Genomic DNA, 72089 nt, shown 5'->3' with positions numbered 1-72089 from the left:
TAGTTGCGTGTGGATTTGCTGAAATCCCAGCCCCGGATCCTGTGTTGGTGTCTCATGCAACCTCATCACCATTTCCAACGCTTTGGCCTGGGTTGCAAGCTTCTGTTTTGACAGCACCATCCTCAGGTGTGGTGTCAGAGATGCCACAAACCATGTGTGGTGTTGCACATCCGTTAGTGTCATATTAGCCTCGCAGATCGTACTCTTCAGCTGCTAATCCAGATCCCAGGGGGTCTTTCCTGGAAGCATCACGATCTCTTTAAATCCGATGATTGACTGGGTCTCTAATTTCGGCCGGCTAAATTCTTTGTTCAACGCATTCTGGATCTCTGCTATTCCTACATTTGGGTGATCATTAGAATGTTTGATATACCATGTCAACACGCAATCCTATAGCATGCTCACCAATGTAGCCTTCTTAATGTTGTCGTCCATAACCCCTTGTGCTTCCCACACTACTCTTATCACGAACTAGAACTGATACAGATTCTCATTCCCTACTCCTCTGAATACGGGTAGCTTGATCACGCTCACCATGCGGAACTGCGGGTTTGGTGGAGGTGAGGTGGGTGAAGATGGAGGTGAAGCAGGTGAAGCAGGTGGTGGTGTAAGTGGAGGTGGTAAATATGGAATGGGAGACCTTATCAAACTGACCGCACTTCTCGGAGAGACCCGAGCGAGCTCTTCCTCGCTCTCTCGCGAAGGTGTAATCAAGCGACTGTTTCCTAATTCCCCGCTAACTCTGTAGATATTTTTGCTCCATGTCGTTCCAAACATTAATGTATTCACATCACCCATTTTTTACATAACAACATCTTAATCTAGGTATACGTACCTCGTGGTCCCTTGAGGAAATGTCTTTCTACTTCGCTGTAGCTCACGGTCATGTTTATCAAAAATTTAGTGATAAACCCCCCTATTATCCGGTTGAGCCAGTGGTTCACAGCTCACATGATCTTATATTCTGATGCCTCTAGTCTGCGCACTAATTCCAGAGTCCACACTATCGGTTGGTCGAACTTATACCTTCCCTGGCTGTCAGCTAACCTTGTGATCCGCTCATACAGTTCAGAAGGAAAGGACGAGAAGAAGATCTCATGGATTTTCGTATATACGTAGAGATCCAGCCACCTTTTCTCGGATATCTACGAAGTTCTGTTTTCCTGTGTCACGAACTCGTGAAGCTTCTTGTCCAACCACTTGTCAATTTCCTTCTTTGTTGGGTTCTAATGGCACGACATCAGACATCCCTTAGGCAGATCTTGGTCCCGGCAACGGAACCATTTGTTGGCTTGTTGGGGCCTAACCCAAGTTCAGAAGTGATTTAGCCAAACAAATCCCGAAACTACTGGCCCTTTTGACAATAGTTCGTAGTGCGTGGACTAAGGTCTCACCCGAGGTAGTATGGGAGGGTGCTGGAACCATGTTTCCGCACCCTAGGGATGTCTTGATGAAGTCGAGGAAGTTCGCGATCCGAACCGCGCACTTGTGTTGCTCCGCATAGCTGTCTGTCCTTCGCAACTTGTGCAATTGCTTCTGCACAGCTCTGTAAAGAGCACGAAGAGGTGTTATCTAGATCCTTTATCTTTACTGTGCTATTATTATAGATCTTGACTTAATTGTGTGTACCCAATATTCTCATTAACCATTCAACATTCATAACAAGTGCGCGCAATCATAAAACTATAAAGAAATTCATAAATATAACAGAAGCAACGACACAAGAAATTCCAAAATCAACTTATCTTTTATTAATTCTCTGTCTCAGTACAATCCCAACTCCGCCCTGCGCACTCAGCTGCACGGGTTCGTGCACACAGCTGCGGACTTTACCAGGCCTCTATGCACACAGCTGCAAAGCCTCTTCCTACTACTACAACCCAAGACTTGGACTTATAGACTAGGAGCTAATTCATCATCCAAAATAACATCATAAGACTTAAGACTTCTTTTACACTTAGAGCCTCACTCTATTTATACAATCCCATGGTCCGCGAACCATGGATAGGCCGACACACTTTACATTAAATTATATTATTTTAGGGTGGACAGCCCTAAACTCTCACGCTCCACGCCCGCATTTCGCGGGGTCTTTACATTGCAGTTGACCAAAATTTGGGCTTCCAGCCCCAAAAACCCGCTATGGGGGGATCCGCTGCCCAACAGCTACCAGCTTTACTTATCAACCTGGGATTCGTACAAACCTAGAGGTGACAGTGTTGTATGCACAAGTAAAAGTGATGGTTCTGCTTGTTGTCACTGTTTAGCTCGCGAGAGACCACTGGGGTTCCAAGCTAGACTTCTATAGAGTTATAAGAAGCTTAATTCTTTGATGGAAGAAGGTAAAATCTACTCCAAGAGAGTTACTCTACTGCAATAATGGAATATGCCAACATGTAATGCTAAACCACACCATACCCTAATTAACCATTTAAGAAGCTATGCTAAGTAGAATTGCTAAATCAACCATAAACAAATGCTATTATCTAAGTTGCAGAAGTAAAAAGCATCAAACCATACTAATGTGCAAGCAAAGAAACTAATCTAAATCTGTTTTCACTTTTTTTTGGTTTTTTAGGAAAAATAAAGTATGCAAACTAATTATACTGTGGATGTGACAGATAGATGGGAGGTGTTTGAGGATGGCTAGAAGGTTTATGGAGTGGTTGGATGGTGCGTAGGGGTCCTAGGAGGATTTTTGTGACTTCCTAGAGGTTTCCCATCAATTCGGCCTCAAAATATGTCGTTTCAGGAAAACCTACAGGATGAATTAGAAACCTACAGGATGATCCTGTAGGAATTATAGGAAACCTACAAGATACAACCGAGAGCTAATTGTGAGGTGTTGGAGGTGTTGGAGGTGTTGGGAAGCTTAGGAAAGGTGTGTGATGGGTGGAATGGAGTGTTAGAAGGTCTAGGAGCACTCAAGAGTCAATATCCAAGATAAGAGATGGCTAGATTCGCTCAATGTGTTTAGGGAAATTTGAATGAAAAATGATGAAAATCTACTGAGGGTTATGGTGAAACAAGGGATGGCTAAGGTGGATGAAGTGGAAGGTGGTTGTTGGTTATGAAGTCTTGGTCTCCTCCTAAAGTACCTTCTCTGCATAAAACATGTGTGTCTTCCAAAAATAACTATGCAACAAGATACATTTTTCATAAACTAGAAAAGCATGAATCAACTGCCTATATTATGCATGAAGAAAATTGTTGAAGGGAATGAAAGCATGAGTGAGATATTATTGTAGAAATGGAGATGGAAAAAGATGAAAATGAAGTCTGCCTTACAACATTAACCAACTACTAAATTAAAGACAACAAACTCCAAAGCTCATAAAAGAACTAGAAATCTGTGTTTTTGGGGCTGCTGAAGGGTCCCTTCCTAAAGTCACGGTCCTAGAGGGAGGAAGTGAGGCCGAGACACCTGCTGAAAACCTTGTGGTGATCCTTTTTCTCCTTGCTAACCTACTACTTGAAAGAAGGCACAAATGGAATCAAACTATCACACAACCAATCTAATCTACATTACTTTCAATGGAAATGAATCTACTAAGAAAACTAACAACTAAGCTATGAATCTACACTAAGCATACATGTACAATAAAGAGGAGCCTTGGCTGCTAGGGTTGGGCCCTAACCCAAGAGCTTCAGCCCTCTGAGTTAACTCAATGTTGGCTCAAAACAAAACTCATTCTTATTACCAAAACAACAGATTACATCAAAAGAACTGTCACAAGTCTTGCAGCTCGAAAAATAGAGTAGAGTTTTACAATAAAAAATCTGAATCCTACTGAGGTCCTAGGCCTCTCTACTTATACATCTAAAGTCTCCAATTACTTTCTTAAAATTAGGGAGGCTCGGCTCCCAAACTCGAGATAAACTGGTGCTTTGTCTTTCACTTGCTCGGTTGCCTTCTAGTCCTCATGATTTGGTTGTTTGCACTTCGAACTGATGGAGGAATATTCGAATGGAGGGGTAGTAAATTAGGAGGATTTACCTCCTATAATCCCTCTCCCTTTTCCCATTTGAGTTTTGACCTTGGTCTTTGCCAAAATTCCTTGCTGTTCTCCTTTAATCCTGCATTAAATGCATATTAGACCACAAAGCAAAATATCCAACTCTAACTCATCTCATAAACAAAATATAATCAAAAGTATGCAACAAGCTATGAGAATAGTTGGTTTGACTAAGTTAGGAGGTGAATTAAGGTCCATATAATTACCCAATGATGAGGCTCAACAGTACCTAATTATAAACAAATGCTACCCACAACTTACGTATGGTGAGCCATGTTCTACCCCACCATGGGCTTAACTACACTGTAATATTTCTTGTAACTAGCCACCCCTCGAGCCAATCTAGGAAAGCATGAGGGAAATTTCCTTAGAAATACAAGATGGAGTTCTGTAGTCACTCTCTGTCTTTTTTTCATCTCATTAATCTTTTACCTATCTATTATTATTTTTTTATCTATTCTTACACTCCCATAAGTGTTGATCTCTTCTTTCCTCTATTCATCCCTTCATTCTTCTTTGCTCTCAAAGAATGATTCCCTCATCTAAGAGAATTTTTCCCTCTTTTCTCATATTTATCGCTTTGATGGGATTGCATGGACAATCAGAAGTCTCCATAATATAGGTTATGTAGCCCATAACTCTAGGTATTTTGGTACCACTATCCTACACCTTTCATAACTATTGGCAGTTATTACAACAAATTATCCTTACATATTTTTAGGGAAACGTTAACAATCTTAGAATATTGGCTCAACCAAATAATTAATTGGAAAACATTCTAACTCCAAATTTCTGCTTTTTTTGGCTCCCATCCTCTCATGGCTTCACATGGTTCGTATCAAGGCTTCACCTCATCATAATCTGGTATTGCATTATAATTACAATTATTCCAGGTCTTTTCCCATTTACATTTGCATGCCCATACAAGGATCAATAACATAATTAATTACAATACAATATCAATAGTGTTAAGTGTTAGGGATGTTACATGAGCATTGTTGAAGATGAGCCTGTTTGTAGCTTTGTATGCTAAAGTGAGTTGGGGAAATCCAACAAACAAAGTAGTATTTGGGGTAGAGTTGCTTAAGGAGATGGAAGAGAAGATGGTTAGATTAAGCATACTTTAAAGGATGCACAAGACAAATATAAACTTTATGTTGATAAGGGCAGGATATACATGGAATTCAAAAAGGAAATCATCTATTGTTTAAAATGAAACCTAAAATAAGTTCTTTGAACCTTTGGACTAGTAGTAAGCTAAAAACCATATTTTGTGGTCCATTGGGACTAGTTTCATACATGCTTACATTTCCTAATTACATGAATGTGCATAATGTGTTTCATGTATATTTGCTAACAAAAGTATGTGCACAATCCTAATCATGTAATAGACCGGACTTTTATTTAGGTGGAGGCAAAAGGAAAATTTCAGATATAGTCATTGGGTATGCTAGACAAGAAGGTCATGGTGCTCCAAAATAAATCGAACATGTGGGTAAATGTCTAGTGGACTAACTATGACCCTAAAGAAGCAACATGGGAGTTGAAAGATGCAATACATGAGGTATACCTACATTTGATTTTTTGATAAAAAAATTCATATGTACACTTGATGGTGATGTTGACGTAGGAAAATACCAAGATAAAGGGGAGGAGAATCTAACACCTTTGTTTTGATCATTAAACGAATGTTGTATGCTTGTATATGATGAAATCCAAGAGAGCCTAGCAATGTAATTATTTACAAATATTATTAATAAAATACATCATTAGTTGTAGAAAAACACGCACAAGAGTTATAGGGGGCTCTAATTCCATGAAAGAGGAGAATAGTTAGAGAGGCTAAACAAAAAAAATATATATTTTATTAAACACCATTTGAATTAGTTAAGAAAATGAGATACATGAGCTTCTTATTTGGGATTCCACATGACACATTAGTAGAATTAATATATTAACCCTCAGTTTTTGGATAGGTAGGGAAATTTCTTATTCATTATTGTTGATGCAGGAGCATATAACCTAGGGTATCATGTTTCCTAAAGGAGCTAGTTCCATAAGTTAGGATTTAATTATTTAATGTATTTTTCCTATAGTTTTAAGAGAAAATGAGAATTATTGTAATTAGGAGAAAGTTCGAGAGTATTTTGGAAGAGTTGAGAGATTTGAGGGTTAGTTAGATCTCATCTAGAGATAAGGGATTAGGTGAGAGTTTTTATGGATCATGAGAGATATTGTGGGAGTTTGTTTAGGATCTAGAACCTACTTTGGGTTCAGATCCACTTGTATAAATCTAGGTGAGCCCATGAGGCATGTAAGTGAAGGAGAGTGAGGAATGAGAGGCCAATGAATAGGCCAATAGTTCTCTTGTAAATATTTTATTTATTAATGAATTATTTCTGAGATTTTATATGCATACGTATTGTGTGAATATTTTAATTTTATGTTGTGTGTTAATTTTTAATTTCCAGGCCCCCTAGCCTCGACATCAATTTCTCTTGCTACTTGGAGAGAAGAGTTTTGTAGGAAAGAGTCATTGCTAGTTGGTTGTTTGTTAAAATTCATTATTTTCCAATATGTGGGGATGCTTGAGTGCATGAATGCATTGGCATTGTTGAACAAAGTTACCAATAAAATGAAAATTATTACCTCAAAAAGAGAAATCTAGCCCAAAAACCCCAGAAAACATGAAAAAACAACCCATAAACGAAAATTGTGTATGCAAAAACAATGTTTTTTTTTAGGGTAAATTTTCAACATTTTTTTTAAATGGAAGTAAAAACCATTTTTTTTTTGTACAAAATGGATGGAAAAAACACCCTCAAAACAATAAGTGTTGATGTTGGAACAAAAAAAAAAAAACAAAAATTGGGTTACAATTTTGACACTTTTTAGCAATGGAATTAAAGATAAAATATCAAGACTTTGAAAAATGATAAATTTCAACAATTCTCAGACATGATGTTAAAGATAAAATATCATGTCTCAAAGCCTTATAATTCCAACAATTTCCATCCATGTTGTTAAAGATAAAATATCTTGACTCTAAAAAACCCTAAAATTGTAATTGTTTTCAACAATAGCATTAAAGATAAAATATCATAACTCAGAAAAACCTTAAGGTTTTGACAATTTTTCAATGATGGAATTAAAAACCTTAAGTTTTTAACATATTTCAACCATGAAATTATGGATAAATTATATGACTAAAACAATTTTTTAAAATGAACAAGTAAATGAAAGATTCATTATTCCAAGAGTAATTTTTATTTTAAAGGCTAAAAGTATATCTCTTTTCAAATCTTAGCCTGAGACAACATATCCTATTGAAAAAAAAACCTAAAAATCAACCATCAAAACGAAGTGTCCCCTTTTAATGAGACATCCAAATTTCAACATTTTTAAAACTATACACCAAATGATAACAATAAATAATATCATAGCAATATCACTATATAATTTAAAAAATCAACATTAATTTCTAATATTTCTTTACTTTTAATGAAAATATTAACTTTGGTAGATTGAATATAACATAAATTATTTTTGTAATTCATTATTGCATTCACGAGGGATTCACTTAGTGAACCTCTGACATATCACATGAGATCATGGCATATTAAGAAATACCCTCGGATTTGACTACATATTGGAAAATCCCTCTAAAAATCACATTACTTAATCCCATACCAATATGAACCCAATACAACTTCCCATTAAAAAATCCCTACTTTCAATAGATATTGTAGATATTCATTTTTTCATTAACATTTTTTATACCCCTTTATATTTTTTCATTAAATTTAAGCTCCATTTTTTATATTTTCTAATATAAAAACCCTTTACCCCTATATATCCCCCAATATATTATGTCATTTTTTCCTCAATATATATCCCTTAATATGAACCCATGTGGTATGATATTTCTCCCCTAGTGAAGCCCCTGTGATTGCATTGTGGATATTCTAAAGAGATGAATTCTTAATAATTAAAAAATATAATCCAACAAACATAGAAATGACTCACAACTTCATGTAAGATCATATGTAAGTCAAAATATTAATTTCAAGTTATCATGCAAACATCATTTACATAAAATGTCTTAGACATTTATTCAAAATCACTCATAGGTTCTAGCACACCATAAGAATCTACATCTTTAGATGAATGACTGGATGCAGATGAAGATGACCCATATTCTTTTCTTTCATCAACTAGCGCCCCATCTGAGTCAACATGCATTCCCACCATTTTAGGTTTCAAAAGTATTCCAGATCTACTATTACACAGTGTTTTTTCATAACTCCTGCTCACTTCCTGTTCCATATCCAAAAGTGCCAAAACATTGACTGTTGTGCAACATATCCATCATGATATACAGACTAAAACCTCCCTGAAGAATCAAAGGAAAACTGCCCTAAATCCATTTTGAAGAAGGTTTCCTAGAAACCCAATTTTTAGCATCAGTTTGTTTTGCTCCACTGCTTGCCCATGTCGATGGCAGGTTGCCCAATTATACACTATGGTTGCCAGCACGGGTTTCGTAGGAAAACCTACACTAAACCTCTTCTGGCAGGTTTTCCCAGTCTGGAGGAGAAGCTTCGTACACTAGAACCTTCGGGAATAGTGAGCTGGATATTGGTTGTTGTTGATATGGTCGATCTCTCCCATTTGGACCTCTTGATCTTGTCATTATGGGCTTTCCCCTTGATATGTGGACCTCCCTCCCTCTTTTTTGGATCCCTAACTCCCTCTCCCTTCCTATAAATTCACTCCCTTCCATCCCCAAATGGTTGGTCATTGATTTCATACATTCCTATACTGGTATTATGCCCAAATGTTGCCCATTATAACTTGAAGAAGGAATGCTTGAAGAGTCTTACGTTGGACTTGGACATCCACCAAAAGGAGCTCTCCAACATCAAGGCATAAGTTGTATGCTTCCCTTTTTAGCTTTTAATATTTACATCTGATTTCACTTTCCATAATTGTGTAAATTTTTATGCTTTTAGCTTAATACTCTTTGATTTATTAAGTAGTTTTGTTTGATGTATGCCATATATGCTCTTGTATTTTGCATAGCTCTTTGATCTTCCTTGTAGGTACTCGGACATGAAGAACGAGTAAGGAGCGAGGCCTGGAGCGAAAGAATCAAAGCCATCTCCAAAGGATTGAGCATAAGAGTGAGGTAGGTTTCTCCTTCTCTTTGCATTTTTTAAACATAAACTAGAAAAGTGTATGTTAGTTTGTTCAGTTTGTTGCTAGACCCACTCATTGGTCTAGAGGGATCACCTCTGTCTGCAGAGGGGATTTGCCTTCACAACAAAATGGTGACTCCACTAGGGAAGCTATAGCCTTTTCATCCTCGTTTCTCAACTAATCTCTCGATCAGTTTGACCGACCATCATGTTCTCAGTTAGTTTGGTTTGTATAGGTCTAGACAATCATTGGTTTCTATCTTAGAGTGCTCAATCTAGACGTGTTTGTGAAATTCTTTTTATTTTTTACCTTATTCCATGCCCAATGCACTTTTTTCTCTAACATTCATGATGACAACACGCTTTTTATTAAAATAGTCGCACTGATCCCCTGTTTAGCGCCCGTTTGGCCATAACAACCGCAGTGATCCCTGAGTTTGGAAAAAAAACTAGGGTTTCTCTGTCAAACTCCACTGTGTCTGAGCCCCTGAGGTCTTGTTTCATCATGCATAACTAGATTTGTTGATGTTTTGATTGATTACCTCATTTTATTAGTCAATTCTTCCTTCTTTGAAATTTCAAGTGTTTGAGTGTAATTGGATTGATTTTAGGGTTTATAGGTTGTTTTGATTGTCACTTGCCACTTGTGAGTGTCATGGAGTCTGTGGTTTGTTCATTGTTTAGGTCTGCTCAACTGGAAAAATCATTTCAAACATTTATTGCATTGGTTTCAATTTGTTTTGTGAAAAGTTTCTTTTCATTTGTACTAGGTTATTTTGCATTTGAAATCCATCTTTGACATTCATCAAGCATAGATTAGATTGTTTGGTTTACAAACTGAAATGGGTGTATTTGTTTATCTATTCGAAAGAGAAAGTGAAAGACATTTTCATTGAGTTCTTTTGAATTTGGTGCTACTTTGATTGATGCATTGTTTGCATAGGAGCATTTTGAATCAAAATATTCATTTTTTGCTTTAGTTGAAGCTTAATTGCATATGGGCATCTGAAATCGAAGAGAAAATCATATAAATAAAGTGCATCTTAGTAAAGTAAAAGTCATTTTTGCTTTCAATAGATTTCATGTGCATTAGTGAAAGTGAGGTTGAGTTTTTTCTTGCATTTTGCATTTGGAAAACGTTAGTGGAGGCATATTGTTTGATGCACTAATTGATTGAACTTTCTTCCCTCACTAGTATAGAATTCATTGAAATGAAAGGTTTCCTTTTTCTCAAATAGTTTCATTCTAGGACTCAGGTGACATCGTTTGAGCCTAAAATTGAAACATAATTCAAGAAAAACATTAAAATTTATTGAATTAACCTAAGGATAAATTGGAACTTAACGAAAACATTTAGAGGTCTAGGCTAGAGACGTGTTTCAACATCTATAAACCTAGCAGTTGTCATTTTCTCCCAGCATTGTATCATGGGGGTGAAATATCGTTCCACATACGGAAGTATATAGGAGGTTCTTCAGCACTCTCAACTATATCGGAGCAACTCTAGTATGGCAAGTATATGGGAATGCTCTCACCGAACGGTTATGCATTAGACAACACTAACACATACTTGTGCTCCATGTACTGTTGTGTATATATTGGGAGACCCCACTAAGTTGCAATGCTTTAGCCACAGGTAATCGAGTCAACCGCTTTGTAGACATGATACACCAAACACAACATTCAGGGAGATCGAATGACATACGTTAAGTCCTTGGTTTCATCTAAGGTGTATATTGTGGTTCACAGATACTTGGTAAACCCTCTTGCCTAGCTTACCCCTTTTTTTAATTTTGTTTTGTTAATTTCTAAAATCAATTAATTGACCATGAAAAAACATCCTTCCTGTGGAAATTCTCCTTAGTATATATTAGGTTGATACCAATGGAAACATTTACTGATTCTACCAACCAAGGAAACCCCCCTGATAGGGATCCTAGTCATTTTCCTTCTTTTGGAAATGTTGATGCTCCCTATATGGAAAAGTTTTCCCTTCCTGGTTTTACCATTGGTTTTCCAGTTGTGTTATTTCGGTCTGGGTGATTCTGAGTGTCCAAACTAATTTTCAACTGAGTTTTCCTCCACTAGAACAACATCAACATCATGTTGATCCTAAAGTTAACCCCTCACCTTCTTCGCCTATTTCTTCACCCCTCTCTTCCTCTTCGCCTAGTGAAAGTCTAGATTCTAGTAACCAAGAAGCTAAGAAGAAGAAGCAAAATAAGAAAGGGGGCAACCAAAAAATTATTGTTACTGATGAAACTGATGTAGAAATATATTTCAATCAGCCTCGGGAAGTGAATTTCCCTTGCATGTTATGCAAGGGTGACCACCTTCTTAGGAATTGTCCTATTATTCCCAAGGTCTTAGAAGTGTGGTCCACAGATTCACATCGACCTTTATCATCGGCCTCTCGAGATTATGTTGGTGATAGACCTTTAACTAGTGATAGTAAAGCCCATGGGAAAAAGGGAAAAGTCAATTTTCCCTGTAAGTTGTGTGAAGGTAATCATCCCATTCACCTTTGTCCTCTTATGGATGAAGCTTCCAAAGAGTTGTCCCAACCTCGTCTTCTGGTTGGTTATCGAAATCTTTCCCCTGATCCTCCATTAGTTGATCCAGTGATTGATCAAAATCCATCTTTATTCAACCCCTCTCTCTGAAAGTGAGTCTCGTGAGTCCATTATCGGCCAACCATTGATTGAAAAAATGGTAAAATTGACTCCACTTTCAGTTAATCGTACCTTTTGGTAGAGAGTGAACCTCGTACTACTCAATTTATTTTGGTTTCTTCAGTTTCGAATGAATTAGAGGGAAATCCTCTCGTTCCCGAGGTGCATGAGTGAAATTCTCTTGTTCCCATAGAGCAATATTTTAGCTCTCACGTTCCTACGGCACCCCCTCTAAGTAGTTTAGTTACTTCTTTTGATTGGAGTCGACTAGAAGGATGTCGTCTTCCATATTATGTGCCTTTCCATATTACAGTATAGGCTTATAATATGGTCGTACCTAGAACAGTCATAGATGAGGGCACATCTATTAGTATTTTGTCCTCAAATTCTTGGCAAGCTTTAGGCTCTCCACAACTTGTCCCTTGTCACCCAGAATCTGTTATCTTTTAACAAAGGAAGCAATCAACTGTTAGGGATCCTTCCTGAGTTGGCTATTATTTTGGGAGGAAAGACTGTCTATATAGATGTGATGGTCTTCCAAGGGCCATTGGATTTTAATCTATTCCTTGGTCGTGACTATGTTTATGTCATGAGAGCTCTTGTCTCTTCCCTCTTTTGAGTGATGTATTTCCCACATGAAGGAGGCGTTGTGATCATTGATCAGCTTACATTCATTGGTACTTAATCAACTCCCAATCAACCATCATCCCTAAATGGTTCTTATGTGCAAGAGGTATTACCCCCGCCACAGGTTAATTACGTGGCCACATGTTCCATGCCCACATCTACTGATGATATAGTAGGTGATGTAGTACACCATGTACTGGGGGCATTGGAGCCCAATTTTTCCTTTGGATCCATGGACATGTATCCCTTCCAGAGTGTTGTTCTACCATCTGATGAGAACCTCTTGGAAGCCATGGCCTCTTTTGATCTTTGATCAAGGGCTTGGAGCAGAGTTCCTTGTCTTGTGTCAAGCTCGTTAAAAAATGAAACAAGGGCCATGAGGATAGTTCTTTTACTATGTCAACCTCATTAAAAAATGAAATAGGTCCCATGAGGATAGTTCTTTTACTATGTCAACCTCGTTAAAAAATGAAATAGGTCTCCATGAGCAGAGTTCTTTTACTTGTATCAAGCTCGTTAAAAAATGAAACAAGGTGTCATGAGCATGGTTCTTTTCCTATGTCAAGCTTGTTAAAAAATGAAACAAATCCCCTTCCAATTCGAGTCTTTGATTAGATCTCGTAAAATACCAGTCGAGTCTTTCACTTGATCTCATAAGTGAACCTTCATTCCATCCACCTGTTAGTAACTCATAGTCTTCTTAGGTGAATGAAATGAAGCTTGGGGGGCATGTACCTCGAATTGAGTCATTATGCTGAGGGAATCCAAACTTATCTCAAGTATAGTTTATCTTTGTTTCAATGTTGTGTAAAAATGAAACCAGATCCAAGCATAGTTTGTTTCCGTTTCAAGCTTGTGTAAAAATGAAACCAAATCCGAGCATAGTTTGTTTCCATTTCAAGCTTGTGTAAAAATGAAACCAAATTCAAGCATAGTTTTCCATGTTTCAAGCTTGTGTAAAAATGAAACCATTCCCACTTTGCCTCTTGCGATTGGCATCTTTATCAGCCTGTTTTGCTGGATGAGCCTTGGTTTTTTCATTCCATCCTTTGGTCGATCACACTTTCACTTGGTTTTTTAACCCTTTCCTAGGGAACCTCTACAATGAGTGGTCTTATTAGCCATCTTCTTTATCCTTACATGTTTTGAGCAGTTCCATCATCACTGGAATGAGTTGTTATCCTTTTATACCACTCATTCCTCCAAGAGGAGTCATCTTTCAACTCTTTTCTGTCTCTTGAAATATGAAAATATTTATGAGTGCTTGTCATTTCGAACTTGTTAAAGTAAATGAAATGACGTCTACTCAGTATAAATTTAACCCTTTTCTAGACTGAGATAGACTATTATATGAAAAAGGAATACCTTAGTCGAACATGGCTAAGAGGTTCTCTTGGATATTGTTTTCTACCTTTTTGGGTTCAAGAGACGATTTACGAAAAGGGACCTTTGGATTTTCCTTTTCTGCTTCTTTTTAAATCTCTCTAAACATGAAAAAGATGTCAAGTTTCACCTTCTTTGGACTCAAAAAACATAAATGACGCAGGACTTGTCACCATGACAAGATCGAGTTTCTCCTTCCTAGGGCTCATAAAACTTACTAGGATGGATTCATTCGAAGGATGAACTTATCTGGAAAGCATATACTATCCCCTTCAAGCTTGCGATAAAAAATATATGGGGTACTTGCCAGAAATGGTGGGGAAAAAGTGAAAGTGATCATCTCTTGTATTTTGTAAAGGCAGCATGTCGCTCTTGAACATGACACTCATATGTTTCTCGTGTTGGGTCTGGGACATCCTCACTTAGTCACTTGCCTTCCTGGTTTTGGGAAATCCATTTTGCCTCTCATCTGATTATATCATTTCTTCATCATGACCTTTGATCCTATGTTGAGTCAAATGCTGACTTTCATTGATATGTTCAAGAGAAGTCATATCTGCAGTTATTTACCGCTTATACATTGTCTGACTTTCTTCCATAATATTTGATGACACTTATCTACTTTACTACATCTTATTGTTTCGTGTCGATGATGTGGGATTCATTATCACCCTCCTTCAATGGATCACTTCCTGTTGGCTTCAACTCATTATTCGGGAATATGATCTAGAAACTCCCTTCCCATACCTTAGAGCTTACATGCCTCAATGGAAAGTTCTTCACATTCAATGACAGGTTTACATCATTGACCTTCGATAAGGTGATTCCACGGGTTTTTGACTTCATCTTCACTATTCACAATCGTGGATTGTGCCGATTGTGCCTTGAGAGCCATTGTCATTATTGGTAGTTTCTCCCATACCTTTTAATGGTTTACATCATTGACCTTTGATAAGGTGATTCCACAAGTTTTCGACTTCAACTTCACTATTCACAGTCGTGGATTGTGTTGATTGTACCTTGAGACCCATTGTCATTATTGGTGGTTTCTCTCGTACCTATTAACGTTTTACATCATTGACCAGTAATTGGGTGGTTTTATATCATGTTCGATTTTGACACATATATTCACATGTTAGAATTCATAGATTGATCGAGTCGAGACAGAGCGCAAGACTCTAGATTTTGTCTAATAAAGTCCAAGTTGCATGGAGTTATGAGTTATTTATGATTGTACACATGTTTCCTCTAGACATATGGTTACGACCATACTAAGGATCTTTGCACATGATCCCTTCTATTCAGATGGTTACGTCCACACCGTGGATTCATTTATTATTAGATGCCTATTCATGTATCATTAGGAATGATCATCAGAGATGTCAGATATGTATATTTATATGTATATGCTTGATTTGCAGGTCTCCTGATGGTGTTGTTCTCGTCCTTGCACTGAGTTGTAAAGCATCTCAACAATCACTCCGTCTTCTTCCTTCATGCTTTAGGGGTCATCTATTACACAGTATTTTACCATACCTCCTATTCACTTCCTATTCCATATCCCAAAGTTCCAAAACATTAACTACTATTTAGTATATCCATCATGATATACAGACCAAAACCTCCTTGAAGAATCAAAGGAAAAATACCCTGCATCCATTCTGAAGAAGGTTGCATAAAAACCCAATTTTTAGCATCATGGTGTTTTTCTCCACTGCATTCCTATGTTGGTGGCAGGTTGCACAGTTATACACAAGCATTGCCAACATGGGTTTTCATAGGAAAACCTACGTTGAACCTCTTCTGGCAGGTTTTACGAAACTGGAGGAGAAACTTTGTACATTAGAACCTTCAGGAACAATAAGCTGAATATTGATTATTTTTGATATGGTCGAGCTGTCCCATTTGGACCTCTTGACCTTATCAACATGGGATTTCCCCTTGAGATGTGGACCTTCCTCCCTCTTTTGTGGATCCCTAACTCTCTCTCCCTTCCTATAAATTCACTCCCTTCCATCCCCAAATGGTTGGTTTGATTTCCTGCATTCCTATACTGCAATTATTCCCAAATGTTTCCCATTCTAACTTGGAGAAGGAGTGCTTGAAGAGTCTTTTATTGGACTTGGGAATCCACCAAAAGGAATTCTCCAACATCAAGGCATAGGTTGTATGCTTCCCTTTTTAGCTTATTAATATATACGTTAGATGTTCACTTTCCATAATTATGTAAATGTTTATGCTTTCAACTTAATACTCCTTAATCTATTAAGTAGTTTATGTTTGATGTATGCCATATATGCTCTTGTGTTTTGGATAGCTCTTTGATCTTCCTTTCAGGTACTTGGACATGAAGAACGAGTAAGGAGGGAGGCTTGGAGCGAAAGAATCAAAACCATATTCAAAAGATTGAGTGAATAACATCAGAGTGAGGTAGGTTTCTCCTTCTCTCTACATTTGTTAAACATAAAATAGGAAAATGTATGTTATTGTGTTTAGTTTGTTGCTAGACCCACTCATTGGGCTAGAGGGATCCCCTTTGTCCGCAAAGGGGATTTTCCTTCACAACATCTACGACTAGGTTCAGCAAACTCCCATCTCAACATTGTTTCTTCTGGTAGAAACTTCTTCAAAATCTCTATGGTCCTGAAGCAAAGAGTTCCTCTCTTTGTTAAATTGAAGTCATAAACAAGTATGTCAACATCCTCCAATTTTAAGAGGTCTGTGCGATGATGATTTATATTTGTACCATTTCTTTTTCTCTTTCTGCCAATTTTTTAACAAATACAATCTCTCGCTTGTACACACCATTGAATGGGTGGGTATTTGTGGCATACTAATGTACTTCAACAACTGTAATATCTTCATTTTCTTTAATGACCTTTATAACCTTGGCAACCTAGAATGGATAGCCAAGTGGATCTCCATCTGCTAATATTGCTATCATGTAACCCTCCTTAACATCCTGCATAGAACCCCTATAAAGGTCTTCCATGGATTCATGTTGTGCACATGATCTTCTAGAACCAATATAGATTTCTCTTTCCTCTACCCGTGGAGAATTAATAATACCTTGAGATTGTTGTTGTTCAACAATCTTTCCTCCTGTTCATTTGGCATATTTTATGGCCAAATAAATGGAGTCTTCAAAAGTGTGTCTTCATTTCTTGATCTTGAAATGATATCACTTTGATTATTGAAAAAATACTCCCACCAAACTGAATTAGAAACATCAAAGTACTGATATGTATCTGTAATACATATTTTAATTTCTTCTAGGCATCCAGAATCATTTATATCTCTCTTATGCCTTCGTGCATTATGGAGTTCAACAACTAATTGTAATAATAATATATTTGATGCAAATATTGGATGATTTGGAATGAACTTCAAAAATGATAAACCTGATGACGACCCCCATTTTGCAACAGTTGAATACTTCTTGCCCCATATAATTGTTTTTCCATCAATTATTTTGATACGAAATTGATGCTGGAAGATAATGTCATTAAGTTGTTCAATGCATTTCCCCTCACTATGTGCCCCCGAATAAACCTTCGCATGTCAATAGTTTCTTCCAACACATGAAAAACAAGCTCTGGAATGTATGATTTCTTAATACATTCAATTAATGGTGACAGGCTCCCAACATCCTTCCTCCTCAATGTTACTGAAAAAATATTGAACATACATGATAAATATGGTCATGAGTATTCCCAACATTGAAGAAGGAAACCAACCTTCGCCTTGTTAAAAATTCCTAATTCAACAACCATGTTTAGATATCCAAAAACAACTTGATTTTTTTTCACAGCTTGTGTTGTCTAATTGCACATACAACACTTTAGGAAGAATACCAAACCAATGAGAAACCACATCATGGATTATATTTATGGTCAGATTTGCATCATTATGAATATTTATAGTTGTGAAGTAAACCCTTGTCAACATCTACCCATTAAATACCATACAACCAACCAAGTGAAACTGAATAAAATTCTCCTCCTGTAAATGTTTTGGTGTGCGGAAAAAATGTGGCAGAAGTGTTTTCTTTTGGTCCATGCCATCAATTATCAAACCCAACTATTTATTTGGATTATCATAGCACTTCTTTTGATGCTTATACAATTTTTTACCTTTCACTTGTTTGCTTATTTTGATGCTCTTGAAGTTCTTTGACAATGGGATCTGCACATAAAATAAAAGAAACCTATTAATAAATATATTTTCATACAGTGATAACTATCCAATTTTTAAAAATAATGTTATGAATGCGTACCTCTTTTTGCCCCTTGACATTTATCCTTTTTTTATTTAAGAAAAGCACATTTACTACAAACCCCCATCGTTGTCTTCTTAGGAATACGAACATTGTTGAATTCGTTCTTACATGTTTATGTAAAATATGAATATGTAAAATTACCATCTCCTTCAGCACCTTCTGCATATTCTCTGTATAAGTGGTAGATTTCTTATCTTGAGAAACTATCTAGAATATGTATTGCTTATTTATTTGGCATACACTCTCCATGCTTTGAAAATAAGTCTTTCATCCATGACATTGCAGTAATTGTTGATGGCCCAACCTCTCACCTATAACATACTTCTGAATAAAATGTAGGATCATTTTCTAGTCTTTCTTGGATTCTTGACAAACAAAAATTACTAATTGAATGCAACATTTTGAAAGACTTTCTACAAAGAAAAACATTCCCAATATGGTAATCATAACCTACTAGTGTAGATTGCATGCAACCCACTAAATATGAATTTTGCATGCTTTTATTCATTAACAAATATCTCTTCTTTTGCTCCAAAGAAAAATTGAAATCCATATGTTTCAAGCAATCCTTTCGGCAACATTCACTTGAAATCGGATTAACAATAGAACTTCTACTTGTGAGATATTCTATCCTAAGCCTTGTATAACTGTAATATTTTAGATTGATATGAAAAGGTCTACTCCTACTCCTAGATACAATACTTGCTTGCATTGTCTCCATCATTTAATTATCCTCTGTAGAAGCATTTTCATCATAATTAGGAGGAATATTATCCTCACTCTCTTCATTTGAACATAGTTAGGAAATTCATCACTATCATTGCTTGGAAAATATTTAATACCATCCTCACTTGAAGGAAATTCTTCACTACCAACATCTACGCTTTTGAAATCCCAACTCAAGCAAAATTCTTCACCATCTTCATTCTTGCTTTTGAAGTCCTATCTTGGATCATTAAATTTGTCATCACCATGAGTGCCTTTGAAACACTCACTTAGATAAAATACAGTATTCACATATGTGCCCCTAAAATTATCATTTACATGAAACTCTTCATCCTCCCCCTCATAACTGGTGCTCTCATAATCCTTAGGATTAGGACTAAGTGGAAAATATGACTCTCTATTAATAGTCAAATTATCATTTGTAGGAAATTCTTCATCCTCCCTTTCATGAGTGGTGGTCTCACAATCCTTAGGATTAGGACTAAGTGGAAACTTTGAATTTCTATTTAATGGAAATTCTTCATCCTCCCCTTTGTCAGTGGTGCTCTCATAATCCTTAGGATTAGGACTAAGTGGAAACTTTGAATCTCTATTTACTAGAAATTCTTCATCCTCCCCCTCCCCTTCATTAGTGATGTTCTCATAATCCTTAGGGTTAGGACCATGTGGAAATTTGACTCTGGAAATTCTTCATCCCCCACTTCATCAAATGTGCTTTCATAATCCTTAGGATTAGGACTAAGTGGAAAATTTGACTCTGGAAATTCTTCATCCCCCCCTTCATCAGTGGTGTTCTCATAATCCTTAGGATTAGGACTAAGTGGAAAATTTGACTCTCTATTTACTATAAATTCTTCATCCTGTCCTTCATCAGTGGTGCCCTCATAATCCTTAGGATTAGGACTAAGTGGAAAATTTGACTCTCTATTCACAGGAAATTATTTTTGCTGTCGTTCATCAATGTTGCTCTCATCATCCTTAGGATTAAGACCAAGTGGAAAATTTGATTCTCTATTCATAGTGAAAGAATTCATGTTATATTCATCAATATGAATAAAGTTGTTTCATGACGAAAATGTTGATGTTGCACAAAGAAAACCTTCACTATCAAAAGAATCCATGATTTTCAACCGGAAGATGTCGAATGATACAAATGCACTCTCTCCCAATGACAATTTATAGATTAGAGATTGAAAATTTCCCTCTAAAGTTTCCCGCCAGTTTTTTTTGCCGAAAATTTTCCCTCCAAAGTTTCTCCCCAAAAACTTTTGCCAAAAATTTTCCCTCCAAAAATTTCGTTTGAAATATTTCCCTCCAAAATTTTAGTCTAAAATTTACTTGAAAACATATTACTAAACTTTTGGTCTTGAAAAATTTCACCCTACTTTCTATTCAAAACATCCGCAAAAAATTTAGTTTAATGCAGTCATTCGAAATTAAAATAATTTTTTTATTAAAATTTTTTAACATTGACTACATAACTAAATTAATTTTTATAATTAATGTTTTCTTTTTTATCACACAATGAATACAAGTTAATCTAAACCTATAATATTAACTATATATTAACTTTTTTAATTTTAATTTTAATCCCACATTCGAAAAACGCTAAAGCAATCCCACAATCTTCACCATATAATAACATTCATTGTTTCTATTCGTCACATCACATTAACTCTTTTGGGTTTTGTTAAAATGTTTGGAGAAATTTTTTGGAGAAGTTGCATTGTCATCAATAACCCATTCAACGAGAGCTTTTCGCATTTGAAATGTTAGTTTTCCTTCTATTTTGACCATTTAAAGAGAGATTTTGGGAAAATCTCTTGTTTTATGGTCTTTATGCTCCAAAATTATTATTTTTTTTACTCTCTTTTTTTTCGAAGTTTTTTTTTGCACTAACATATTTTATGAGAAAAACCATGTAAAAAACTCTATTTTTAAATATTTTTTATAGCGAAGAAGACGAAAAAAAACTCAAATTTTTAGGATTTTTATGAGAAAAATTAAGAAAAAATTTGTGTTAATTTTTTTATTTTAATTTGGCTTGGGGAGCATTTCAATCTCTATACGAAACAAAAAAACACCTATTCGATTAAAATATATATATTATTTATTGTTTTTTTCCAAGAACGCAAAACAAAACAAAACAAAATTAATTAACTTTTTTTTAAACCATATATATTGGTTTTTAAAAAACAATTTTTATTTATTTATTTTTAATTAAATTTTTTTTAAACATAGTTGTTTTATTTTATTTTTTAAATGGGGGCCAAAGGCCAGCTCCAGGGCTTCCCCGTGGGCAAGCTAGCTAGACCTGTGCAGGCTCGCCCATGGGCCTTTGACCTCTTGGCCCGATGGGGAGTCGAAGGCCCGCGGGCGGGCCTGTTGGGCTCGGCAGAGCCACCCACAGGCCTTCCGTTCCCCGCTAGGTCGAGGGTTCGATTCCCAAAATCAACCCCTTAGCTCAGCGAGGGACCAAAGGCTTGTCTGCCAATCCCTCCCGCGGGCCTTCGACTAGCGTGGGGGCAAAGGCCCACCGGCAAGCCTATCAAATTCGCTCGGGGGCCTGCCAGGCCCGAGCAGGTTCACCCCCGAGCATTCAGCGCCCCCACATTTTAGAAAAAAAAAATGTTAAAAAAAAATTAAATAATTTTTTAATTTATATTATTTTCAAAAAAACAAAATATATATATATATATATATTATTGTTACATTTATATTGTTTTTAAATAATATATATATATATATATATATATATTATCAGGAAGATGGCATCAAAGAAGGTCTATGTGAATGTTTCTTGAAACAAGGACAACAATTCCATCATCTAAAGTTTCAGTTGGACACTCTATGAATATACTCGAACTGAAAAACATCATAAAAGTCAAGCAAATGGCTCGTCAAGTACATTCAAGATTATTCCTGAATGGAGGAATTCACGAGAAATAAATAAAATAAATTTTACATTGCATGTTAAAGATATTGAAAGAGATGATTGTACACATATCTATCTATATTGTGGTATGATTAACTTTGGTGGACCATATGAGGTGATGGGCAGAGTACGAGACATATGTTTGGTGCTGAATGTAGACATTGTTTATGTTCTTGCAAAATTTCCCAAGACACATGAAAATGTTATATATCGTCTTTCAAAGGTCAAGTATGACACATATGAAGAATATACATAGTTGTGTGAAGAAATCGCAGCCAATATTTCAAATAGCATTCTAAATATGCTTATTTATATTTATGTGTTATGTATTATTGTAAGGACCATCAATTTTTTATAAATTATTGATCATTGATATATTGTATTTTGTTTGATGGGATTTTGTTGAGAATCATTCAATCATGTTAGAGGGTATTTATTATCTAGAGCCAAATATTATGAATGTGATCAGTAGTTTCCATATAGAGACAGAAGAAGAAAGGAGAAGGAAGAAAAGAGTAATAACTCATGACACTACAATAGTACATACATGGGATCAACAAAGAATCCCTAAGGTGGGTCAATCTAGTAAAGCTAAACATGTTGCTTTTGAAGATGTGGAAACTGAAGCTGAAGCTAGAAATATGTTACCATTAGTAAGGAGCAGATTAGAACTATTGCTCAAAAGGAGAAAATAAATAAAACATCAAAAAGAAAAATGGCCACGAATGTCTCATTTCTAGTTGACGATGAAGAGATTGTTTATCTAGAAGAATATATGTTAATCGGTAAGAAGAAGAAATCGAAGTTTGGTAAATCTATAAAAATCACGAGCAACAGTGAAGATCAAAATGAAAGCTCTAAAGGCAGCAGAGAAATAATAGCATCATGTGTTGATTTAGAGGATGGAATTATTGAAATAAAGCAAAATGTCATTTGAGATCACTTGATAAAGAATAAATTAATTAGTGGCGACAAAACATTTCTGCTTAATGTCAGCTAATTCTATAAGTCAAATGAAGGCCAATCTCAATATCAAATTAGAAAGACACATCATCTACATGTCCATAATTTGAAAACATTGTTCAGGTACAATCCATATGCACATGTGGTGGATTATGTGGTTCTTCTTTATCCAAATCAAGTTTCCAACAAAGAGGCATTTGATAGGAAACAATGTTTTGAATACAAATATTATGTAATTGGAGGGAACCGTTCAACAAAGGCCAAAAGACCATTGATCGAGTACTATCCCAATAACTCTATTTTTTAAACAATGAAATGCATCATTTATGTTGGTTTAACATAAACAAAAGCAAAGTTATTGGCATGGGATCATAATGTAGATAATGAGTATAGAATTTCTGTGACTTTCATCCAAAGGGTCAGACTTATTAATAATAAATTTGTAGAAAAATGTGGTGGGGATAGGACAAAAGTTAATCTAAACTTTCGGAAGAAATGTTATATGGAAATAGGTTATAAAATTGAGAATAAAATCAATTCAAAAGGTGGCAAAGTAAATTCAAATTTATTCAGAGGCATGGATTTCCAATTGGCATTTAGAGCAGGGGGGATATGGGAATTGATTGATGATATTTTCGACATGTGGGAGAATATTGCCATAAAAAATCAGAAGGTTAAAAATTCTAAACCCATAATATGTACCAACAGTAAGATAGATCCCGAAATAAGGCAACTTCTAGATGATATGACTATCACACCATGGAGAACATTGCAAAGAGTGAAAGACGATAAACTAGTCAAATCAATACTATGTCGTGTGAAGTCAGGTGAATTGCCATTGGATGAAATGTGCTCAGAACTTCAAAAGTAATTTTGTTGAATTATTTTTACTTTTTCTTGGATTATAATTTTATTTTAAATATAACATATTTTTATTGGTAGTATTTCTTACACATATCACTATATTAATAATTTTTACTTTATTTATTCAGTCATAAGATTTATATGAAAATACAAGAACATATTGTTAAAATGTTAAATGAAAAGAGTTGGGATGATGTTGTACACAACTACCCAGTATCAAGTTCTACAACAACACTTAAAGATTTTTATCTTGCATTCAAAAAGTTATGTTGATTTTTACATTCATTTTATTTATATGTAAACCTTTTTTTTATTACTTATACATATATTTGTTTATTTCATTATAGATGTCGAAGAAGGATGCAGATGGAGTACCAAATACTTTCAAAATCTTTATTGAAAAAAACTAAGTTGGAAAGGCTAAGAAAACAGCATCTTAGGAATGTTGAACTTGATCCTACTCTTACTCATTTCATTTGGAATGGTCTTGACACATCCAATATCAAATAATATAAAGTGATTGTGAAGACATTGCAAAACTCATACCTAAAAGGGAATATGCCCTGATTATTGCAGACATTCCTCATGGTTTCAATTTCCCAAACATTGGATATGATAGTGAGCCGTATACTTATCAAGATTTTAATAAATTGGTTACGGGTTTTCAAGAAGTCACAACATCACCACTTTGGAGATTTGTGACATTTCATTCAAACACACAATTTGCAATGTTATTAACAAGCTTCGAGGGAAAAGCAAACTCAAGGATGCAGCGTACATGGTAAGACATTGAAATTGTATGTTTGATTAATGTTAAAAAGTTTTATTTATTTACAAGTTAATTGAACTTTTACTATGTCATATTACAAGCAAAAGTCAAATCTTATTTCTTCCATAGATCAACCAATTATAAGTGATTGTGAGTTCATCCATGTTGAATGTTGGACAAAAGATGATAACTATAAGCCTATTCTTCTAAATCGAGTAGATGGAAAAAGTCATAACCAAGTACTAGTTCATGATGCAGTCGTAAGAAATCTAGCATATGAGGATAAAGATGCAAAATGAGAGATAGTTAACATTTATCAAAAACCATAAGCATTGATTAACTATCTTATAAATTTATGTTCAAATAAAGGGGATTGAGTTTTGGATTTATTTTCAGGTTCAAGTAAGTTTTATTGTATAAAATTGAATGTTAATATTTCTTTTTTTAGTTTTTATGTGTTTATACTAATTTACTTACTTATTTCTTTTTTGCTTGATGATTAGTTAACACTAGAATATTGCCTACAAAAAGGAAGACATTGCATTGTTATTGAAAAAAACCCACTACAATGCAATTTTATTCAACAAAGAATTAATGCTCTTCAATTTCTTCTAGATGCAACGCAAGAAGTTGGTTTGAGGAAAGGAGATTTTAATGAATCACATGTGGCAAAAAAGGCAAAGGAACCTCAACCACCATTATATAGAATGATTGGAAAATGAGAAAACTAAACCATAAAATATTGTGGAAATAATGAAGCTCTAGAAGATGATGAACATAGATTATATGATATTGTTGATGAAATTTAATCCAGCTCAATTTTGAGAGATATTCATTAGTTTTAGTTGTAATGTTTTGACTATGAGTTTTATGAGAAAATTGAGTATTTGGTTATTGTTGTTATATGTTTAATATTTTTATTATCTAATTTTCACTTTAATTTTTATGTGAATCATTTTATTTTGTTAAAAAACTATGATTACTATTAATTTTTAACATAAAATTAATAAAAAATGCTATTTTTTAAAGTTTTTTTGTTAGGATTTTCCCATAAAAAATCATTTATTTGACATGTCATTTTTGACAAAAAGTCCCAAAATATATATTTTTTTCATTATATTTATATTGAAAATGTGTATATTTTGTCAAATGTTTAAAATTAATGTTTTTTTAGTGACAATTATTTGATGTGCATTGAAATATTAATTAATATTACATAAACATGTAGAAGATACTAAGTTTAAAATATTGACCCTTTTTTCATTTTTTAACTATGAGAAAAAAATAAGATTTCATTACAAAAAAACACAAATACATAAATACACTTAAAAATAAATATCTTATGGAAGAGGAAGACATTATAAAATTTAAAGTGTCAAAAATAAACCCTCTAAAAAAAGGGGTTGATGTTGCATCAACACTTTTTAAAATCATCATGAAAATCACTCACATTTTAAAAAAATGTTCATACTTGATACATAAGAAAATTTAAAGTGCCAAAAATATGCTCAAAAAAAAGGTGTATTCTGAATCACCACTTTTCAAAATTGGGTGATTTTTTTGCTACCTCAAAAAAATGGATAATCGATAATTTTCTCGTTTGATCAGTAACTATGTTGTTGATGAAATTGTCCATGGCTAAGAATATTTGGAACTTCGATCATTGAGATTTCTTGACTACTAGCACTAGAGCCTTGCAGGAAAATGGAAAAGGTTTAGGGACAATTTTGTAGAGACATGAACTCCTTTCCTTGGATTGTGTAGGTTGATTAGGAAAGAGAGCTAGAAGTTGAGATGATTGTGTGAGTGGTTGAGTAAAATATGACAACATGGGATTTTTATGTCATTGTGTAAACTATAACGTCATGAGATTGATGACTACCTGGGGGAGAGTAGATTCAACCTAGGGGCTTGTCCTCTTCGATTAATAACATTAACTCATATTTGGAATAACAAAGTTTTTGAACGACTGGAATATATGTTGTCTTCAATTAGTTGGTGACTTTTTTCTTAGAAAGATAAGTGTTCTCTGTTAATTATAATCATGCTTTATTTATTCCATCTTTATATATTATTTAATTTGATGTATATTTGGCATTGTTATGTGTTATGTGATGAATGCATTTTGTATTAATGCATATATATTTTTTTATGGTTTGCATGACTTTCTTTTCCACTGAATGCTTCTTGAATCATGTAAATTGTATTAGAATTCCAAGACTTGTTCAAGAACACAAGTTAGTAATGTACCTTGCAATTTGGCATGTATGTTTAATTGGTATCTTATCGAATGTGGCTTGGATTGGAGTTGGGTATGTGACACCTTTCCTCTAGATCTACTACACTGAAAAGTTGATCTTTCATAACTGAGGACAATATTTATTGTGCTTTCTCCCCCTCACGCATAGTTTTTCTGAATCAATATTACATTTGACTAATAAATGAAGAAGAAACATCTTGAGGGATAGGTTCTTATGGGCACCCCTACCCATCTCATATCTAAGGAAAAGATTATCATTGGTTCACCCTCTCAGGGGCTCTCTTTTCTCTAAGGGCCCTGTGGTGCAGGTAAATTCTCAGTGCAGACACAAACAATTCCTCTAGCCTGAGAGAGCGGGTCTAGCCACAAACAAACAATCTATGGAAAACTTCCTTAAGCTATAATCAAATAAGAGGGCCTACCTCTTAGAACTCTATTCCACTTGATGATGATCCTACTTCCTTACTCCAACTACTTTTTGTTTCCTTCCTTCGAATACCTGAAACAAGCAAACAAACAACAACAACAAGCGTGATAACATACAAAATGCATTCAACCTACTTAACAGGTCAAGGAACATTAAGCCATCAAAGGTAAGATAACACTTCAATGTAGTAAATCAATCAATAGTTGTATTCATATAAGTTCAGAAAGAGATTACAACCAATGCCTTGACGTTGCTGGTCTCCTCCAATGTATCTGGGTTCCCACACTTCTGCTAGCATCTCATGGATAGCCCCAACAATAGAAGTTTTAAGGCCTCTTCCTTTTAGTCTCAAACCAAACCAAAACACACTATTCTCCCTCAAACATACACTAAAAAGCTACAAGCTATAGATTTCTTGCTAATCATTTAGACTCGCTCCAAAACTCAAAAAACTAGTTTAGCTTGGGAAAAGAGAGGTTTATATAGCTTGGATGGATGGGAGATGGTTCCTCCCATCATGGGAGAAGGTCTTATCTCTTGAGATTGTTCCATCCTAATAGGGGAAAGGAGCCCAAACTAACTTCCTTAGCTTCATCTAGCCCAACCATCTACCAAACTTTTGTTACGAAGCTTCTAGAGCTGGAAGCTTCAACTCCATATTTTAAAAACTTGCTAAAAGAGTATTGACGTGACTAGAAAAGGGCTTAGTCACTCCATACAGTGCTAGGTATAGCTTTAATCTCTTCAAATCGGCACGAGGAGGAAACTGGTCAGTAGCGTCAGTCTTGTAAACTGGGATAAAGGGAAGATTCTTGGGAAATGATGCAAAGGGGAATTATTATGCTCATGAAGAGGGACATACTGGGAGTTTCTTCATGATGGGAAATCATGTAGCTTTCACTGTACAGTTCCTCCAGGATCATGGATGGGGAGTATAGGGACAGTGACAAAATTTTGTGTAATAAATTCCCCCTAAAGCGTGAATGTCGAACTAGAGTGAGGGGTGAAATGCTTTACAGGTGGATGTGGAGAACCAGAGTCCATCGTCGGAAAACCTGCAAGCAAGAATAGATACATATAAATCACTGAAAACTTTGACAAATGATACATGAATCATGGTATGGACACAGACATCTAGAGAATGATCATGTAAATGGATCCAAGATATGGGCGCAACCATCCAATAGAAAGGATCACAATGAAGCCAAGGTATGGTCGCAACCATCCAATAATGAGAAGGATAACATATAACAACTCATGGTATGGTCGCAGCCATCCATCTGAAAGAGACATGTATATCAATACAATCATGTCACATCACCTCGCAACCAGGACTGGTGTAATCTGAGCCCAGGGTCTTATGCTCCAAACGACCTGATCAAAGTACAAATCCTAACATGTGAATGAATGCGTTGAAGTCGAACATGCTATAAAGTCGCTTCATTACCAGCCAATGATGTGAACTGTTAACAAGCACGAGAGAAACCACCAATAATGACAATGGCTCTCAAGGTACCAGCAACATAGTTCACAGAATGTGAATAAAGGAACTGAAGTCAAACACCCGTGAAATCACCCGATCAAAATCCAATGATGTGAACTTGTCGTCGAGTGCGAAGAACTTGTCGTTAGGGCATGCAAGCTCTAAGGTAATGGAAGGGAGTCTCTCAGTTAACTTCCTGGATAATGAGTTGAAGTCGATAGGAAGTGACCGTGTCGAAGGAGGACCATGATGTATCCCACATCATCAACACGAGACAAATGGATGCAATGATTTCAGGTGATATAGAGAATGAGGAGTAAGTGTAACTACAGAAGGACTAACTCTTGAACATATCGGCGACACAGCTCCGGAGTTTGGTAGCTTTTGGATCCATAGGATCGGTGATCATGATGACGTGGCAGAGATCAAATGGAAGGAAAAAATTAACGGCCCAACCCAAGAAGGTCACGAAAAGGAGGACATCCCATCCTGACACGAATCAGAAAGTGTCATGTTCAAGAATGAGCGGTTGACACGACTGATAGAATTTCCCATTCCCCCCCCCCCCAATTATTTTTTATCACAATCTTGAAGGGGATAGCATGTGCTTGCACTATAATTTCATCCATCGTATGAATCCGACCTAGTAAGTTTAATGAGCCCTAGGAAGGAGAAGCTCATGTCCGTAATGGTGACGAATCTAATGTCGTTGAATGTTTTAACGAGTTTTACAAAGGTGTAACTCAATATCCTTTTCATGTTTAGAGAGTTTGAAAAAGACACGGAAAAGAAAAATCCACATGGTCCATTTTCGTACATTTTTGTCTCTCGAGCCCGAAAAGGTAGAAAACGATACTTGAGAGAACCGCTTAACCATTTCAGTCAAGGAGTACCTTTTTTGTATATATTTTATCCCAGCCTGAAAAAGGGGTAAACGTATACTGGGTAAACGACGTTTCACAGCTTTTAACGAGTTCAAAACGACAAGAACTCCGCAATTTTTTCATTTTTAAAGAGTCGGAAAAGAGTTGAAAGCAGACCCCCCGTTTTTATTCTCTTTAATGAGTCAAAAAGGAAAAAAATACTCAGTAATCTTTTCATCTTTTATGAGTCATAAAAGAGCTTAAAGTGACTCATCCTGGAGGAACGAGTGGTATAAAGGGTAGCAACTGGTTCTAGCAATGGAGGAACTACTCAAAACATGTAATGGTCAAGAGGCTGGCTAATAAAACCACTCTTTGTTACGGTTCCACAGGAAAGGAAAAACAACCAAGTGAAAGCATATGATCAGTCCAAGAGATGGTGGCGATTGAAATCAGCTGATTAAAATGAAAATCACGAGATGTAAATCAGGCATGGGTCCATTTTTACAGAAGCTTGAACCATGGAGAAATCTGCTTGGATTTAGTTTCATGTTTACACAAGCTTGAAACGAAAAACTATGCTTGAGATAAGTTTGCATGCCCTCGGCATAATGACTCAATTCGAGGTACATGCCCCCCAAGCTTCATTTCATTCAGCTAGGTGGATGGAATGAAGGTTCACTTTCGAGATCTAGGAAAGACTCGACTGGGATCTTACGAGATCTTAATCAAAGAGTTGTGTCATTTTTTAATGACGTTGACACAGGAAGAAACTATCCTCGGACATTTGTTTTATTTTTAAGTGAGGTTGATATAGGAATAAATTTTCATCAGACTCCTTGATTCATTTTTTAACGAGTCTGACACAAGACAAGGAACTATGCTCACATCCCTTATTTCATTTTTTAAGGAGCTTGACATAAGACAAGGAACTTTGCTCCATAGCCCTTGTTTAATTTTTTAACGAGCTTAACACAATACAAGGAACTATGCTCTGTCATGTGATCATGGACCATATGAGAACATGGCTTCCAAGAGGTCCTCACTAGACGGGAGAACCACGCTCTGGGAGGAATACATGTCAACCGGTACCAATGACAGATTGGGTTCCAATTCCCCCAGTACATAATGTACTATACCATCTATGTGATCATTAGCAGACGTGGAGACGGAACAGGTCGCGACATAATTGACCTATGGCAAGGAAGGTACTACTTTCAGACAAGAACCAATAGGGGATGGTGGTTGCATAAGAGGCACCTGGTGCCCAATGAATGACAATTGATCAATGGTCACTATTATCCCTTCATGTGGAAAACAAACCACACGAAAAAGCGAAGAAATAAGAGTTCCCATGACATAAACATAGTCGCGTAGAAGGAGAAGATTGAAATCTAAGGGACCTTGGACTACCATCACGTCTATATAGATGGTCTTTCCTCCCAAAGTGATAAGGAACTTCGAAAGGATCCCTAAGGGCTTACTGGTTCCTCTGTTGAAAGCCAACAGATTCTAGGTGATAGACACAAGCTATGGGGAACCCAAAGCTTTCCAAGTAGTAAAAGACATAATGCTAACAGACCCACCTTCATCCAATATAGCGCCATGTACTACCATATTATAGGCTTGTACTATGATCTGGAAAGGCACATAAGATGGAAGGCGGAAAGCAATCAATTGACTCCAATCAAAAGAAACGACATAACTACTTGGTGGGGGTATCCTATGATTGTGCCCATGCCCTGTAGGAGAAGGAGAAGGACTCTCCTGAAAAACTAGGATGGGAGGGTCACTCTTTGATTCATGAGAATCTGAGGAGACAAGAAGAACATAAGCAGTATGATCATCACTATTCTCTTCAGGAATAGAGTGAACAACTGAAGGCGGAGCCAAGTCGACACTCTTTTCGACCAATGGTTGGTCAGGAACAGACACAAGAGAGTCATGCTTAGGATGTTAGAAAATTATATATTACAGAGCAATGGAACACATAAAAAATACTATAAAAATATAAACACATAAAACAAGAGAGACACAAATACACGTGGTTCACCCAATTTGGGCTATGTCCACAGGAAATATCCAGTCCTTCCTTTTATATTATCCAACGAACTGAAGAGATACAACCTACAGCAGATCCGTTGTAATTCCCTCTTCACTCTCACACAATCTCTTCTCTCTTTCTCACTCAGAATACAGATCTACATAGATGCAATACAATTCCCTCATATATAGCAAGGGGTTTCCTTATAGGGAAAAAAACCCTAAATTAAACATAACTTCTACCATCAGATCTTCGCCTAATGAATGGCCCAGATTGACTATGAAATTACAACATTTTACAAGGCAATTTTACATCTATTTTTAGCTTCAGGGGCACTACTCTTGATCCCCTGCCAAGGGGGGGCTCCCAAAGATCGCAGCTGCCCCCCTAGACCCCCCTTGTAGCACAAATATTACGGGCGGCGTTTCCGCCACATTATGAACTGGGTCCAATGCGGTGATACCTCTGAATAAAGAAGATAATCAAGCTCCACACCCAACATAGGAAGAGCAGGATGGGCAAGATATGAATCCAAGTCAATCTCTTTACCAACTAGGAGAGGGTTAGAAGAAAGTCTCTGATAACCAATAGGAAGTTGGGGTTCAGGAGCTGTAAGGTTTTCCAAAACTTTGGAAGCTTTATCCATAAGAGGAAAAAGGCGAAGAAGATGCTCTCCTTCACATAATCCACAGGGGAATTTCATTTTTCCCTTCTTCTTACCATCACTAACTGAAGGTGTAGCATCAACATGATCTCCAGAGGTCAATGAGGATGGTCGATTTAGGTCTTGAGACCATACCTCTAAGACTCTGGGAATGCCAGGACAGTCTCGAAGGAGATGGTCACCCTTACACAGCTTGCAAGGGAATCTGACCTTCCGTGGAGGATCGGAAGGTTTGTCTACAGGAGGTGCATTTGGAGTAACAACCGCACGGTTGGCCTCTCGCTTATCTGATTTCTTCTTCTTCGTCTTCTTATTCTTCTTCTTCTTAGCCTCCTGGTTACTGGATTTCAAACTTTCACCAGGCGAAGTAGAAGGGGAAGATGAAGAAATAGGGGAAGAAGGTGAGAGGTCAACCTTAGAATCAACATGATCTGGTTCAGATGAAGGAGATGGCTGGACAGGAGTTGGGACACTCGGGACCACCGAGGTTGAAAATAACCAGATAGGTAAACCAATGGTTAACCCAAGGAGGGACAACGTTGCCATATAAGGAGCACCAACATTTCCAAAAGAAGGAAAAGGACTAGGATTCCCATCCGAGGGGAATCCTTGACTGGTAGACTTTGGAAATGTTGCCATTGGAAACGACCCTAAATAATCACTAAGGAAGATAACTTTAACCAGGAATATTTCGTGGGTAGTTAATTTTAACACACTGAAACAAAACTTTGCCTTTTCATGTTTTAAGAGTCAAGAAAAGGGAAAAAGGTGACTCTAGTCTCTTTCGGTTTGAACAAGCTCGAAAGGACAAGTGCTTGATGATCTTTTAAATTTAAAGAGTCAAAAAGACCAAAATGACTACTTTGGATGATCTAGGCAAAAGGATTACCAGGTAACTGTGAATTGCAGAATACCTCCCAGTGAACCAAGGAGTACAGGCAGGCAATCTCCTCGAATGTTGTGTTCGATGTATCACGTTTACAAGACAGCAGACTCGGCTTCCTACAGATAAAGGATTGCAACCTAGTGGGGTATCCATTTATATACATGATGCTACGAGGAGTACAAGTCCATACTAGTGATGTCTGCTGCCGAAACGAACGACATCTGCTAGGTTTAAAGACGCCGGAACACGTCTCTAGCCTAGACCTCTAAATATAAGCGTTAAGTTTCATTGCTTCCTTACGTTAATTCAATATATTTTAACGGTTGATCTTGAATTAGGTTTCAATTAAAAGCCCTACCGTTGTCAACTGAAAAAAAAACTCCTACATGCAGCTATATGAGAAAGGAAATTTTTGTCTTCGATGAACGTTAACACTAATTGAGAGATAGAGAACACGCAATCAATGCAACAATCAAAGAATAAAATAGTTCACTAATAAATCTCCAAAATGCACTGAATCTTCCTATCGAATGCACTTCAACTAGTCCTTTTAACAATAAAGAGAATTAATTTCTTTTCAAATACAAATGATGATGCGACTCTATTCTTCAATGATGCTAGCTAATGTAACATATTAATTCAACAAACTAGAATTATATATTTTTCAATGGAATGATAACATGAATCTTTCACAAACACTTCAATGAAAAATTTTCAAAACAATCAACATCAATCAAATGGAAGGCACGAAAAGAGAATTCCTTCCAAACCAATGATTCAATCAAGAACAAGACGAGCAATATAATCTATGCCCAAAAAGAGACGCTTAATCAAGAGAAGAACAAACGAAACTTTTCAAACTTGTTTAATTGAAATCAAAGCAATAAAAGGACTAAAAAACAAAAATGCATGGAGCAGCTAACCAACAACTTGACTTGTTGAGCACACAAACAGCTGAATGGATGACGACCTAGATGCCCTAGGGCCACAAACCATCCAAAGACTCAAAAAATCAAGTAAAAGAAGGCAAACCAAACAAGCACACAAACCAAGCCAATGAAGCTTTCCAGTCAGGGAGAACATAGGCAAAACGAGCTAAGAGGCAGAAATTAAGAGGGAAAGACACACTGGTTATGATCTAGGAGAAACCCTGATCTTCACCTACAGGAATCAGTGCGACTACCTAACTGACAACAAGCGCTGATAGGCACGACCGGAGTGACTTTCTAACTAACAACAAGCATTGATAGGCCTGATCAACACGACTATTTGGCCAAAAAGAGCGTTGATTGAGGGATTCAAGAAAAAAAAATTCAAAGGCCAAAACCAGACCTGCCACTGTAAATTTCAGACTCAGAGCAGTAAACCAGGCAAAGAAGAGAAAACTAAAGGGAAATGGTGATACTAGAAAAGTTCACACAAAACCATAAAATGAAAATCAATCAAACAGAAGGATTGGCTCCCCAGCAGAGTCACCAATTTGTGGTGCAGGTAAATTCTTAGTGCGGACACAAACAATTCCTCTAGCCCGAGAGAGCGGGTCTAGCCACAAACAAACAATCTATGGAAAACTTCCTTGAGCTAGAATTAAATAAGAGGGCCTACCTCTTAGAACGCTATTCCGCTTGATGATGATCTTGCTTCCTTGCTCCAACTACTTTTGTTTCCTTCCTTCGAATACCTAAAACAAGAAAACAAACAACAACAACAAACGTGATAGCATACAAATTGCATTCAACCTACTTAACAGGTCAAGGAACATTAAGCCATCAAATGTAAGATAACACTTCAATGTAGGAAATCAATCAATAGTTGTATTCACATAAGTTTAGAAAGAGATTACAACCAATGACTTGATGTTGCTAGTCTCTTCCGACATATCCGGGTTCCCACACTTCTGCTAGCATCTCATGGATTGCCCCAACAATGGAAGTTTTAGGGCCTCTTCCCTTTAGTCTCAAACCAAACCAAAACACATTATTCTCCCTCAAACATACAATAGAAAACTACAAGCTATAGGTGTCTTGCTGATCATTCAAACTCACTCCAAAACTCAAAAAACTAGTTTAGCTTGGGAAAAGAGAGGTTTATATAGCTTGGATGGATGGGAGATGGTACCTCTCATCATGGGAGAAGGTCTTATCTCTTGAGTTTGTTCCATCCTAATAGGGGAGAGCCCAAACTGACTTCCTTGGCTCCATCTATCCCAACCATCCACCTGACTTTCGTTACGAAGCTTCTAGAGTTGGAAGCTTCGACTCCATATTTAAAAAACTTGCCAAAAGAGGATCGACGTGACTGAAAAAGGGCTCAGTCGCTCCATACGACACTAGGGCTAGTTTTAATCTCTGCAAATCGGCGCGAGGAGGAAACTGGTCAGTAGTGTCAGTCTTGTAAACTGGGATAAAAGGAAGATTCTTAGGAAATGATGCAAAGGGGAATTATTCTGCTCATGAAGAGGGACATACTGGGAGTTTCTTCATGATGGGAAAGCATGTAGGGTTCACTGTAGAGGTCCTCCAGGATCGTGGACGGGGAGTATAGGGACAATGACAAAATGTTGTGTAACAAACCCTTTTGATGGCCATTTGTTTTCCTTCTTTAATCTTGCTTTTATATTTTTTATTTTATAGGAATAGAAATGATTTTCATCCTATTATTGAAACCTTCTCTAGTACAATGGCCATACCTATCTTTTCCCCCTCCTATATTTTTTGAGGTTTTCCTTTCTAGGTCTATGTTGATATTTGGTAACACTCATTCGAATCTATTTCTAGGGAAATGTCCTCATCTTCTCTATTCAAACTATTACTAAGGGTAGTTCTTCTATCCTTTGAAACCTTCTATCTATTTTAACATGGTCCTTAGAAGAGTTTCCTAAACTTTAAATTTGCTATAAGGTTCATCCGTATGTTATGTTACCCCATGTCGCTAACCAAGATAAGGTTTGGGTGTGGGACTTAATTTAAATGGCATTCCTTTGAAGAAACTATCTTCAGAAAGGATTGAAAACTTAAACTAGAAGAATTTGAATTCTTACCTTTTCTTGATGATTCAGTTGGTCTTCTAGTTGCTACTATTGTAGTTTCCTTCTAGTTTTATGTAATGTCTCTATGTGATTCCTCACAACTAGACTTCTCTAGTTCATTTTCTACTCCCTCCCTCTTCCATTAGTTTTATATCCATAGCTTCAATATATTTTCCAACATTGGTCATAAATTTCCCTTTTCTTTTTCATGTTTAACAATATTCTCCTTAATTTTGATAGGGTCCCATATGGAATTTATTTTTTCCTTCCATATTGAGTTCCTGTAGTTTTATGGCACTCTATCCAAACATGCCTCATCACATGGAAATTCAAACACTTGAATGGGATTTTCTAGTGATCATTTATTCAGGTAAATTTCCAATTCCACTAAGTAATCTGTAACTCTTTAGACCCTCCCCACAAATAATTTATCACCCTTTTATCCACTTGTGAATAAGATTCTTCCTCTAGGTCAATGAACATACTAATTTTGTTTCTCAAAGCCTTCAAGACTTTTTCATTCCATAGCTTCATTGGTAAGCTAGGAAACTTCACCGAAATAGGTTGCACATACATTATTTTCCTTCTAGCATCAAGTTTGAGCCTCCACCATTGGAGTTCAAGAAATGAAGGACCCCAATACCACCTCTGGGATAAGACCCTCTCCACATCTACTTTAGATTGAAACTCAAAATAACCCATATATATAATAAGAATGTGAAACCTTGGTAGCTATTGTAGTAACCCTAACCAAGACTTCTCCAACTATCTCCTGGGGGATCCTTTTGACACTTTGTTTACCCATGAGATGCCTAATTAATGCCTTTTCATCACATTTTTGTATGTCCTTCATGCATATATCCTTCATTAGAACTAAATTAACCTTTTCTTTCTACATTCTCATGAACTTCCTCCATTTTTTCTAGGCATTAGGGACCACCCGAGAAAAGAAATAAACCTCACTTTTAGCTCGAAGGAAAGATTGAGGTTATTGGTACCATGCTAGTGCTACATTATATTCTCAATTAAGAGCACAACATAGATTACTCTTTTCAAGACCTCAACATGTCATCTTATGGGATTTGAACTTAGGTGGGGAGGATAACAACTTCCACTCAACCACCCAATTTAAAACCAATTGACAAACTTCCTCCTTTGTTTACTACATCAGCCATTCAAATTTGTAAACAATTCCTTCTTCATGTTCTTTTGCATTACCTTAATTCGTTAATTCCTCTATAGATAAGGAGCTAAACCTTTGACTTGAACTATTCCCTTGTTTGATTGTTAGATTCTTTCAATATCTTTAGAAACTCTTGCAACTTTGGAATGATTCTCCATCTAGCTATAGTAATGGAGCCTGTACCTTGAGCCCATCAACAATAACCACCTTCTTGAATGTCCATCATAAAACCTTGGATGATATTTGCAATGTACCTTCACTACATCATCTAATGTCGTATCATCTAGGTCATAGTAAAAACCTTTAACTATTAATGTCATTGTTTCAATCCATAATTCTTTTGCATTTTCTAATGTCTTGGTGGTGCTTATAAATCTTCCTTGGTCCTTTGTATATTTCATCATTAAAAGCCCTCTACCTTTTCCACATCTCTAACAACTCATCCCTTGTGCTTAAATTTGACTTAAGGATGACCTCCTCCCCATTTAAAAAAAAAAAAATCCACTAGCTCCTTTTTTAATATGCATGTTAATTATACTTTACCACTTACCTCTCTTTATCTCATATTTTCAAATTAAGGAGATTCATTTTAATAACTATTTCATTTTGTGCATTTGGATATTTTGTAATTGAAGGTTACCCCTTGAAGATGTTTTATTCACTTCTTCTAGTTGTGGCTTTAATTTAATTGGCATTTTTAAGGCATATTGGATTATTTGGCACTTAACAATGTGGCTAGCCACACTCAACTCATTAGTTGTGGGTATTAAGTCTTCTTGGTGAATGATAACAACACTTCCAAGTGGGTTTGTCACTGCAAGCTTTATGGGAGCAATCCTTTTCCTCATATTCATGGGAACAAGGGAATTCCTCACTCCTTTATTCTCATTTCAACATTTATGTAATAAGAGAGTAAACACTATTGCAACTCCTAAATTGACCTCAACTCCATCATGCTTATCCATGCAATCTATTGCATATTCATCCTTCTTCAAATTCTTCTTCATCATTATCTCTTAGTGCTCGTACTTTTTGCATATTTTCCCAATTTCTTCACCTCCTCTTCAATCACGTGAAAAATTGTAATCTCTTCATATGCGATGTCAACAATGCTCTCAATCTACAATTCTATGTAATCTTCCTCAAGTGCATCACCGTGTGTTGGATATATCGAGATAATCACTTATATTTCTTCATATTCTTATTCAGCAAGTACATATGTTTACAATGTTCATATCTTTTATAACTACAATTACATCTTTTATATTACATTCCATGACCTTATAATAAAATCTTGATACACATTAAAACTTTTAAAACTAATAAATTTTTAAAAGATATGAACATTATTATTATATTATTATATAATATAGCTCTTACTGGTATTACTTTTCTCTAGAAAGGTCAAATTCATACTAATACAATTTCACTTTTACAATTATCAATTAATCCTTCCAATTCTACGCATCCCTTCAACCATTCAAACTATTTACATAATCACATTCTACACATCCCTTCAACCATTCAAACTATTTACATATTCACATTCTACACATCCCTTCAACCATTCAAACTATTTACATATTCACATTCTATCGATAATTAGAATTCATTACACTCTCTTCATTAGAAGTTTACAATTCGTCCCCCTTTGTCCCCTTCTATCTATCCATTGATCCCTCCAATTATATGTTTGCAATTCGTCCCCTTCTATCTATCCAGTGATCCCTCCAATTCTATGTGCCCCTTCAAACCGACCACAATTATCTATCCAGTGATCCCTCCAATTCTATGTGCCCCTTCAAACCGATCACAATTATCTATCCAATGATCCCTCCAATTCTATGTGCCCCTTCAAACCGATCACAATTATATCATTGACTAGACTTGGGTCCCTTTGCACTTATAATAGATTAAAATCAGTTATACTTCACAACTAGAAACCATTAAAATAGGCATTATGCCACTGAGAACTTCTACCATAACGATGATAACGACGATAACGATCACAACCAGAAGCCATTAAAATAGGCATTATGCCACTTAGAACTTCTGCGATAACGAGTTTCTATAATCATTTTCAAGCAAGCGGCTTATCTTTTATGATATAAATATTTTTTTCCTTTTAAATTAAGACCGAAAAGAAAAACTGTTCAACTAAATTTGATTCGATAGCATAAATTTTATAAAGTAACATAATACTTTATAAAATATTATTCTCTTCAACCATCATAAAAATCTTCATACCACCATAATTCAATTACAAATAACATACTGCTTTACAAAATAATATTCTCTTTTCCCATCATAAAAATCTTCATATCACCATAATTCAATTACAAATATATATACGTGATTCAACCTCATCATTTATAAATACGCTGCATCACAAAAGCAGCCAAACAAAAGTATACAAAGGGAATCGTTCGTTGTCAAATTCACGACATTTCACTCCACATACACTTAACATCCACGCAATTTCGTCTATATTCCCATCCCGTCTTCCTGGCTAAAACCCATTATCAGATGTTTTAAGCATTGTTTTAAACATTACGAAACCCCATTATTAGATGGTTGTAAACATTATTAATAATAATAAATGATATGTCCTTGTGACTACTTTAATTCAAAACAAAAGTCTAACATTGTAAAGCATATAATGATAGTTTTTGCATAAACAATCATGAACCACAATTATATTCATAATTAATCAAAACACTATTGGTTCATCATTAAGTCAGTCATGTGTGCCATTATGGTTGTGGATACACCTCTAACAACACATCTTACTCATATTGCCACGTATTCATTTATTTTTTCTTTTTTGCTACCACGTATTCACTTATTTTTCATTTTCAAAGTCATGGAAATATATACGATATTTTAATATTAATTGTAAGTTTAATATATCCAACTAATATGGAGTGATAAACTTTACTGCATATTCTTGAATGACAAAATCTACAAACAATCCACCTAAGCTCATAAATATAATTCTCATCATCTATAACTATAATATATAAATATAATTCTCATAAACCATAACTATAAATGAAATATGGGATCATGGATTGTAATTATTTTATTCCCAATTTATTTAAGCTTTATCGGGGTCGCCCCACTCCTTCGATATGCTTAAAAGCTTAGAATTGGAGCATATTCTGTGCTGAAAGCTCTTTTGCTTTATCATTCTAAATAAGAAAAAGTTGACTAAAATTGATCGAATCACAAAGTTTGGTAGCTATGAGCATGTTCAGTCTGTCTGTAAGCTGAAATGAAGGGCATATGCTACAACTGTCACCCCTCAACCTTAATTACACCGTTTCCAACAACCCAATGTTCATCACCCCTCCGACACACAAGTGGAATTGCAGGCCAAACAATCAAAGCTCAGTCAAAAGCCTGTATGGCATTAATATATCTCACCTGCTTTTGTGCAAAATTCAACACATTTTAATGCTTACATTTAATGCTTACAAGGATCTTACGATCATGCAGTATAGTTAATGCCCCTAAGCGACCAAAGTCAAATGAAATTAACACACGCCAGACCATCTGTGCAGTTTGGTGATCGAAAAATTCAATTTCTTTCGTTTGAACAAAATGCAGCTTCTGCAAGAACCAATTTTTTTTTATATATTCAAAGCAACTCGTGGATGACGTATCCAGCTAGAGAATTACATGTGATATGTGGTCATGGGCGAGCAGATGATTGAGTTAATTTACGTGCAGAGGGGTTAGAAGAAATAAGGGCGAGCTGAGATTTGGGAGTATTTACATTATGGTCTGTGGTAACAATCCTCTCGCAAGAAGGGCACATGGTAAGAGTGGCAGCAGGAAGCTGCATATAAAACGGGGACTCGACCTTCAAAGCTCGAAGCTCATACAGCTCTTTCTTCAGCTTTCTGTTCTCCTCCGTCAGGGTATCGCAGCACCGTTTCAAGAATTCACAGTCTACTTCAGTCTGCTTCAGCTTGGTCCTTCAATAATCCATCGACTCAAACAAATCAGATAAAAAAATTGATTGCAAACATAACAGAAAGTGTTTAACCTAACGCAACCTTACCTTGCCCGTCTGTTCTGGAACCATACTTCAACTTGGCGGAGGCTGAGGTTCAATCTCTGGGCCAAGTCCAGCTTTTGTTTCTGCAGGGATCAATATTCACCATAAAATATGACATCACAGAAAATAAAAAAAGAAACTATGACAGTATCTGTACTACACAAACATACTGTGAATCCGTTTTTTCTTCTAGAGAAACTGTGTATCTTGATTCCATTATAATATACATTATAATATACAAACATATTGTCAATCTATTTTTCCTTCTTAAAAAAATGGTGTATTTTAATTCTATGTTGAGAGAAAAATATATTGTAAATCAATTTTTATTGTGTATCCAGAGAAATCAGTGTATCTTGTTTTTTCTTATGAGAAACTGTGTATCTTGATTTTATTACCATACACAAACATATTGTCGATCTATTTTTCTTTCTAAAGAAATAGTGTAATCTTATTTCTATGATGATAAACAAATATATTGTAAATCAATTTTTACTGTGTATCTAGAGAAATTGGTGCATCTTGTTCTTATAAGAATAGACAAACATCTTGTTTTTATAACAGTAGACAAACATATCAAACATATTGTCAATCTGGTTTTTATAACAATAGACAAACATATCAAACATATTGTCAATCTGGTTTTTATAGCAATAAACAAACATATCAAACATATTGTCAATCTATCTTTTCTTCTAGAAATCTTCAAAACTTGTGTATGATTTTATGCTGTCATACAAATATTCATGCACAAATAATTGCTGAGGTTCAATCTCTGGGCCAAGTCCCGCTTTTGTTTCTGCAGGGATCATTATTCACCCTACAATATGACACCACAGAAATTACATAAAACAAACTTTGACAGTATCTGTAATACACAAACATATAAAACAAACTTTGACAGTACCTGTAATACACAAACATCATATTGTAAATTGGTTTTTGTCTTTTGGAAAAAATGTGTATCTTGATCCTATGAAAATAGGCAAACATATTGTCAATCTATTTTTCCTTCTAAAGGAATGGTGTATCTTAATTCTTTGATACTAAACCAATATATTGTCAAAATTGTGTATCTAGACACATGGGTGTATCTTGGTGTATATTGCTTCTATGACAATAGACAAACATATCAAACATATTGTCAATCTATTTTTTGAAACATATCGTTAATTTTTTTTTGTATCTTGATTTTATGAGTATCTTCATACACAAATACATTGTCAATCTGTTTTTTCTTCAGGAGAGAAACTGTGTATCTTCATTCTATGACAATACACAAACATATGAAACATATTGTCCATCTATTTTTTCTTCTAGAAAAACTGTGTATCTTGATTCTATGGTGACAATATCTGTCATACATAAATACATTGTTCGTTTAAAGAAATGAGAAACCAAATATCTTCATTCTACCCCAATATACAAACATATTATCAATCTATATTATTAATCTATTTTTTCTTCTTTAGAAATTGTGTATCTTGATTTTATGATGACAGTACCTGTCATACACAAATGCATTGTCAATCTGTTGGTTTTTTTCTTTTAGAGAAATGACCACGTTACGGATGCTCCACCATCATCCAGAACACATACACAAACATGTTTATTGTTTTTTCACTTACTGGATTGAGAGTGCTGTGCTGCCTGAAGCTCTCCTCCAAGAGGGCAGATTGATCCTTTGAAAGGCGAAGCTTTTTCCTGCAGGTAGAAGCAATGCCTTCTTCCTCATCGCTGGCTCTCTCAGCCACCACCTCAAGGGTGTCATGCTTGGAGGCATTTGTGTTGTTATATCTGTAGGGATCAAGCTGAAACATTGACATCGACAGCGTGCTGTTGGGTGAAGAAAGCAATGCCTGATCGCATAAGTTGGGTACCTGGTTTACGTCGATTGCCCTCTGGCCGGAACCAGGAGGCGCTATGGAATTCAGCGGCACGGGCCGCAATGGTAGCAGATCCAACTGCACAGGGACATGGTTTAATGAATGCTTTTCAGCTTCATCTTCTGCACCCAAATCTCTCCCCAATCCCAGCCTTGTGTTACACTCCCGCTGCCAAAACTCCATTCCTGCTGCTCTCACTTTAGCAAGGGAACGGAGGCACAGAGATGGGATATATATGAAGGCGCAGGGATAGGTATATTTATTGGGAAGCTGCAATGTGGAAGAAGTGGAGGCGTATACTGACAAAATCAGAGGAGTAAAGAAGGAAAGCACGCCATGGGTGGCTGATCCTTTCACCCCTCCCAAGGCAAGGGTTCGCTCCCAGACAAAAGGAAAAGGAGATGAAGGTCACGACAGGCAGCAGCATGCGGGGCGACACGACTAAATGAGTGAATGAAAGCAATGATTAAAAAGGGTCGCAGAATGACTGTGAACACCACCGAAAGGATCGCGTATAAAATAAGAAGATCGAGATGAATGTGCGAATGATGACTCTCTCGGGAACATGTCTCGGACACCATTCATCAACTCATCGCACTCACTTGCAGACTGACTCATTTTCATTTTGTCCCGCAACTCACCTCCACATTGCAATTTAAATTCTAAACTAAAGCATGCGCTGTGTGCAACAGGGAGGGACTTTTGCCCATCATGTCCCACATATTATATATATATATATAAAGGACATAGGTGTATGCTAAAGAACACTTTAAATCTTTTATACGTTTAGGAGTTTAGTTACATTGTTTCCAAATTTATTTTATAAGTTTTATTTACAACAGTTTTAATTATAATATATGTTTTGTTTTTGTTTTGCTTAAATAAATAACATAAAATATCATTAAAAATAATCTAATAATATATAATTTTATTAGAGATCATTTCAATGATGATGCCAAAGATATTAAAATTGGGATAGTATTTGATAAGAGGTTGTAAATAAAGTTTTGGAGTTTTTACAAACCGTTTTAATTATAAAATTAATTTTTTTTATTATAATTTAATTATTATTTTTTAATGGGATGTAATTTGTATAGTAGGAAGAAATGATGTTATTTTTTTATTTGGTTTAATTTCCATGTCATATGTTGAGTTTATAATGAGTATATTTTTTGTAGTAATTCCATTTTTTGTTGTGTGAGATCATAATTTAATTGTCAAATTGTAGATCAGGTGGTGGGGAGAAATGTTGTTATTGTACCCACCGGTTCTAAGAGTTCCTAGAGGATTGAAACATGTATGTTCCTTATATAGAATATAAAAATATTTCTTAAGGGAAAAAAATTAGTTGTCAATTTACAGTGAGGGTAGTCATTACTAATTGCTTAGAATACATACTTCTTCAATGCAAAACACTTTAAGATCTTACTCCATGATTAGCAAGTAGTAATTGCTCAGAATGCATACTTCTTCAATGCAAAACACTTTAAGATCTTACTCCATGATTAGCAAGGAGTAGTTTTAAGTCTGACTCCAAAATAATAAAAAAGTAATTTCAACCAATTACAAGAAAGTTAAAACAAGATGACTATAGAGAAGGCATGGAACAACTTTCTAGTTACAGACTTTATAAATTTGATAGAAACTTTAGGGAAGCTTATAGTTACATCATGATTCAATAGTATTGTATGGTGGAACAATGTCTTTAAATATTTGCATAATTTTAAATAGATCAAAATCATAAAAATTCAGGTTGATGAGAACTCTAACTTTTTCCGAAGATTATAACTTTAATGATTTGGCTGATTGTTTGTTCTCCTTGCCACCTATATTCAAATCTCACAAGTGACATAAACCTACAAGGATAAACACCTTTTAGATTAGAGAAAATGCCCTTACTAAATTGCAAGTTACTAGTATATCTAATTTACCAATTAATTATAATAGTTTAACACAATTACTTAAAAAAAACCTGATTTTTTTTTCTCATAAAAAACACTTATTACTAAAATAAATAACATAAACAAATACAACGATAATATAAACTTTAATTTTTTTATAGAATAAAACATATAAAATTACTTAACTAAGTAAAATCATTATATTATATTATTTATACCAAACCTATTCATTCAATTATTTATATAAATTATTTTATTCAAAACACTTTTTCAATTATAGATAGATTGATTTTGAAATATTCAATTATAAATCATCATTACTATTTAATAAAATAAAAATCAGGAAATGATGAAAATAAATGCAGTAATCAAGAGACGAAGAAAATAAATGCCCTGCATTTATTGCTTATTCCTTTTATTTTCATCATTTTTCTACTCATCCTGATGTAAAACACCAATGAAAACACCGAAAGCAATTAATTTATATGAATTAAAAATAATTACTAATCACTCGATCCATCTAAATGACCTTGACCATAATTCTAGTAAAATAGATTACGAAATATATTATATTAAAACAATAACACTAAATTAGACAGCAACATTTCACATACTGTCAACAGTGATTTTTTAATGTAACGTGATTTGTGGATTGATTTAATTTAATATCATAATTTTAAATTCGTACAAATTCTATTTAAAATAAAACAGAATGAATATTTCAGTACGCATATAATAAGGTTTAGCGATACTTTTTAGGTTCACAGTTCCGATAGGAGTTGGGAAAACAAAATTAATTGTTTACTACCAAAGCAGGGCTTGAGGAGAAATCATAGGTCAAAGGAAATTCGGTCCCTGAACGGAGTAGTGGGGGATGCAGGGCAATCGCGTGAAGGTGGCGTGGGAGAGGTCCACGTGTAAGGATAGAGAGATGCGTCGGATTAATGATTAATACATACTGTGGCTGTCGAGTCAAACATGCACGCTGCGAATCCCGATCACCATACATTGTCGACATGCGTCTGCTTGCTGTCCCGCCCATTGGAGGCATGTCAACTGAGCAATCATTTGGGCGGGCTCTTCTGCAGGTGGCCAACACCCACACCAATTTTACCATTTTTATTTCTGTCTCTTTTGCTTCTGCTTCTGCTTCTGCTTCCAATTCTCTCCCTCGCTCATCATGTATTAACTGCCATAATCTCCGATGGAGGTGAAGGAAAGCTCAGCGCTTTGCACTCTTTTAAGTCGGCGAAAATAATGATGAAACAAATTATAGGTTTTCTTGACTTTTTATTTGGGTTGGAATGCTATGCTATAATATAATTTTGGAGATTGTGATTTGTTAATGTTTAGAGTGTGTTTTGAATCTATAAATGGGTTCTTAAAAATAGTTGGAATATTGGGATTTTAAGTATTATTTAAATTTCTAATCTTAAGAAAGTTATTGGATTTTAAGTATTATGCCATTTAAATTTCTAATAGTCAAAATTGATGGTAAAATATATAATAATAAAAAAGTTTTGAAAAATAGTTAGAATATTGGGATTTTAAGTATTATGGTACTTAAATTTATGATTTTATGAAAGTTTTAAGTAAAATTGATTGTAAAATATATATATATATGAGAAAAAAAAGTTTAAATATAGATGATACTTTTCTTAATAGTCAAAATATGAAATATTTAATAAAGTTGCTTATTAATAATTAGTAAATAGATAATGACTATTGGTTGTTATTCACAAATACAAGATATTATTGTTATTTAAAGAAACCTAGGCCATTTGGAATAATCAATTGACGATGAGTGAAGGCCTGGCTTTCATTCTTGCCGAATGTCTCTAGATATTGAACTGCTAATCTCTTTTCTTATGTTTTATAAAAGCAAAAACTTCAACACATTTTTAAAATAAACTTCAAAATCATTTAAAATTAATTATATATATATTATAATAATTTTTTTAAAATAGTTAAATTTATTTTTATAATTAAATTATAATAATAAATTTTTTATTCCTGGATCTTGGTGATCGTGCAAAAGCCACATTCATTGAAACCAGACAATGGAGGTTTAGGCAAGGACACGACATTTACACATAAGTAAGACATGAATTCTATCATCAGTGTGGATTCCAACATTCATTCCCTCAACTTCTTTGCTTTGTGAGTGGATGGTTGTTGGGGTTGGGAGAGGGAACGAGACTCAAGCGGTTTTAGGTCAGAGGAAAAGATTACACAAGTTTGTTTATCATAGTGAGGGAAAGGAGTTGAGCCAGAAGAGGTGGCAGAGGTCGTGGGCGTTGACCTCTCCCTCGTTGGCATGGTCAGGGCAAAATTGGTAACTGGGTCATCTGAAATTTGCTTGGAAGACAACTTCGGGACTAGGAAGAAGCCAGGGAGATAGCCAAAGGTAGAATAATTGAGCTCAACACCTGTGTGGTACACACACACGCGACCTTAAGGAATTTGTCCAAGGCTATGGGAATTCACTTTCCCCCTCCTCCCCCTCCTCCAAATATTCTCCAATTCGAATGACAAGATAGAAGCAGTTGAATCCTCCCATCAGGGGCAAAGACCCTCCAATCTAGCTCACCCAAAACCTCAAGCTAAGAAACAAAAGGTGGTCGAATCCTACAGCTCTCCTAAACCAGCAAGACAGGGGATGAACTTGGCCAGCCATACTACTACTGAGAGCCTGACCAAGGGAGAACCCTCATGGAGGGAGGGTGAATCCTACACTAGGAAATCATTCATCAAATCCCCTTAGCATCCTGGAGGATACAACGATCCCTTCCTCTACTTGGAGCAACAACCTGACCATGGGAGAACCCTCATGGAGGGAGGGTGAATCCTACACTGGGAAATCATTCATCGAAACCCCTTAACGTCCTGGAGGATACGACGATCCCTTCCTCTACTTGGAGCAGAAAGAACATACTATGAAGGAAAAGGCTCAACAGGGCAAGGTTCCAAGGGAGCAAGCATATCACACCCTTACCAAGACTGACCAAGACAAGGAACAACCTAGACAGGCATGTTAAATTTCCAGGATAAACATTCTCAAAGTTTCAATTTTCCATGTCCGTTTGTTGTTATTGTCTATATAGTTTCAGTTATATTTAGTTTGTTTTGGTGCCATACTATTACCATTATGGCTCAAAACTCTTCGGGAGACAATTTGGTTTCCCTATCATATGCACATGGTCTCTTCAATTCTCTCCTCATGACATACATGTTTTTGTGTTAGCAAATAGCTCCTAGACACTACTACAAACCTCCATGAGTATATTTTATGTAGAATTTTGAAAATATAAAGATTGTTCCTTGCTTAAAAAATAATAATAATAAATTTGTAATGTTTAATTTGAATAAAATTGATGATTGAACTATGGTACTAATCAATTTGAAAAAAATAAAACTTTAACTTCTAACTTTGCAACTTAATAAAATCTACACCCAAATTTCTTTATTAAAAATACCTTCATTTAAATTCTGCAAACTAAATTTTTTTTAGAAATCTTAGATTTCCATTTGAATTATGGAGATTGTAACTAGATTCAAAATAAAATTATCTAAATATTCTTTTCTTCTAAACTCTTTAGAAATCTCACATTTCTAAAGAGATTAGATTCAAAATAAAATTATCTAAATATTCTTTTCTTCCAATTTTGTATTTTATAAATTAATAAGTAATTTTAAAAAATATTAAATTTTTTATTTAAAAATATAATTTATTTTTTTAATTTAAATATAAATATTCTTTTCTTCCCATTTTATATTTTATAAATTAATAAGTAATTTTAAAAAATATTATTTTTTTATTTTAAAATATAATCTTTTTTTTTTTAATTTAAAAATATAAAATTAGTTGTTGCTTAATTTAAAGTTATCAAAATATTCTTAGATCTAGTTTTATATATTTTATAAATTAATAAATTTTAAAAAATATTATATTTTTTTATTTAAAAATATAATTGGATTTAGTTAATTTAAAAATAATTTTAAATAACTTCGAGTTTTAGATATTTATAATTTGATTTAGTTATTTTAAAAATATTTTTTTATTTAAAAATATAAAACTAGATGTTATTTAATGATTAAGTTTTGATTTTGTTAGAAGGTGAAATAATTTTAGATTAAATTATAATTTTTTTGTTATTTAAAATGTATTTTTGACTATATATATTTAATACCCTAACAAATTTATAAAATACTCAAATTTAACAAACTCACAACTCAAAATTATTTAACAAATCCCTATCAATTAAACAAATTCTACCTCAAAGTATTTCCAAAAAATTCAAAACCTATAACAAATAAATTACGAACAAAAAAAATAAAAAAAAAATAATAAAATAATATTAAAATTTTCCACTAATATACTTTCTAAAAATTTCATCCATTTCAATCCAAATAACGTAAATTTTGAAAAATATAAAATTGGCTGTTTTCCCAAGTAAATATGCCCATTCGCATTTCGTAATCATGGAACTCCTCCAACAAATCAAATTAAATTTGTCAAAATGTTCCCGTAACCTGAACTGGTGATTGTTTGAATGTTTGCGTGAACGAAGTATTTGTAAAGGTTTTGGCCGGTCATTTTCCATTTATTGAGATTAATTGTAACACTGTACCACACATTTATTATATCCTTGACTTTGGTTGTTGGCCAACTTGGCCTTCTGCTAACGTGCCTGTACACAGATCTCAATGCAAAGGAAAGATAGTATAATGATATTGTTGATGACATCCGTGCTATTCTTTTATGATTTTGTCACCTTTTCCGTAGCATATGCATGATTGAAGGCCGGCCTCATCATATTTGTTACAGGCAATTATGTTGACATATGCTCTGCTACTAGTTTATTTCACCAAAAACATTAAATGCCAATGCGTGAATGAATGCATGAGGATAAGAGATATGGAAAAAATATTTGGCATTCATTCATGGTGATCAACTCATAATTTGAATGTCATACATAGCTAGTGAGTGAGTGAGTGACAGGCCCAATCACATGTACAACTCAATGGCTTCCCCACCATCCCGATTCCCACCCTATCCCTTCACCATCATAAAAGGTAGTTTTATTGCATTTTAAGGCAATCATTTGTACTCATTTTTATAACATCTCGAAGGGTCCTTCCAGTGGTCCTAAATATTTTATGCCAGTGCAATCATCTCACATTGCATGGGAAGCAAGTGGCGCCAAATAAACAAATATTTATTTGTATTATATTTGCTTTACTCGTTTTACATTTAAAATAAGTTTTTTTTGGGTAATATATTAGATTTTTTTGGGTTTGGAGTATGTTCTATTACTTTTGTTTGGCTAAAAATTTGTTGTTTTTGCTTTGTTTTTCTTTGACTTAAGGAAACATGTTAAATAAAATTTGTCGTTTTTGCTTGTTTTCTTTTGACTTAAAGAAACATGTTAATGGTCCTGTTATGACCCCAAGAAACTCACCTAGGTTGTATATCAGTGATGCTCGGGAAAATTACAAACTCAACAAAATGTTGGATAAATGGTGGATGAATAAAAGAAATGTTGCATATTCAAGCCAGATAACCACTCCTATGATTGACCCCAGACATGGGTGAACACCCCAAACTACAAGGCTTTTAACCACCAGTTACTCACAGTTTAAGCAAAATGTGATGATGGAGAAGACTGACTGCACCAGCAGATACACAGGACCCTGTGATGGCCAGCTGCAACCAGAAAGGAGGTCTGTAAAACTATTATCTAATACACAGACATGATGACAACTCTCTATGCATTTAAACAACAGAAACCTGCAAGCAATTTCAATGAACAGCTAAATTCTAACATAGAGGTGGGATGACAGCCCCTCTGATGCTAAACATTCACAGCTCATGAATTAATGCAAAACAGGCACAGCCTGGAACATAGAAGAAGTGAAAAGTGAGCAAATGACAACAAAAGAAGCTTGTATTAGTTGGAAATGAAGACCAGAAGCTGCAGGTCTCAAAGTAGTTACAGTCTCCAGAAGTTGAAGCTTACAACACACTAACACTCACCTCACATTCATCAACCTCATTACATTCTTTTTCTGAGTATATATAGAATTTGTTTACAAAAATGCTTTGTTGTTCCATGCATGGAGGGGTCATAATGGACCACCAACCACTTTAATTATCTAATATGGGTCTCTGTTGCAATCTGACAGTGTCTGCAAATGAATTTGACCTCCTCGAATGTTCTGTTGTCCTTCTTGAGCCGGTAGAGTGTAATATGAAACAAGCTCCATAACTGATAAATGTTGTGGCCAACTCGAGGCATGTCTGTTTCCTTCTCAGTCATCCTGCTTGTTGAATGCGGTGGTTGAGGATTAACTGCGCAGAGTGATGAATACTAGCCACCTTCTTCCTTGGGATGCACGGGACCGACTATGGACGCGGACAGTATGGCGGAGGCATGAGCAAGACGGGGAAAAGACATTAGCCGTTGGATCGCGCAGATGGACGGAGGATATGACTCGGCAGGAGCACGAAGGCAGGAAGACTGAGTATAGGCAAATACACTATCAGAGGCGGAAAAGCGGACATGAGACTTTATACAAAGGAATGGTGAGTCATATCAGGTCCGGCACCTGATATCGCATCGGTGGAAATGGAGTGGTCTACATTAACATCAAGCCCTGACCCTGCGACTTGTGATCGCCGATGAACATCGCATCGGTACTTCGGAAGCGGGCGCAAACAAATGTGGGCCGTTGGATCGTCGGGACTGATCGGACGGCGGAGGAGCGATCGTGATATTGCATCGGCGGAAGACAAAGGGCGGAGCCTTAACACACATGGGTGCGATTTGTGATAGCGATCAGATCGCATCACAATATCGCAGTGGCGGAAGACAAGGGGCGATAGGAGGCAGCGGGGTAAATGTGCGATTGCGATCCGCCGATTAGATCTGGACCGTTGACCGGCCAGATCTAACGGCTGCTGTGCCACCATCATTTAAGCCTGTGCCTGAGGGTTTTTTCATGGTTTTGTAGTGTTTCCGCCTCCCGATAGTGCATTGTTGACCCTCCAAGGGCTCTCCTCTTGCAACTATTTCGATCGGTGGATGACCTTTGACCAAAATTGGAGATTTCAACAGCATGCATGGATCCCTTGGCATGATTTTAAGCAGATTTGCAGACTTTGGGAGTGTTTGTGGATCCGTTTTTATCCTTTTGTATAGCAGCGCTAACAGGTCCATGGCATGTTAACAGTCCATGATCCAAAGGCATCTACGCATATGATAGGAGTGAAAGCATGTATTTTTAGGGACCACCAACAAGTCATTCTTGGTGGCATGGTTTTCTTTGAATAAAGGTGATGAGTCAACTTGCATTGACTTTCCTTATTGTTGATTTGACAATTGAGTTATGATAGATTTTCCCACTAGTTTGACAATTGAGTTATGATAGATTTTCAATTAAGAAAAGTAAAGCAATGATCATCATCATCATCAAAATAAAAGAAAAGTAAAATATTCTTAAAAATCAGTGTCATTTTTTTTTAAGTTTTACTTATTCTCTAACATATGTTTTTTTATGTCATTTTTGTTCAAAATTATGTAGAGATTGAATAGATTCACAAGTTTGAATTATAAAATCTGCATATCTGAATAAAAGTTTTTCAAAACACTAAATTCATTTATATATTAATAATCATATTTTAAATAAAATAAAAAAACCACAAAACTATAAAATCTACATCATCCTAATGTTTTAGGGTTTTTTTCAAAACCCTGAAACCGTTCATCTTGTCCAAAATTATTTTGCTAATTATTTTTCTTAAATCTTATTGAAAGAAGTTAACTTATAAATTTAAATATAATTTTTATATAATATAAAAATAAATATTTTTTATAAATTTATTTTATATATAATATTAAATAATGAATTGATAATATAATTTTATTTAAGAATTAAATTTTAAAAATGATTGAATATCTTATCATAAAAATGATATTTCAAAACTAATTTGATTTTTTAAATTGAAAGATCTTACCCCCCACACATATATATATATATATATATATTTTGTTAAAATAATATCTTCATAAAACACATGATCAACACCAAATTGAAGCTTAATAATGAATTATTTGCCTAAAAATCTCTATTACAACTAATATTCATTAAAAAACTGTGTAAATAATCATTTATCATTCATTCTCACCGAATAAAATATATGGTGACTGTAGTTTATGTTTTTAATAGATATAGACATGTCACGACTTTTCACGATCCTTATTAATTATATATAAATTATCATAATGAGTTCAGACAATAATCATGGTTATTAAAAAATAAATAAATTATTTTTATATAGATTTTGTTTATTTAAAAATTTAGTTATTTTAAATTAAATTTTCTTATTTGTAAAATTAAATAAGATTTATTATTATTAACACGGCCAAAATTTTGTGTTTGTGATCATTTCTCAAATTCATATACTTGATTTTTATTAATTACCTTCATTTAAAATAATGTGCAATCCCAACATCATAAAAAGCATCAATCATTTTGATGTAATATTAAGTTGCTTCCTTATTCTTTATAATGTATAAATTTATAAAATTTTAATGATCATATTGATCATTTTTATGACCTTTAGAAATTTGGTAAGTTCATTTTGCCTATTCAATATTATTAATATATGAATGTCCACTCACCTATTTATTCGACCAAAATAATGTCGGTATTAATTTTTGTGGACAACACAATTAATAACTGCATTATTCTTAATAAGCTCTAATTATATATTAATTAAAGATTCTTTACAGCAGTAACATATAGATGCTTTTATCACTAATTTAAAGAGTAGTTTAAATGATTATTAATAGGTATGTTAAATGATTATTAATAATGTTAGGTATTTGGTTAATTATGTTGTAATGTTTTAATCTGAAGCGATATTAATTAGAGTTAATAAATTTATTAAAGATAGATATGGGAAAATAAATTTAGCAAATTTTCAAAATTATTTAAAAAATTATAATAATGTTAGGTATTTGGTTAATTATGTTGTAATATTTTAATTTGAAGTGATATTAATTAGAGTTAATAAATTAATTAAAGATAAATATGGGAAAAAAAATTTAGCAAATTTTCAAAATTATATTTTTTATAATTATTTAATTTGAAAATAAATTTACTTAAAAGGAGAGATAATAAGTTTCAATAAAATTTAAAATAAAAATATTAAGAGATAATAAGTTCCAAGTCTCACCCCCGACCTCTGACCAAGTCAGGGTCGCCCTTCCTCCTTGGTGCGATAAAATGTTGGGTCAAGGTTGGCCTGACCCCCAACCTACTTGAGCTCTCAACCTCGCTACCAACAAAGCACTAAGACCGTTGTAGGTTAGGGCAGAGACCTGCTAAGGCCCGGCCCGCCTGGTCGATCTCCCGACCTTCAATGTGTTGGGGTCCAAAACTTTTAAATTTAATTGGCTTATGTTGTGTTTTAACAACCTTCTATTGACTTGAATTTTTCACAAATTTTCCTAGGTTATTCAGGTGTGGTTTTCAACGCTCGATGACCAATGAATTACAAGGAAAATTCACACACAGGATTGGCAAACGATCACCCAATAGAATAACACCAACCAAAACACAGTCAAGTGCAATTCTTTCCCAAGAACACAAAGAGCTATAACAACTCGTGAATAAAGCAGGAAACCTTCTTCCTTTGGTTCAATAAACCCACTCAACTGAGTAAATAGATGAACCAATTCAACAACTCATATATATATATATTCACAAAAGGAATGTAGTCACAAGAGATGGCATCCGACGTCCTTCCCTTCAATCTTGAAAGGATCAATAAGCATACTAGAAAGCATGCTAAACTTATTCAACCTTGCAAGATTCAATAAATGCAAGATGGAAATTCATTCCACTATATTCGTTGACTCTACTAGGAAATCATTGCAATTAGTGCAACTTCAACACTATTAAAGTCAATGAAATCCCTGCAACAAGATATTAGTGTAGACCAATCAAGTCATGACATGATGCATTAACATCCTCATGTGGTTAACAATAAGCAATTTACACACACATAAACACAAATAAACCAAAGCTTATCATACAACCTATCAACATGTCATTCATTCACAGTTCAATCTTGAAATTCGTACAAGGTTACACATGAGAAGACTTATCTTGAGTTCGTAAGAAAGATGGGAAACTAAGTTCGAGACTACAACTCTTCACCCAACCATAGACAAGTTGCAACCAAGTTACTTGCAGTTGTCACCCACGATCCATATCCCAGTACTTGAGGTAGAGTTCTTTTAGCAGGGAAACTAAACAGTGTTTTCAACTGAACAGGAGGTCGCAAGGTCACAACAACTTCATCCACTAGCTACACAGATTTCCCCCCATTCTTCCAGACTTGTAACCAAGACAAACATCCATACCAAGATACCTTACAATAGAGAATTATCAGCTCATGGTTAGGAGAGAAAATTCCATGCTAAGGAAGTTTATTTAGAGGCTAAGCTACTGCTAAGCAGAAGGAATCACCTCTCCAAGTGGTTTATCAATGAGACAAGCACCAATTCTTCAACCCTTACAGTGAAACTCTTGGTGATTCTCCAGTCTCCGAAATGCCTGAGGGATTCTCTCCCAACATAGTTTGTTCTTCAATCTCAAGCTTCTAGTGGTTCCCTCAACCTTCAAGTGAAATTCAACTCTTTGTATTTTCTTCCAACAAGCCCCTCCTTGAGGATTTCAATTGGTATATTTTGTTTCTCCACAACACTCCTCACATCGCTCTTCCTTCCAATGCGCGCAGACAACTAGTAGCAAAATCTCCCCTGTTCTCCCTGAGTATCTTCTAATGTCTGTCCATTTCCTTCATTTGTGTTACTTAACTGACAAAACTATTCCACCTTTTCCCTAGGCTCCATGCAACCCACTCCTCTTGGATAGTGCGACCATGCCAGTTCAATTAAGTTTTTGTCCTATTTGCTTGTTGTTATAGGCTAAGGACACTTGGGCCAGTCCTTGTTTATGTAGTTAGCTTTTAATTCCTAGTCAACTAATCTAATTGCCTCGGCCAACCATGGCTAATGTATTTAATTTTTTCCCATTTAATCAAGCAATTTCTCACGTCAATCAATTGGAAATTTGTGTCCCTTCTCAGCCCCAATTTTATCAAATATTTACATATAATATTACAATGTAGTTCATAGTTGTATAATGGCCAGAGTTGTTACAAACACCCTCCCCTTAGGGGAACACTGTCGTTGGTGTTCAATGACACATATACAAAACAAACACAACCAATATGTAGCTTTATACACATAACTTTGTTACCATTACAACTCACATACTGAGTCACTTGTCCAACCACTTCAATGGATACATATATATGCCCATTAAATCTATCATCTTTCAGTGGCTAATTGCAGCTTTCTTGGTGTGTTTTTTGTGCACCCTAATATCTCTAAGCCGCTACAAGCCTCTTTTCAATCAGCTTCCTTCACCTGGACCAAGAAATTCCCTTGCTTCCATGTAACATGGCATACCATATCTCATGAGATTCATCATAAAGAATTTGCACAATTTTAAATGTATACATCTTATCTTGTGCTTTGAATGGTTGCTCATCCATTCACACACATGTCTTTAGCAAAGCCCATTTACCACATGTTCTCAACGACTCCTCATTGTTACACTAAAGTGGCTACAAATTGGCCATTAACAATCCCATTTATAAGGTGTTCTCAATATATCCTTACTATTACATCATAATGGCTACAAATCAACCATTAATAAGTCCACTTATTAGGTGTTCTCAACAACTCTTCATTTTTACACCACAATGACTACAAATTGGCCATTAACAAGCCCATTTATCAGGTGTTCTCAACAACTCCTTGTTTTTACACCATAATGGATACAAGTCAACACAAAGGTTCATGTAGAGCACAGAGAGTCTCAGTTCATCCTTGGAGAGGGAGACATAGTTAATAGGTAATGGCAAGGAGGTTTTATCAGCTCTGTTACTCTTGAGGAATAAGAGTGCACTCTCCAACAACTTAGTGGGATCTTCCACCTATGTTCTCAACCCAAATCCCATGGAACTACCCTCAGGTGTTATCATCCCACTACCCCTATGTGACTCCACCACTCAAAAGTGATCAACCAACATAGTCTCCAGTGGATTTATCATCCCTAGAAGGCACAATCACTACTCAATGATCATCAATTGGAAATCCCTTTTGGGTTTTCTTATCCAAGCTATCATCTAAGCTTACACTATGATTATCAGCCAACACGCCTCATGGTTTTCTCAATTGTGAACTATCATCAAAGCCTCTCTCTGATTATCGGTTAGCTAGATTTATGGGTTTCTTAATTGGGCAATTATCAAAGTTATGCTCTGTGATTATCATCCAACAATCCTCATGGGTTTATCAACAATGTTATCATCACAACTTCTTTACTCTATCAAACTCTCTTCTTGCATCATTGTAGCACGTAGTGGAGTACATACCTAATCCCACGATCAAGGAGCATGATTATTAGTTAATACACCATCAAAACTTTCTTGTTATCCATATGGTACAACATGAGCATATAATAATCATATTCTTATGACATTAAATCATCAATCATCCAGGGCTTTCCCTTGCCCCATTGATTTTTTTTTTCTACTAGCAATCTCATTAGACAACTTATTATGTCATCCCATCTAGCCATGTACATTTGTATCTATTAATTTTATACAATCATTCTTCCATAAGAATGATTCCTGCCAAGACCCTGGCAGATACAATGACATTCATACCTACACATCAACATGATCATGAACATACATTTTCATATATAATTAAATTCAAGTTCAATAGAACCTCATTTTGAGCCATTTTCATGGCTACCATATTGTTGTCCATTATCCTCGATGGGCCACTCCGCCCACCAGGTTGTCATACTGTTGTCCACTTAGTGTGTGTGTGTGTATATATATATATATACATGTTAACATGTGTCTATTAATATCATAGTTTAGAGAAATCCCTTCCTTATGGAAGCATGCGCTGGTTGTAGAAGTTCTTTACCTGGATTCCTCCATTTTCCCTTATATACCTAGTAGCTCACTCTGGAACCTTTGGCTACTGTTTTATATCAACATTATTTACACAACCAATTTTCATCCATTCATATGTTCTCATTACACTTGCTGCCACCTTTAGGGCCAGTGCTCCCAGGTATTCCGATGATGGCATTTTTTGACCTACCTGCCCATTTTCAACCTTCCTTATTTTGTTCATGTTCTTTATTTATGCATAGGTCATTCTTGGTTCTCTCTTTTTAGAGCCCCATGGAGTTCCTGCCACACTAAACCAATGTTACGAAGGTCCCCAAAGCATGAAGACGGAAGGATAAATCAAAAGGAGGGAGGGAAATCATAAAAAGAAGAAATTCATGACAACAATCATAAAATCACACAACCAATAATAGCATGGCCATGCATAATACAACAGAAAAAAAGGATATTTAATCATAAATTAATCGACGGAATAAACATAAAATGTTTGACAATATAACAATTTAATTCCCATGAGTTCTAGTATCCCTCAATATTTCAAGAGTAAGGTCCTAACCAAGCCCTTTCCACAATTTCGTTCTGATCCAGGTGGATATTGGTGGCCACCTGCAAAGTCCACCTGGACCCCCACCATTGTCTTTCTCGGCATTTTCAGTTTCCTTAATTGTAGCACAACTTACTATTTTTAGCAGTTTTTCGGGTCCTGAACTTCCGGAGCCGTTTTGAGGCCCTAAACGATGTTTTTTGGGGAATCCGGGGGCAACATGGGTCCATGGAATGGATTGATGTTTCCCATTCCAACAATGATAGTGCTCGGATAGATCTTTCTAATGAGCTATTGTACGCGTCAAATGGAGATCGTATGCCAAAGTTACGACCCCGGGAAGTTGATGTACCAATTTACCCCAAACGAGGCCCACAATTTGGCGTTTCATCTCCTAGGGTTAGGTTTTGGAATGTTAAGGGTTTTTCCATTGTTTCTCAATAATAAATAGGCCTTCGAGCCTTATTGTAACACAGTTCAGAGGCATGTAGCCATCACATTTCTTCTCAGAGATAAGCTACCATCGCCCTAGCTGGTTTATTTCCATTTCTGGTTGTAAGCATATTTCAGTATTTTCCATTAATGAAATGAAGTATTATTTCCGCTGCATCTTTGTGTATATGGTTATCTCTGTAATTTGTTGCATTCCTGTTTAAATCCGGATCAGTGGTATCAGAGCGGTCTGCTTTTTCTCTGTTTTTCTTTGCATGTCCCCAACAAGGTCGGGATATAAGGAGTTAGGGCTTGAACTGGTTGAACCTTTGCAAGACCAGCCTCGCAAATCCCGATGGCCTCCCATGGCGGACGAGAAGAAAGACGAGGGGACAGGAGATCCCATCAAAATCTTGCTCGAAGAAGCCCTCGAGCGACAACGGAACGCGATGATGGACAGCTTTGCCCAGATCCTTCAGCGGCTACCCAGAAGCGGCGCATCGGCTTCCAGCAGCTCCTCTGGAAACGCCACACCCTTTAAGGTACAAGTTAATTTTGAAATCCCCATATTCGAGGGTCAGATAGACGCCGATGCCGTAGATAAATGGTTAAATCTGCTAGAGGGTTATTTTTATGTTCATGAATTTTCGAGTCGGGAAAAGATTGTTTTTGCTCTTCTCAAAGCAGCCCCCCACGTCAAGGACTGGTGGGAAACCTACTGCGAGCAGAAGGATGAAAGTACTGGCTCACTATTTTCAGCCGCACCCACCTGGGATTCGTTCCGGGATGCCATCAAGGAGCAGTACTACCCTGTCGGAAGCTATGAGGATGAATACATAAAGTGGACCACGCTGCGGCAGGGAAGGGACCAAGACGTGCCGAAGTTCACCAATCTTTTCCATACCCTTCGCACAAAGTTGGGTATCAAGGATTCGGAGCAACATTTGATACTCAAATACCGTGGCTGCCTGCACAAGTACATCCAGGAAGAAATACAATTCCTAAACATCCCCTCGCTCGGCGCAGCATACCGATATGCCGTCAAGGTCGAGTAGAAGTTTAAACAAAAGAAGCGAGACTTTGGATCTGCGAATCCAAAGCAGGGGAAAGGTGCCCCTAAACCACAGAACAAAGGATAGAGCCAAGGCGGGACAGCCCAAGACAACCAGCGGAAGCTGCAAGCAAAGAACAACGCCGCGAAGCAGAGAAAGGACACTGGAAAATGGTGCGAGTTCCATAAGAGCTCCACTCACAACACAAGTGAGTGTCGGGCCAAGTAGTCACTGGTGGCTGAGCTAAAGGTTTCAGAATCAGATGCATGTTCTGACTCTGAGTCAGAACCCGATAAGGGGTATGAAAAAGGGAAGCAGATCATTGATGCGGATCCCAGCGCCACTGTTGCTACCGCAAAGATCCAGAAAAATGAACCCGAAGATCCAGAGGAGGAGGAGCGTCTCTTCCACTCCCAGATGTGGGTAAAGGGCTCCCCGATACAGTTCATTGTTGATAGCGGGAGTCAAAAGAACCTCATTTCGGCAGAGGTCGTGAAGCGGTTGGGCTTACCAACCACAGCACATCCACAACCATACACCATTGGGTGGCTTCACCAAGGGCGAGATCTTCGCGTGAGTCAGCAGTGTCGCCTTCCATACAACATCAAGCCCTTCACGGATGAGGTATTGTGTGACATTGCTCCCCTTGAAGTTTGTGATGTATTACTAGGACAACCATACTTGTGGAAGCGACATGCTGTGTATGAATCAAGGCCCCGTGCTGTTATTATTACATTGGGAAATAAGTTGTTCAGGATACCAGAGGTAGCACCACCTGTCGCCATCTCTTTGATTACTGCAAAACAATGCAGTAAGATCATTTCCAAAACCAGGAAATTTGTTTTCCTGATGATACGCCCTCAAGGGAAGAAGAAGACAGTGGCCGCGGCCTCCAAACGGGGTCCCTCTGCACGACAGCTACAGATGGACAAGATTGTGGAGGAGTACGAAGACATCTTCACCTCCCCAGCAGGGGTTCCTCTGCACTGTCAAGTCAAGCACTCCATCGATCTGACCCCAGGTGCGCCGCTACCCAATGGACCAATTTATCGACGCTCCGTTCTGGAGAACAATGAAATCAAGAGGCAGATTCAGGAGCTCCTGCAGAAAGGTCACATCCGTCCAAGTTCATCGCCCTGTGGGAGCCCGATCGTGTTGGTACAGAAGAAGGATGGGACGTGGAGACTCTGTATTGACTATCGGGCGCTGAACAAGATCACTGTCCGTAATAGGTACCCGATCCTGCGGATTGATGACCTCCTAGACCAACTAAAGGGGGCGAAATATTTCAGCAAGATCGATCTGAAGTCAGGATATCACCAGGTACCAATCGAACCCTCAGATGTGTGGAAGACTGCCTTCAAATCCAAGGAGGGCCTCTTCGAATGGTTGGTCATGCCTTTCGGATTGACGAATGCTCCTACAACCTTTATGAGGCTAATGGATGACATCTTGCGGCCATTCACCAACTCCTTTGTAGTAGTATACTTGGATGACATTCTGATCTTCAGCCAGAGTTGGGAAGAGCACCTCCACCACATCCGACAGGTTCTCCAAACACTGCGGCAACACAAGCTATGTGCCAATTTGGAGAAATGCACTTTTGGCATGACCCAAGTTCAGTATCTGGGATACATCATTGATGAACAGGGGGTGGATGTCGATCCAGCCAAGGTCCAAGTCATTCGGGATTGGCCCTCTCCAACCACTCTAACAGAGCTCCACAACTTTCTAGGTCTTGCCAACTTCTACTGCAGGTTTGTGCTGGGGTTTTCTCATATTTCTTGGCCCTTGAGTCAAGTCACCAAGGGAGGGGCGAAAGCAAAATTCTTTTGGTCTGAATCTCAACAGAAGGCATTCAGGGAGTTGAAGGATCGCCTCTGCACGGCACCAGTGCTCGCGTTACCAGATTTACAACAACCATTTGAGGTCGAGACAGATGCCTCTGACTATGCTATTGGGGCAGTCCTTACTCAACATGGACATCCAGTGGTATATCACAGTGAAACGCTTTCAGACACAGTCCGGAAGTACCCCACTTATGATAAAGAGATGTATTCCATTGTACAGGCCTACCGACAATGGAAGCATTACATTTTGGGGAAGGAAACGGTCATCCACACAAACCACCGACCCCTGCAATTCATACAAACCCAAGGGAAATTGCAGAATGATCGCCATCAGAAGTGGTCTACATACCTGCAACAGTTTCACTTGAATATCAAGTATAAAAAGGGCAGCACCAATAATGTTGCAGATTGCCTCAGTCGACCACCGATCATGGCGCTGACCACCGTGCTCAACTCTTGTGGGCACGAGACTTCTGATTGCCCACTTCTCTACAAAAGCGACCCAGAATTCGGCCACACATACCAGACACTCTTGGAGGGTCGGCATGTTGCAGATTTTCACCTCCAGGATGCCCTATTATGCCACCTCGGTCACCTTTGTGTTCCTTCAAGCGAGCGTGCCAAGATGATTTGGGAAGCACACTACAGTCGGGCTGCTGGGCATTTCGGGGTCGAGAAAACAGTGGCAGTACTGCAAAATTATTTCTATTGGCCGAATCTTCGACAGGATGTTGGGAAGTACATCCGATCATGTACTGCCTGTGCTATTGCCAAACCGACCATTAAGAAGCACGGCCTCTATACCCCGTTTCCTACCCCTAGTCGACCTTGGGAATCCATCTCCATGGATTACATGTCAGGCCTTCCTTCCACTAAGCATGGAAATGACTGTGTTTTTGTGGTCGTCGACAGGTTCTCGAAGATGGCCATTATGGTGGCCTGCAAGAAGAATATCACAGCAGAAGCCACTGCTAAACTCTTCTTTGAACGAGTGTGGGTGCACTTTGGGATCCCACAGTCTATCATCTCAGATCGGGACAGTCGGTTTCTCAGCACATTTTGGTCCAGTCTCTGGTCAATGCTGGACACCAAACTCACGAAGTCCACAGCCTTCCATCCTCAAACTGATGGCCAGACAGAGGTTGTCAATAGGATGATTGTGCACATTCTGCGCATGTATAACTCAAAGCATCCACGCACATGGGACGAGAGCCTCCCCTATGTTCAGCACAGCTACAACCGAGCTCTTCACAGCTCCACTGGCCATAGCCCTTTTCAGGTGGGTTTGGGATTCCAGCCACTATGCCCCATTGATGTGGCCATGCCACTTGCAGCTACTCACATGAATTCAGCTCATGTCCAGTCCAAAACAGATAAGGCCACCAGATTCATTGAGCGCATCCAACATATTCGCCAGCAGGTCCATGAAATTCTTGAGAAATCAAATGCCAAGTACAAGCAGCGACATGATCAACATCGGGTGCCACACAAGTTTCAGGTGGGCGACAAAGTCTGGTTGCATTTGCAAAAGGAACGCCTCACTAGAGCCTATCGGAAATTGAGATCACTCCAATATGGTCCTTACACCATTACTAAGGCTGTGGGAGACAATGCATTTGAGCTCAGCATTCCCCCATTCCTTGGCCTGCACCCAGTGTTCAATGTGGACCGCCTTCGGCCATACTTTCCACCATTGCTAGACACATCCGACATTGCAGAACAGCTCAAACCCACAGAATTAAACCCAGATTGCATGGAACAAGCTGCAACGGATCGAATCATGGACACACAGATCAAGAACACTCGCCAACAGAATATCCAACTGTATCGAGTTGTCAAAGCAGGCCAACTCCTTCAGCAGGGCAAGTGGCTCACCAGGGAACAAGTTCAACAGAAGTTTCCTCATCTCATGGAGGAGCTCAACGCAATGGGGACCATTGCTTCCTAAGGGGGGAGGAATGATCCAGGTGGATATTGGTGGCCACCTGCCAAGTCCACTTGGACCCCCACCATTGTCTTTCTCGGCATTTTCAGTTTCCTTAATTGTAGCACAACTTACTATTTTTAGCAGTTTTTCGGGTCCTGAACTTCCGGAGCCGTTTTGAGGCCCTAAACGACGTTTTTTGGGGAATCCGGGGGCAACATGGGTCCATGGAATGGACCGATGTTTCCCGTTCCAACAATGATAGTGCTCGGATAGATATTTCTAATGAGCTATTGTACGCGTCAAACGAAGATCGTATGCCAAAGTTACGACCCCAGGAAGTTGATGTACCAATTTACCCCAAACGGGGCCCACAGTTTGGCGTTTCATCTCCTAGGGTTAGGTTTTGGAATGTTAAGGGTTTTTCCATTGTTTCTCAACAATAAATAGGCCTTCGAGCCTCATTGTAACACAGTTCAGAGGCATGTAGCCATCACATCTCTTCTCAGAGATAAGCTACCATCGCCCTAGCTGGTTTATTTCCATTTCTGGTTGTAAGCATATTTCAGTATTTTCCATTAATGAAATGAAGTATTATTTCCGCTGCATCTTTGTGTATATGGTTATCTCTGTAATTTGTTGCGTTCCTGTTTAAATCCGGATCACGTTTAGTCTCTTCTTCTACGACCAACCACAAGAATTGACTCAACCACTACACAGTTTCATTTACAATTAATTGCATTGCTTCAACAACAACAAAAATGAATACATAATCTGTATCTAATCAACCATCTTTACCCTTGATGTCAGGTGGCCAACATAACTGCATAGGTACTAGGCACTCTTTGAGCTACGCCCTCTATTGTTTGTGCTTCTTGCACAATATGCAACCTCGACTGATTTCTATGTATCTAGGGGCAATATTTTGGAGATGGTCCTACCTGCATTTCCAACATACTATGGGATTCTTCTGGAATTTTTCCTCCTCTTTGGCCTAAGCACGTTGACCTTTACCAGTTGTGTTGATCTTCTGCTAGGTTTCACCTCTATTAGTGGTGGAATTTCTTGTTTCCTATTCTAGTTGTTGCATTGAATTCTCGTGCTTTCATCCTTTAAGTTCAAAGTTTCCCCTTTCCTTCAAATGAGCCTTGATTTCTGATGCAGGAGCATCCAACACCCTTAGTCAAAAGGAGGAATCCAAAGTTGAGTGAAGAGGAACACATGGACCAGGGGAGCAAAACAGGGAAAAATTTGTTTTAAAACAGATTTAAAGATGGAAAAATATGGATAAAAGTCTAGAGGAGATTTATCAATATATATTCTGCCATATGTATGCATGTAATGAGAGCTTTGGGGCTTTTTGTTAGAGGATTGATCAGATCCTTCCATGATCCGATCCAACAATGTTTCCATATATATATATATATATATGTGTGTGTGTGTTGAACCTGCATGTTCAATAGGAGATATAAAGTGAGCGATATAGATAGAGTTTGTGTAATCAGTGCATAGACTAATGTAGTCAGGAAGAAGACCCGAGCTAAGGATGAAATGCCTTAGATTTGTAGCTATGTTGTGTTATTTATAATAAATATACGTGTTTTGTGATTTCCGCATGCCTGTGTATTTTCCTCTGTTCGTGTTATGGTGTGTGTTATGTGTCGAATGACTTAAAGCCCGTTTGTATGCATGTTGATCGACCATTAAGCATGATGGCAATCCATTGATAAATGAGTTAACTGTGTATGGAGTGGTATGGCAGAGATTCGTGTTAAGTGCAGGATCGCGAGCAAGATTAAGTTAAGAAGGAAGCAACGTGGATGCACAGGAACCATTAGATCATATGGATCAATGGTCTAGATCAAGTCACGTGGGATAGAGCTTTATCGCATCGGCGGAACCATATAATGGTATCAGAAACAACCTTTCAATATAGCGATAGCGAAATGCGATTTAAATCGCAACCCTTGGATCGAAAGAGGATCAACGGCGGAGGTGTGATCGGTGATTGCATTTGACGGAGGTCAAGGGACGGCGGAATTGAATAGCCGATAAGTAATATGCCGACAGCTATATCACCAACATGCCGATCGGCGATCGAAAGGATTGGAGGTGTTGGCAGTCGAGCAGCATTGGAACAACGCTAAGGGAAGGCGATAAGAATTGGACCCGCTGATAGTTATGAATGCGGTGCATAAGATTTGAGATCCACCTTATTTGTGCTCAAGTGGATTTCTCGTGTATTCTTGTATTGTGTAAAGTGTTGTGGCCGAAGGGTTAAGGCTTAATGTCAATATGTGTAATGCTCCTGATAGATGTGAAAAGACCCGATAGTGTACTAGCTCCGATGAAGTATAAGTCCACGGTTTAAAGGCTTAAAGCCTTATGAATGCTTTCGATAGGCTTTGTGGGTCATAACCCACAGGCATTAGGATCGATTTTTAAAGGAAATGGGATTTTGGTTAAACCCCCAATTTCTCATTTCCATCAATTTCTAGCCTACATTTTGATTGCTCATGATAGTGCTTTAGTTTCTTGATAGCATCGTCCAATGTGTGAGGTTCCAAGATTTCAATTCGATCCTTAAATGATAGAGGCAACCTACTAATGAAACTTTGGACCTTTTCATTCTCACCCTTGAGATATGGAACATATCTCAATAATTCCAGGAACTTGGTAACCTACTCATCATATGACATTTGTCCCATTTTCAACTCATAAAACTCTTTTACTTTGTTGTCATAATATCAGTCTGATAAATAATTATCTTTGAAGAGTCCTTCAAATTCTCTCCAAGTCAGCTCATATTCTCTTATGCCCTTGACATTCTTCAAATCTTCCCACCATATGTATACTTTCCCTTTCAAACTATAGTTGGATATCTTTTCCTTCATGTTCTTATAATAACTATGGATTCTAAATAACTTCTTCATTTGAGAAACCAAGCTTCCACATCTTCAAATCTCTTCATTTCTCCATCAAATGTGGGTGGTTTGGAATTCTTAAATTATTCTGACGTATAACCCTTTTCTCCCCTTCCCTAATGGTGATAATGAGAGTGATGATGGTGATGATGTCTTTTGGTAGTAGAGTTAGATTGTATACTAAAATGATGCCCATAAGTGCCAGTTATTCCTTCTATGGCACCCAATGGTGTATTCCATCTAACTGTGTCTTCACTTTCCTTTCTATGCCTCTTTTTGGACCTATTACCATATGCCCCAATTGTTCTCTCTTTCGAATTCAAAGGGCTCTACTTGTCTTTCTAACTAGACCCTAGCTCATGCTGCTTTTGTCTCTGCAATTTAGAAAGGCTTTGAAGTATAACTGTATTCTCCTCAACTTATTCCTCTTGAGATCTTACCAGTCTTTCATTATCTGCCCTACAAATCCTAATATTGGCTTGTAGGCTCGTCAAGGTAACCCTCTAGTCAATAGAGGTTTCCCCTCCCGTTTTCTCCAGTGAAGCTTCTTCATACCCATGTTGTGACCTGTCAGAGCTATACCAAACCATCTTGCTTCTCCTTTTTTGCTACTTGTGATGTGTTTTCATTCACACACATTTATTAGATGAATTATAACATGAATAAATAAACCTAATCATGACCATGAAATTTCTTTTATGGAGATGCCATAGTAGCTAGCTGCAACAAACAAGTCATGTTAGGACATCAATGTTAATCAACATCAAGCCACACACATTATCCCATCTGCATGCACAATCACAAATATATCAGTTAACACAATGGTCATCTCATCAATAAAATCTTATCAATCGGTAGTACCATGCTTCATATTCAAATCGCAATGTTGTTGCACCAACCACACATGCAATCACTTAATTACAAACTGAATTTTAACACCTAAACATTAGTTTAGATAATTTTGTAAAAAAAATTGTTATGAAGCTGCCCTTGCTGGAACTATGTTGTTAACTTGCCAAGGATAGAGCCCATTGAGTCCAAGTATTGAACCTGGATTCTCTAACACCAACTATAACAACACCCTCCTAACCCTAGAACCTAACAAGAGTCAGAAGGAGGTAGTCACTATGTAGATCCAACTCCCAAGGTATAGTTATTGGAATGGGACCTAAATTTTCGACTTTTCTTGAATTTATTAAAAATTCAACTATAAATAATCATTGCATTTGTCTCATTGAGAGTATTCCAACGATATAAAGTTTTCCTCAATATTACTTATAGATTGAAAGTTATTGCCTTTAAAACATCGACCCCCTTCAACCTTGCCACATCATCTTGACCTCCACATGGAAACCAATCAGTGGCCCATGTGCAGGTGATGTGCCAACGCTACCACCATGGATACATCCATGTGGTAGGCAAGCTAAACATATAGTCGGAAATTGGCCTTTTCCATTGACACATGAATTATATTTCTCTTTTTGGGCCCGACCCCAACCAAGTTGGGGTCGACCCTCCTCCTTGGCATGATAAAATGTTGGTTTAGGATCAACATGACCCCTGACCTACCTAAGTTCCTGACCTCGCTGCCAACAAAGCAGTCAACTTGTCATAGGTCGGGGTGGAGACCCGTCGAGGTCAAACCCGCCTGGTTGACCTCTACACCTTTGACCTGTGGGGTCCCAAAATTTCAAATTTATGCTATGTTTTAAAAAAATTCCATGGACTTGGAATTTTTGTGAATTTTCAAGGATTTTATCAGGTTATTCATGTGTGGTTTTCAACACTTGATGACCAATGAATTACAAGGAAAAATCACACATAGGATTGGAAAACAAGCACCCAATAGAATAATGTAAACCATAACATGGCGAAGTGCAATTATTTTCCAAGAACACAAAGAGATATAACAACTCATGAATAAAACAAGAAGCCTTATTCCTTGGTATCAATCAACCCACTCAACTGAGTAAACAGATGAACCAATTCAATACGTCTTGTATATATATATATATATATATATATATATATCACAAAAGGAATGCAGTCACAAGGGATGGTATCTAGCCTCCTTCCCTTCAATCCTGAAATGATCAATAATCATACTAGCAAACATGCTAAACTTATTCAACCCTACAACATTCAATCAATGGAAGATGGCAATTCATTCCACCGTATTCATTGACTCTGCTAGAAAATCATTGCAATTAGTGCAACTTCAACACTATCAAAGTCAATGAACTCCTTGCATAGGATATTAGTGTAGACAAATCAAATCATGAGATGATACATTAACATCCTCGTCTATATCACAATAAGAAATTTATACAAATATAAACACAAGTAAACTAGAGCTTATCATACAACCTATCATCATGTCATTCATTCATAGTTCAATCTGGAAATTCATACAAGATTACACATGAGAAGACTTATCTTGGGTTCGTAAGAAATATGGGAAACTAAGTTCGGGACTAAAACTCTCCACCCAAACATAGACAAGCTACAACCAAGTTACTTACAGTTGTCATCCTTGAGATAGATTCGAGTGCTTGAGGTAGAGCGCTTTTAGCAGGGAAACTAAACAATGTTTTTAGTTGAACAGATAGTTGCAAGGTCACAACACCTTCATCCACTAGTTACACATATTTTTCCCCAGCCTTCTAGACTTGTAACCAAGACATATATGCATCCTAGGATACCTTATAACAGATAATTATCAACTCATGGTCAGGAGAGAGAATTCCATGCTAAGGAAGTTTCTTCAGAGGCTAAGCTACTACTAGGAAGAAGGAATCACCTGTCCATTTAATTGTCTCAACCAATCATGGTTGATGTATTTAATTTTTGCCCATTTCCTCAAGTGATATCTCACCTCAAGCAATTGGAAATATGTGTCCCTTCTCAGCCCTAATTTTATCAAATATTTACATATAATATTACAATGTAGTTCACAATTAGATAATGTCTAAGGTTTTTATAACTATATTATGTAAAAATTGGACCAAATGACAACTTCAAATGAAATATACTAGTAAGAAAACAAGCTTGTTTTTTTTTTTTAATCCACATCTCCAAGTAATCTCACTGATATTAAATATATCAACAAATTCTGTGTCATCTATGGAATTTAACTTTGACAAAGTTGTAACAAGTAATCTAGGTAGAACATGTATGTAGGGAATAATAAAAAATAAGGCAAGAAATCCAAGCATAGGATTATCCACCAATATGTCTAAGGAGATCATTGGCCTCAGGGAAATGAAGTATCCATAGCTTGTTATTTTAAAAAATCATGGCATTATGAAAAGGGTTAGGGATCACATTTAAAATGGGAGTGAAATTTTCAATAATTAAAGGATAAAAAATGGCATTCTTAATTTATTATTGAGAAAATAAAACAATTTAATATTGTAATATTAATTGGATATTATTTTAGTTTGTAAGAAAAAATCGAAAATTAATGACATTATTTTTCATATATATGAATATGGTATTCTTGAATATTGAAGAATGATGGAATTAATGGACTAGACGATTCATGCGTATACTTAAATTAGAAATAAGAAAAAGTAGGGTAGGAAAGTCATTTTGATGGCTAAATCTAAATTTGCAAAAAGTCAGGCCATTAAATTAGAATGAGATCACACAAGAGTCTAAGGTTAGAGAGAAATAACACCCCTAATACATTTAATATAATAGATGAGAAAATATATAATTAAAAATGTTATTGATATAAAGATGGGAAGTCTTTTTTACTTACAAATATTATGGTAGAGATTTACGCCCCTATATTTAAATTGAACATTGTAGAAGGGAGAGATCTATAATTATAATGTAAAACATAGATTTGTAATCAAACTTACTAAAAACAATTCACTTTTGAAAAATGAGGTGTGTATATATCTATCTATATATATAGATATAGATATTGGCATCTTATTATTTTTTAAAGTCATACAAAATAATATTGATAAATTACAATTGAAAGGATTGGAACAAGTAAGTTTAATGAATATATTTATGTACTCTTTTTATCAACTGAAATGGTGGGAAGTATCGAAGCGAGTATGTAGTAAGTATATGTGAATTTCATGAAAATCACTACCCATTATGAGGAAAATATGTATTCTTTTGGCAAGAAGAGAACATTATATTAGCAATTTTATTTTACATAGAGTACATTCGGAGAATTGATTTGGGTCCAAATGACTGAACCTTGTCATATGTCCCTGTAGGGGAAACCATATAGGCTACTAAGCAAAATAATAGTCTAATTCTGAGTCATGGTGGATAAAAAAACAAAAAACTCAAACAATTTATAATAGGATATGTGCCAAAAGTTTGCATTTGTGGTTAAAAGAGATAAGAGCAAAGAGAAAAGAGAGACAACAGTGAGTGAAGTAAGGTGGATGACCTGTTCATGTTATTCACTTGTCTTTGAGCTTAGAGGATGTCGACTGAATGTGAGTGAGGTCAATTGTGTCACCTCCCCTGTTGCTTGGGTGGTCCATGTCTGACATTTCCTCATGACAAGGCACCCATAAGTGTTGTGGTTGTGGGGAGAGGGATGCTTATCAACATGTTGAGCATCAATGGTTGGAGGCCTCTTAGAATTTCCTTCTCTTGCAACAAAATACTTCTGAACTAACTTGCCTCTGTCTTTCTTGTCCCCTACCAAGATGATGGAAGTAGATGGAGAGCATATTTGATGTGAGAGCAATTCTTCTGGTTGCTGCTTTGTAGACCTATCTAGAGCACTGGAAGAAGTGGAGGATGACACATTGGGAGGAAAATTGATACCAATGTTTCATGAGAGGCATTGAAGCATTGTTCTTATGCAATTGGCATAGAAATTATATTTGGCCACTTGACATTCAACATGAGTGCAAGCCAACTCCAGTTCCCAAAGATGCCTTGCTAATAAATTGCAAATGACCTAGAGCTCATCACTAGTTCTTCATCTCTCGGTTGCTTCCAAGATGGATACATTGCATTTGACATGCTCAAAAATGTCAAGGTCAAAGAGAATCATGTGTTCATCATGCCATGGAGAGCTGGGAGGGTGTCCTCTCTCCCTACCACTGCAATGAACATGACCTCGTTCCCTCACCATGGCTGTGTGCTTAAATGCAAAGATGTTGGGGATATGGCCTTGGATGAAAACAATA

The 72089-nt window shown here is 36.4% G+C and overlaps 1 protein-coding gene across 1 annotated transcript; it reads right to left on the bottom strand.

Annotated features, from left to right (window-relative positions):
- Positions 1 to 40489: 40489 nt before the first annotated feature.
- Positions 40490 to 43856, bottom strand: LOC149262629 (homeobox-leucine zipper protein HAT2-like). The gene is made up of 3 exons (XM_089385864.1): positions 42962 to 43856; positions 41337 to 41416; positions 40490 to 41250 (listed from the first exon to the last, which is right to left on the bottom strand). Exons 1-3 carry the CDS (start codon positions 43400 to 43402, stop codon positions 40965 to 40967), a joined length of 807 nt encoding a protein of 268 aa, XP_089241990.1. The 5' UTR covers positions 43403 to 43856; the 3' UTR covers positions 40490 to 40964.
- Between the last annotated feature and the right edge of the window lie 28233 nt (positions 43857 to 72089).

Source organism: Pinus tabuliformis, chromosome 6 (assembly GCF_031772625.1).
Source record: "Pinus tabuliformis cultivar Carrire ecotype Pingquan chromosome 6, CPIR1, whole genome shotgun sequence".
NCBI classification, from domain to species: Eukaryota; Viridiplantae; Streptophyta; class Pinopsida; order Pinales; family Pinaceae; genus Pinus; species Pinus tabuliformis.
The sequence above is the reverse complement of the archived record's forward strand: the minus strand, read 5'-3'. Positions and strand labels throughout refer to the sequence as shown.

Bases quoted from the DNA above. Each gene is read 5' to 3' on its own strand.
- LOC149262629 (XM_089385864.1), bottom strand. From the start codon at position 43,402: ATGGAGTTTTGGCAGCGGGAGTGTAACACAAGGCTGGGATTGGGGAGA. The intron at 41,417-42,961 runs GTAAGTGAAAAA...TGATCCCTGCAG, and splicing joins AGCACAGCACTCTCAATCCA to AAACAAAAGCTGGACTTGGC. The intron at 41,251-41,336 runs GTAAGGTTGCGT...GGATTATTGAAG, and splicing joins TTCCAGAACAGACGGGCAAG to GACCAAGCTGAAGCAGACTG.